The sequence below is a fragment of the Ochotona curzoniae genome, unplaced genomic scaffold, assembly GCF_017591425.1.
Source record: "Ochotona curzoniae isolate NIBS_2020 unplaced genomic scaffold, NIBS_Ocur_1.0 contig_2699, whole genome shotgun sequence".
Classification (NCBI taxonomy): Eukaryota; Metazoa; Chordata; class Mammalia; order Lagomorpha; family Ochotonidae; genus Ochotona; species Ochotona curzoniae.
This window is the reverse complement of record NW_024465561.1, coordinates 5,894,461-5,955,408: the sequence shown is the minus strand read 5'-3', so window position 1 is coordinate 5,955,408 and position 60,948 is coordinate 5,894,461. Positions and strand designations below refer to the sequence as shown.

At 47.7% G+C, this 60,948-nt stretch overlaps 3 protein-coding genes across 4 annotated transcripts in view; all 3 read left to right on the top strand.

Annotated features, from left to right (window-relative positions):
• Positions 1-638: 638 nt before the first annotated feature.
• On the top strand, positions 639-17,122 carry PDCD2L (programmed cell death 2 like). 2 transcript variants are annotated; one of them, XM_040976471.1, is made up of 7 exons: positions 639-746; positions 827-993; positions 1,116-1,176; positions 3,318-3,679; positions 4,719-4,829; positions 10,045-10,193; positions 16,910-17,122. In XM_040976471.1, exons 1-7 carry the CDS (start codon positions 639-641, stop codon positions 17,038-17,040), a joined length of 1,089 nt encoding a protein of 362 aa, XP_040832405.1. In that variant the 3' UTR covers positions 17,041-17,122. The 2 variants fall into 2 exon arrangements, with proteins under 2 accessions (XP_040832405.1, XP_040832404.1); XM_040976470.1 differs by having other exon boundaries at positions 3,312-3,679.
• A 3,453-nt stretch (positions 17,123-20,575) lies between these two features.
• UBA2 (ubiquitin like modifier activating enzyme 2) lies at positions 20,576-48,849 on the top strand. Its single transcript, XM_040976448.1, has 17 exons — positions 20,576-20,768; positions 23,773-23,856; positions 24,553-24,623; positions 26,351-26,415; positions 27,500-27,600; positions 30,718-30,839; positions 32,806-32,873; positions 33,241-33,362; positions 34,121-34,220; positions 35,869-36,035; positions 38,781-38,874; positions 38,970-39,082; positions 40,741-40,896; positions 42,481-42,577; positions 44,735-44,840; positions 46,396-46,532; positions 48,023-48,849. The coding sequence occupies exons 1-17, from the start codon at positions 20,631-20,633 to the stop codon at positions 48,199-48,201; spliced, it is 1,920 nt and encodes a 639-aa protein (XP_040832382.1). The 5' UTR covers positions 20,576-20,630; the 3' UTR covers positions 48,202-48,849.
• An 8,197-nt stretch (positions 48,850-57,046) lies between these two features.
• The window catches only part of LOC121153728 (WT1 interacting protein), a 13,477-nt gene continuing 9,575 nt past the window's right edge, over positions 57,047-60,948 (top strand). Inside the window, exon 1 of the mRNA XM_040976468.1 lies at positions 57,047-57,713. Coding sequence (XP_040832402.1) covers positions 57,047-57,713 — 667 coding nt within the window. The remainder of the gene's footprint in view (positions 57,714-60,948) is intronic.

Genomic DNA, 60,948 nt, shown 5'->3' with positions numbered 1-60,948 from the left:
TGGGGAGTGAACCATGAACGGATGATCTTCCTGTCTGTCTCTGCTCTCTGTATATTTGCCTTTCCAATAAAAATAAATACAGTTTCGAGTTTTAGCTGATGCCAAAAACACGGCAGTTGAGAAACAGTATTTCTCATTCTAGAAAGATTCTGGCACCCTCCCAAACTCCAGCCCCGAGGTCAGCACTGGATCTTTTGATCTCTTTCCCTGAAGTTTTGTCGCTTCCGGAATGCAGTTGTTAACTCCTGAAAAATTCATCCCTCCTGCGCCACAGGCATTTGAAAGCGACGTTCTGGAGGTAATTTCAACATGAGTTGAATATAAGCATCAACCTCCACGCGCCGGCAAACAACCGCGCCCCCCTTTTACATAGCTGGAAGTCCAAAGTGTCCTTCAACCTGTCAGCATGTGAGGTTCGTGAGCTGGCACTAGCCCACGTCCTCTACACGTTGGTTTTCCACGTCAAGCTTTCTGGCTAGGTAAGTTCAGAGCTGATGCTGTGCGTATTTTCTCAGGCTCGGCCCTGGGATCCCGCGGCGTCAGCGCTTTCACGGCCACGCGGCGGGGTAGTGCGCGTGCGCCTCCCGGGCCCCTCGCGGCCTCCGTAGTCCTCCTTCCTCACGTGCGTGCCGGTTGTCATGGCGGCCGTCCGCAAACCTGTGCTGCTCGGCCTTCGGGATGCTGAGGTGCGCGGCCACCCGACGGGACCCGGCGCCTGGACCGCGAGCAAGCTGGGCGGCGTGCCGGTGAGGGCGGGTGCCGGTGAGGGGCGGCGCGGGGCCGCGCGAGGCTCCGCGGGGTTCTGAACGTCTCCCTGTGCCTTCAGGACGCCCTGCCCGCCGTGGCGGCGCCGAGGCCGGTGTGTCCGCGCTGCGGGGAGCCGCTCGCCCTGGTCGTGCAGGTGTACTGTCCGCTGGAGGGGTCCCCGTTCCATCGGTTACTCCACGTGTTCGCCTGCGCCCGTCCAGGGTGCGGTGGCAGTGGGGCGCACAGGTAGGCAGGGCGATCCCGGACCTGCTAACCCCCTTCCCGGGACGTGAGCGCGACCCCGGGGCGCAGGGGGTCTCGGAGGGTCCCTGGGGGAAGCCTCACGGTCGTCCGTCTTTACCCTGAAGCTGGAAGGTGTTCCGCTCCCAGTGCCTGCAGGTGCCCGAGAAGGAGGCGCAGCCCCCTCAGGTAAAGCGGTCAGAGTTGGCTTATGATGGTTTGTTGTAATTGGAGGGTGTTTGCAAGAATAGTGTGTAAGGACAGACTTTCTAGACATATATTCATGGCTTTTAATCTTTTTCTTTAAAAAAAATTGTTTTCTTGAGGTTTTGCGAGTTATTTTAGTTTACACTGAAAGTTTAGAGGCATACAGCTTACTGTTTTTTTTTTTTTCCTAATTTGGGAAAATGCACACATCTTTTCCTGTGTGTTGTAATAGCTGTGTTTACAGTACCTCTGTTTCCTCTGATGTGTAGCTACCAGCGTGTGCATCTGTAAGAAATGAAGTAATATAAAAGAGATGAAGACAGCCACAGAGAAAAATCCAGGCTGCCTTTGCTAAGTAAATGTTATCTTCTGTACGCAGAGTCTTTCTTTTATTTCTTATGACGTTTTTATTTGAAAGGCAGATTTACAGAGAAGGAGAGAGATCTTTCATCTGCTTTTTCACTCCCCAGTGTGCATAATGACCAGGAGCCAAGAGCTTCATCAAGGTCTGCCACACACAGGTGCTGGAACCCCCCGGCCCACTGCTGTCCTCCACTGCCCTCCCAGGCCAGAAGCAGCAAGCTGGATGGGAAGTGGAGCAGCTGGAACATGAACTGGTGTCCATGTGGGATGCTGGTGCTTGCAGGCAGAGGATTAGCCTGTTGAACCACTGTGCCAGCCCCTTATTCTTGGATTGATTTGTTTGTTTAAAAGGTGAAGCCACAGAAATAGAGAGATCTTCCATTCATTTGTTCAGTCTGCTAGTGCCCGCAATGGCTAGGGCAGGATTAGGCTGAAACTGTGAGCCCAGAACTCGGTCTGGGTCTCCTATGTGGGTGTCAGGCACTGGCTGTCAGGTGGGCACCTGCAGGAAGCTGGGTGTGAGGTTAGGTGGTGGTGAACCACACCGGGACACTCGGGTATCGGATGCAGGCTCTCCTAGAGGCATCTTAACTACCTCGCCATGCTGGGTCTTGTTTGTTCATCTGATAGGCAGCTACCCAGTGAGCTCCGATTCACTAATGCCTTCCCTGAATGCTGCCAACAGCTGGGAGTTGGGAAACTCAGGCCAGGCCAGGCGTGCCCTATGATCAGCAGACAGATCCAACTACTTGAGCTGTGATCCTTGCCTCCCAGTCACCGCTGTTGGCCAGGCATAAGGCAAGCAGTACAGGGAAGAAAGAGGTGAGGATGGTGGTGCTTGCTTAGCGTGCCTAGGGTTCCACTCCAGGGGATGGGGTGGTAGTAGCGGGTACTTTCTAGCTGACCCAGAGAACTGGTTCCTCCTTGGCTAGGCTGGGGAAGGTGGTTCCATTCTGACCATGAGAACCAGCCCCCCAGGGAGCTGCTGGGCTGCCTGTCATGGGGTCTGGTGAGCTGCGAGCCAATGTCGTCACACAAGTGCCAACTCCAGAGCCTTGCTCTATCTGCATGTGCAGAATGGCTGCCGTGTTTGCCCCTGTAACCGTCTCAAGTCTGTCTGCGTGTCCAGTGGATTTCCTGTGCAGTGCCTGGCGCAATTCCTCAATTGACTGATTCTAACCTTGCAAGCCCTAAGATCTATATGGATGCTAGTTCATATCCTGGTTTCCCCACTTTCCATCCAGCTCCCTGCTTATGGCCTGGGAAAGCAGCCAAGGATGGATCAAAGCTTGGGACCCTGCACCCTTGTGGGAGACCTGGAGGAGGCTCCTGGCTCTTGGCTTTGGATCTGCTCAGCTCCAGCCATTGCAGCCATTTGGGGAGTGAACCAGTAGATGGAAGATCTTTCTGTTTGTCTCACTATAAATCTGCCTTTCCAAAGAAAAAAAATAAAGATCTCATTGGCAGACCTCTGATCACTCCCAAAACCCTGGCTACTGCACTGCAGAGCAGTTTTGGGGGCAGCTAGTTGAAGAAACTAGATGCTGAGTCTTATACACGCTGCGCTGTACAGGGCAAACAAGTTTTAAGTCTGTTAATAGACAGAATCCAGGAAGTAGCACTGGGCTGTTGCCAGCTGGGAAGGGGCGGTACGAAAGCACCCGCAGGAAGTCAAAGGGATGGTTGGCTAAGGCCAAAGGAGCAGCTGAGACCACCCCATGTGCCTGGCCCATATTCACTCAGTGTTTTCCCAGAAGCAGGAAAATGGCCTTGACGCTCAGGACTGGTGTGATGGTGCCAATGACTGGGGAAGTGACAGCGAGGAGGTGCCTCCGTCACAGACGCCCTTGGATTGTGGGAATGGACCCAACAGCTCTAAAGGCGGAGACTGGACCACGCAGCTGCAACACCTCCGCTTGCAGGACGCAGCACCGGACACCATTCAGCAAGGCCAAGGGGTGACCTTGCCCACTGTGCCGCCCCTGCAGTTCCTGCCGTACTACATTGCAGTGGTGGATGAAGATGACTACAGGGACTGTGCAGGCCTGGACCATGCCCAAAGCCTTCTGCGGGACTATCAGCACAGAGAAGGGGTCGCCCTGGACCAGCTGTTGTCCCAAGGGTGAGGGCGGAGGGTGGCTGGTCAGCAAGCTGCCACCAGGGGAAACTTTGATCTTCATCCTGGTCCAAGGGGGCTTTCTTAGGCACAACCAGTGTGGCAGGACCTTCCCCTCTCACAGGCAGGCACCAGTAGGTTTCCTTATCAGGCAGCTTGGAGTTAGGTAGGAAGTCCTTGGCTCAGTTAGCAAGTGTGCTAACAAAGGCGAACAAAAAGAAGTTAAAAATTGTCACGTATTTATAGCAAATGCGGTTAGGATTGCTGTAACTGGGTCAGGCCAGTGCTGGGATCCAGGAACTCAATGCAGATCTCCTGCACAGGTGGCGGGGACCCAGCTGTTTGAGCCCTCAGCTGCTGCCTTGAAGGGGGGTTGGCGTTTTAGGAGGAAGCTGAATCAGGATGAGTCGCCACTCCAACCCGAACACTCTGATTCAGGCCATGGGCATTCTAAGCAGTGGCTCAGCAGCTAGGCACAATGCCTGTTTCTGGGACAATGCCCTAACCCTGGGATAACTATTTAAGAAGTCGTGACAGGAGGGCCTGGTGCAGTAATATAGCTATTAAAGTCCTCGCCTTGAACGTACCAGAATCCCATATGAGTGCAAGTTCTAATCCCAGCAGCCCTGCTCCCCATCCAGCTCCCTGCTTGCTGCCTGGGAATGCAGTCAAGGATGGCCCAAAGCCTTGGGACCCTGCACCTGTGTGGGAGACCTGGAAAAAGCTCCTGGCTTCTGGCTTCGGATTGGTGCAGTTCCAGCCGTTGCAGCTGTTTGGCGAGTGACCCCTCAGACGGAAGATCTTCCTCTCTGTCTCTCCTCTATATATCTGCCTTTCCAATAAAAATAAATAAATCTATAAAAAAGAAAATAGTTATCCCAGGGTTAATAATGGCATGTGAGACGGATAGGCCATCAGGTTACAGACGATATATACCATATTAAATATTAGTATTATTTAAGTTGTATATGTGTATTTTGTTTCCCCTTGCAAACATTAATTCTTTGGCTTAGAGAGACTCAGTGTTTTCTGCTTTTCTCTTTAGTCTTCCTAATGATGGTGATGAGAAATATGAAAAGACCGTAATGAAAAGTGGAGACCAGATATTTTACAGATTCATGAAGAGAATTGCAGCTTGTCGGGAGCAGATTTTGAGGTAACGGACACACATTTGCTTCCTTTGTTTTGTATCATCAGAATCACTCGCATGAGCTTGGAAAGTACAGAGTAGGATAATGGGAACAGCAGCATCACAGGACTCCTAAACCTTGAGAACCACTAGACTATGCAAAGACTGTGGAAAATAGGATTAAAGGATAAAGTTATCTCATTGCACCGAAGTCCAATGTGAGAGGCAGAGAAGGAAAACTGCTGTTTTCTGGTTAATTCCCCAGTTACTCTTGAGAGTGAGGGCCAGGCCAGGCTAATGGCAGCAGGGGGCACCTCCCACAGGGGTATCAGGAACCCAGAACTGGAGCCAACACTGTGGCCTCCCAGGGTGTGCCTTAGCAGGAAGCTAGGAGCCAGAGCCCAGCAGGATCTGAAACCAGGTGTTCCAGTGGGGTTTGAGACATGCCCCAGCTGCTATGCAGATGTTCACCTCAAAATTAGAATTTTTAAAAAACATCATTTGAACCTGGTATGATAACCTAGTGGTTAAATCCTAAACCTTACATGTGCCAGGATCCCATATGAACACCAGTCCATATTCCAGCTGCCCCACTTCCCATCCAGCTTCCTTCTTGTAGCCTGAGAAAGCAGGAAAGCCTTGGGACCCTGCACCCATGGGGGAGACCTGGAAGAAGCTCCTGGCTCCTGGCTTCTAATTGGTTCAACCCCAACTATTGTGGCCACTTGGGGAGTGAATCAGTGGAGGGAAGATCATTCTCTCTGTTTTCCCTTCTTTTTGTAAAATTTGCCTTTCCAATAAAAATAAGTAAAATCTAAAAAATAAGCAAAAATGGCGTAACTGGAACCATAAAGTCAGTGTAAGTTTTCTTTTTCAGTGAACGTATATTTATGTAGTAAAATTTCTCCAAAATATTTTCTCTACTTTTCTTAAAACTTTTTACTATGTAATAACACAGAGTGTTGCGAGCCAGCACACAACAATCCTGCAACAAACAAAGCTGCGGTACCAGCGGTGAAAGACTTAGAAATACAAGAATCAAGATTGAAAGCGCAGACCAGCTGGATGGGAAGTAGAGCTGCCGGGATTAGAACCGGCGCCCATATAGGATCCTGGTGCTTTCAAGGCGAGGACATTGACAGCTATGCTATCATGCCGGGCCCTAAAATTTCATATTAAAAAAAAGAAAGTGTTTCCTGGGTTCAGCATTGTAGCATAGTTGGCTCGCCTGAGCAGGAAGCTGGGGACGGGCATGCACCCAGCACCTGATCCGAGTCCCTTCGTTCTTGGTGATGAGTGTCCCGAGCTGTGTTGAATCACTTTGCCAGACAACCCGTCCCGCATTGATATTTCACGGTTTTGTTGAGGAGTGATTGATAAAGTAGACTGCCAGTATTTATAGTGTGCACTGTGATTAATTTTGTCCTCTGAACACGCATGAAGTCGTCACCATGTTCAAGGTGTGGCTAGAAGTGCGAGTTCACCTCCGTACCATTCCCTGCCAGCTGCCCCCAGCTCCGGGAAGCGCCGTCTTCCTGTCGTTGCACCTGAGTACTTCCCCGTGTATTTATGTAAATGAACTCATAAGGTTATGTGTTTCGGAGGGTCTGATTTCCTGTAGCATGATTATTTAAGAATTCGTGCTTGTTAGGTGTATCCACAGTTCGTTTCCAGAGCAGGGGTTTGATTGGCAGTTAAGGGGACCACATCCCATCTGGGATGCTTGTTCCTGCTTCCTGCTCATGCAGACCGTAGGAAGCAACATCATGCTCAGGTAACTGGGTGCTTCCCTCTGGCTCGGAGACCTGGATTCAGTTACTGGCTCTTGGCTTTGGCCGACTCGGTACCAGCTGTTGGCAGGAATTTAGGGACTGAGCCTGCAGGTGGGAGCTCTCCTGCCTTCTTTGTTTCTTGAAATAAATTAAAATCAAGAAATAGTTCAGTGGCAGGGGTTAGGGCGTATGGGTCAAGCTACCGCCTGCAATGCCTGTATCCCTCATCAGAGTCCCTAGAAACAATTCCCTCCTCTGGTCCCAACCCAACTTCCTGCTGATATGGAAGTTAGGGGGATGGCAGGCAATGACTTGAGCACTTAGGATACTGGCACGCATGGGGGAGAGCCAGTTGGATTTCTGATCTGGGTTTGATTAGGCCCAGCACCAGCAGGGGCAAGCATTTGAACCAGTAATCTCTCATTTCTGTTGTTCTGCTTTTCTTTCTTTTTTTTTTTTTTTTTTTGTTTTTAACGTGTTTATTTTTGTTGGAAAGTCAGTTTTACAGAGAGAAGCAGAGACAGAAATATCTTCTGTTCATGGTTCACTTCCAAAATGGCCACAATGGCTGTACCTGAGCCAATCTGAAGCCAGGAGCTTCTTCTGGGTCTCCCACTTGGGTGCAGGGTCCCATGTCATTGGACTGTCCTTTACTGCTTTCCTGGACCACAAACAGGGAGCTGGATGGAAAGTGGGGCAGCTGGGACATGAACCACCTCCCGTATGGGATCCCAGCGTGTGCAAGGTGAGAACTTTAGCCACTAGGCTACCTTGCTGGGCCTTGTTCTGCTTTTCAAATAAAAAAATGTGTTTTTTTAAATAAAGATTTATTTTATTTTTATTGGAGAGTCAGATTTACAGAGAGAAGGAGAGATAAAGATCTCCTTTAAAAAATATGCATTTTTTATTTGAATTTCTTTTAAAATTATTATTATCATTCTATGGTAAAATTATATTGGCCCTGGGATTTCCCCTGCCTCCTTCCCCCCACTGAATTGCCTATATTATTACTATAGCACAGCTTGTCATACAGTCACATGTTCGTCATTGTGGTCATGCACAATAGCAGAGAGTCCAGCATGCTATTGTCAAGATACTGCCAATAGTTTCATTAATATCCATCTTTGATCTGGAAATAGAGATGCACGCTGCCCTGCATCCTCACCTCTGGCCATGATAGTCTCCATTGCACAGTCGCCACACATCCCTCTTAAATGAAAGGTGACAATACAAAATCAACAGCAGGAAGAAAAAGAAAGTAACAACACCATGAATTTCTCAAGAGGTTTTGATAGTTGAACAGTTCTGAATTGCTGGCAATCCCACCACTCCAGTCACAGTGAAATCTCCTGAATCCACTGGCTGCAATAGTCCACGTTAGTGTCTCCATCTGCCCAACAATTGGCTGTGGTAGTTGATCAATGTGTTCTGCCCTCTGTCCTCTCCCATGGTACCAGGTGTCCTCTGCAGCTATACTGATCCGAAGCCAGTAGCTAGGAGCTCTTCTGGGTCTCCCACATGGGTGCAGGGTCCCAAAGCTTTCAGCTGTCTACGACTGCTTTCCCAGGCCACAAGCCAGAACCTGGATGGAAAATGGAGCTGCTGGAATTAGAACTGCTGCCCATATGGGATCCTGGTGCTTTCAAGGGGAGAACTAGGCACTAGGCCACCGCACTGTGCCCTGACTAGCCAATTCTTACAATGCCATTTTTGATTTATAACTGACTACTTTTATCAATTTTTGAGAGGAGTGTCAGGTCTCCTGTCAAAGGAGGCAGGCTTAGTACATAAGATGTCAGCTTCACACATCAGACTGCTTGAGTTCAGATTCTGTCTCTGCTCCTGTTCCAGCTTCCTGCTGGTGTCTACCCGAGGAGGCATCAGATGGTCACTTGACATTTTGTCCCTGCCACTTGGTGTGAGTGGGGCTTCTGGCTTCTGGCTTCATCCTCACCCAGCTCTGGCACTGCAGGCATTTGTGAAGGCTTTGTTCTCATGTTCACATTATATACTTTGTCTTTCTCCAGATGGATGATTTCATATTTTTGCTTATGTGTTTTGATTTATTCAGTTCCAATTTTGCTGAGCTTTGTGGATGCGTTTATAGGTTGATGTCTTTAATTAATGAAAAATTTTGTATGTTTAGACTCTTCAAACCATAGTTCTTAAATTCTTTCTCTTTTATTTCACTTTAAATAATTTAGTCTTCTAGGCCCAGGTCAATAGTCTAGTGGCTAAAGTCCTTGCCTTGCACGCACCGCGATCCCATATGGGCACTGATTCTAATCCTGGTGGCCCCACTTCCCCAGCTCCCTGCTTGTGTCTGGTAAAGCAGTGGAGGGCAGCCCAGGACCTTAGCATCCTGCACCCACATGGAAGACCCTGAGGCTCATCCAGGCTTCTTCCTGACTTCGGTCCAGCTCAGCTCTGGCCATTGCGGCTGCTTGGGGAGTAAATCAACAGGCAGAAGATCTTCCTCTCTGAATATCTGACTTTCCAATAAAAATAAATAAATCTTCAAAAGAAGTTTAGTCTTTCTCAGATTTACACTTTTTAAAATTTGTTGTTTTCACTTGGATGTTAACTTTGAATGAAATTCTTTATTTCTCATGTAGCATTTTTTATTTCTAGCATTTCTGTTTCAGTTGGTTGCGGTTGCTATTTCTGGGCTAACTTCCCCATCTGTTTATGTCTATTTCCCTTTTCCATCATTTTTTTTCTTTTTTTACATATTTTGTTATCCATATTTGACATCCTTGTGTGGTAGATGCATCATCTATCTTGCTGTGGGCATTCCCAGTGACTCTTTCATTTACCTGTCAGGGAGAGTGCACTGGAGGGCGCTGCGTCCTGAAGTTCAGGCTGTGGCCCTTCCTGCTCAAGGCCGGAAGCAGGGAGGCTGAGCCATGTGAGTTTGCAGTGATGTTGGCGCTGGACTTTGTTGCCATTTTAGTTAAATTTCCATTTACATGGGCTTGAGCACCTGCTACCAGACCTTGAGCTTCAGGTATCCTGTTTTCTGCCTTGGGTCTCTCAGGACCTTGTTATCTGCTCTTATTTATTTATTCATTTTTTAAATTTATTTTATTGGAAATTCAGATATACAGAAATGAGGAGAGATAGAGAGAAAGATCTTCCATCTGCTGATTTGCTCCCCACGCAGCTACAATGCCCAGTACTTTTCCAATCTGAAGCCAGGAGCTTCTTCTGGTCCTCTCATACAGGTTTAGTTTCCCAAAGGCTTTGGGCCTTCCTTGACTGCTTTTCCAGGTCATAAGCAGAGAGCTGGGTGGAAAGTGGAGCCGCCAGGATTCAAACTGGCATCCATAGGGGGTTTGAGCATATCTGCTAGGCTTGTCTGATCTTGCTTTGTTGCTAATGTTCTCCGAGACAGAGTGTTCAGTGTGGCCTTGATTGTTGGACTGGGACCTGGAGGTGACTGACTCCGGCTCCCCATGTTTTTGTCCTAGGTACTCTTGGAGTGGAGAGCCACTCTTCTTGATGTGTCCCGTCTCAGACGTCACGGAGCCCCCAGCCTGCAGTCACTGCGGAGGTCCGAGGACGTTTGAGTTTCAACTGATGCCAGCACTGGTCAGCATGCTCCAGGCTGCTGATTCAGGTAAGGAGCCTGGCTCTGAGTTGGTGGGTTTCTGGAATAATTTTGGAATTATTTTAAAAGGAAAGACTCCCTTTATATATATGTAATATCTGCTATGTTTTAGTTTTGTTTATACCCCAAATGACTGCAGTGGCCTGCCTGCCTGCCTCCTTTCCATCCTTCCTTTACGCCCTTCCATCTTTCCTTCCTTGTCTCTTTGGCATAGTTACAGAGAGAGACAGAGACAGATTGCACGTCTTCTGGGTCTGTCCGTGAATGGCTGCTAGAGCCAAATCTGGACCAGGTGGAAAAAGGAACCTCTGAGTCTCCCAGTGGCTGCATTGACCGAGGACATGGGGTGTCTGCTGCTTTCTAGGAACGTTATCATCCCGTGTGGGTACAGGTTCCTGCTCCAGTTATTCCGCTTCTGGTCCAGCTCCCTGCTAATGGCCTCTGACTTTGAAGTAAACTAAAGGAATCTTTTTTTTTTTTTTTTTTTTAATTTGTTTCTTGGGCCTGGCGGCATGGCCAAGTGGCTAAGGGCCTCGCCTTGAATGCGCCAGGATCCCATTTGGTCGCCGGTTCTAATCCCGGCAGCTCCACTTCCTCTCTATCTCTCCTCCTGTGTATCTGACTTTTTTTTTTTTTTTTTTTAAAAAAAGGTTTATTTCTTTTTATTGGAAAGCCAGATACACAGAGAGGAGGAGAGACAGAGAGGAAGATCTTCCATCTGATGGTTCACTCCCCAAGTGACTGCAAAGGCTGGATCTGAGTCGACTAGGAGCCAGGAGCCTCTTCTAGGTCTCCCATGTGGGTGCAGGATTCCAAGGTCTTTGGGCCATCCTTGACTGCCCTCCCAGGCCATAAGCAGGGAGTTGAATAGGAAGTGAGGCTGTTGGGATTAGAACTGGCACCCATATGGGTTCATGGCACTTCCAAGTTGAGGTCTTTATAGCTGCTAGGCCACAGCGCTGGGCACATAAATGAATCTTTAAAAAAATGCCAGCTCGGTAATCTAGTGGCTAAAGTCGTCACCATGCACACACCGGGATCCCGTATTGGTACCAGTTGGTATCCCGGCGGCCCCACTTCCCATCCAGCTCCCTGCTTGTGGCCTGAGAAAGCAGTACAGGACGGCCCAAAGCCTTGGGACCCTGCAGCCGTGTGGGAGACCAGGAAGAAGCTCCGGGCTCCCGGATTCGGATCAGCTCAGCTCCGGCCGTTGAGGCCATTTGCAGAGTGAATCAGTGTATGAAGATCTTCCTCTCTGTCTCTCCTCTTCTCTGTATATCTGACTTTCTAAAAAAAATTAAATAAATCTTAAAAATGAAAGAAAGAAAGTAATAAAGCAGCCTGCTTGCACTGCAGATGGCAGCTTTGCTTGCTCTGCCACAGTGATGGCCTCATCGTCTTATTTTTTATATCTGGCCTGCAATTCCTTTTTTTTTGGTCTTAAGATTTATTTATTTTTTTGGAAAAGGCAGATCAGATTTACGGAAACAAGGAGAGAATGATCCACTGTTTCATTCCCTGAATGGCTGCAATGGTCAGAGCTGAGCCATTCTGAAGGCAAGAGGCAGGAGCTTCTTCTGGGAAGAAGTGGAGAGGGCTGTTTCCAGCAGCCCAAACGCATCAGTACCTGGGGATGAGGACAGCCACCCAGTGTCCTATCAGGGTCCCCGATGTGGAGCACGTTCTAAGTGTACTGCTAAAGTGTGTGTGTGGTTTTTTTTAAAATAAGAGTTATTTATTTATCCATATTAGAAAGTCAGATATACAGAGAGGAAGAGAGAGAGGAAGATCTTCCGTCTGATGATTCACTCCCTATAAGCAGGGAGCTGGATGGGAAGTAGAGCTGCTGGGATTAAAAACGGCACCCATATGAGATCCCGGCATATTCAAAGAGAGGACTTTAGCTGCTAGGTCACCGCGCTGGGCCCCCGAAGTGGTTTTGATAGTTCTGGGATGCTGTTGATTTCTTTGCTTCCAGGTTGAGGAAATCCTTCCATAAGCTAACAGTCTACTTTACCGTCTCCATTCGCTCAGATACTGAAGTCACTGTTATAGCTTCGCCTGGAGAGTTGTCCAACTTGTTCTGTCCTCCCTGATACTGGATGCCCTCTGCAGCCCTCAGTGAACTGGTTGTCATGTCCCCCATGTGCATCTGGCATGCTTACTAATGGAAACTGCAGCCTTGCTGGGGCGTCCCCTTAGCTCCCTCACCAGGCCCATCCTCTGCCACACATCTTGCATGTGCTTTTGTTTGCTCTGACCATCCCAGCATAACCCATGACCCATCAGATGTTGCAGACTGGCCTGACCTGGCCCGCCCCCAGTCCCAACTCGTCTGAATCATTGGATTGGTGCTGCAGCTTAGTCTAGTCCTGTATGAACTGCATCCCATCCTCACTCCTGCACATTGTAATGTCCTGTGGTATGCTCTAACCCTACCCAGTCTGCCCTCCCTTCCCGAGCTAAACCTGCCAAACCCACACACCTGCCAAGCAGTGAAGCAGCCCTGCCTGGCCAGACCGGCAATCAGCTCTGACTCACCTGCTCACTGGTGGGAACTGTGGCCCACCAGGGGAGTTCCCTAAGTTCTCCTACCAGGCCTACTTCTAGACCCCGATCTCATGCATGCCAGTGGGTGTTGGGCCCTTACTGGGCACAGTCTGCCCCTCAGTGTCAGCCTTTGTGTGTGCTGTTGGGTGTTGTTGCACAGCCTGTCCCACACCCTATTCTTGGGTGCGCCTGTGGGTGCTGCAGCTTCAACCAGCCCGGCCTGTTTCCAACCCTGGTTCTCATGATTATTGGTGAGTTCCTTGGTCACGCCTGGCTTGACCCGTCACCACTCCCAGCCCTCGAGTAAACCAGCTAGTATCGCAGTCCCACGGGGTCGAGCCCACAAATCCCCCACAGGATCTACTCCCAGACCAAGTTCTCTCACATGCCATTTAGTGTCATGGCCCAGCCTGACATGGTCCACCCAACACTGGCTTGTGGGTACTGTGTTCGAGCCTTGTCAGGCCCATCCCCAGCTGTGGGTTTCATGTTGATACCCACAAGCCTAACTCAGGCCCGGTGTTGCCATCTTCAGTTTCTCCCTTTACTTTTTTTTTTTTTTTTGTCAATTTTTCCATTCTGATTTCTTTCTTTCAAAAGGAAGTGTATTTTTTGATTTTCTTAGTAATCATTCTGATGATTACAATCAATGCTTTTAAAGTATTAGTGTAACAATGTGGTTGGAATAGTACTTTTTTTAAATTAAAGATTTATTTATTTTTATTGGAAAGGCAGATACACAGAGAGGAGGAGAGACAGAGAGGAAGGTCTTCCATCCAATGGTTCACTCCCCAGGTGACTCAATGGCTGGAGCTGAACCAATGTGAAGCCAGCAGTCTCTTCCAGGTCTCCCACATGGGTACAGGGACCATCCTCAACTGCTTTCCCAGGCCACAGGCAGTGAGCTGGCTGGAAAGCAGGGCCGCTGGGATTAGAACTGGCGCTCATATGGGATCCTTGCTCATTTTAGGTGAGGACTTTAGCCACTATGCTATTGAGCCAGGCCCAGTACTAACTTTGAAGAGTAAGCAGTCCCCTTCCTTTTTGCTTCATATTGTTATTCTGTTAGAAGCTTTGCGGGGCAACCTTATTTTTTTAAAAAGGTTTGTTTATTTGAAAGGCCAAGTTAGAGAGACAGTCGGAGAGACAGATCCTCCAGCCACTGATGTCCTCCTTAGATAGCCAGCTGCGCAGTGCCAGGCCAAAGCCAGCAGCCCCTCCTGGATCTCGCACTTGAGTGCCAGGGCCAAGCACTTGGTCACCCTCTGCTTTCCCACGCACGTTAGCAGAGTGCTGCTGTTGTACCCAGATTGTGAGATCCCCAGAAATCGCCAGGAGTCTAAAGTTGATGCAAGTGCACAAGGGCGGTTTATTTAAGCTCGGCGTGTCCGAACTTGGGTTCTTGGTTGAGAGAGCTGGCAACCGACTGACTGGACCAGCAGGCGTCCAGCCAGCAGGGACCAAAACTCCTTAAAGGAGTGGGGCAGGGAACAGCATATTGACAGGGGTTTTATAGGGGCAGTTCACAATAACTTGAAAAGGGGCAGTTCACAATAGCCTGCAAGGTGAGAGGGAAATACCACACATTCCCTACCTATCTGTACAGCGCAGGACTGGCTCTTCTCTGGTCCAGCAAGTAAGGCAACCACCCACTTCATTACTTGGAGCCATGTGTGAGATAACCAGCCTTGGGCGGGCCTTGAATCCTGAGAATTGGAGCCCATAGGTGCTGACGGTCACATAGGCCCGTGTAGCCTACAAGCTCACAGTTTCTTAGTAACAACGAGCCATGAACAAATAGTTGGGATTTTGATTCTGAAGTTCCTCAGTGCATAGGAAGTGGAGCAGCTGAGACTTCAGCCAGCACCCATATGGAAAGCCCGCAAACCCAGACGCTGTACCGGCTCCACCGCAGGGCCAGCCTGGGGGTTGGTGGGAGCCTGGGAGGCATGGACTCCATGCCTTCCTTACATCCCTGGAAAGTCAGCAGCTGAGGCCTGCCCTGACATGCCTTGTGTGTGTCCTGTGGTTTCCCTCGGATGGCCTTCAGAGTGATCGCCATCTTTTGAGTTTTGGCATTTTGATTTTAGTGTAAGGCTGATTGTGAATTTTTTTTAGTTAATCCAACTTGGAGAATACTTAGCCTCTTAAATGTGCACAAGGCAGTTGCTTTTGCTAAAATGATGCAAGTGTTCAGCCAGATTCAGCTGCCTCAGATGCTGCTGCCAGTTTCCCCGTGGTGAGTGCAGGATTGGATTCCTGGAGCTTCCTGCCTTGCCTCCTTCCAGGGCATTGTTCCCAGAATAGATTTGTATTGATCCAGATTTGTATTGAACCAAATTTTTTTTTAAGATTTATTTATTTTTATTGTAAAGTCAGATATACAGAGAGGAGGAGAGACAGAGGGGAAAATCTCCCATCCGATGATTCACTCAAGTGTGACTGCAATGGCCGGTGCTGTGCCGGTCCGGAGCCAGGAGCCCAGATACTCAAAGCCCAAGGCTCTGGGCTGTCCTCAACTGCTTTCCCAGGCCACAAGCAGGGAGCTGGATGGGAAGTGGAACTGCTGGGATTAGAACTGGCGCCCATATGGCGCATTCAAGGAGAGGACTTTAGCCGGTAGGCCTGACTATCTAAATGTTTTTTTTCCCTCTGAGGATAATGTGATTTGCATATGAATGATTGTTCTTTTCTGCCTGATTCTCTTGTTTTTTCTTTATTGCACCAACTTGAACCTCTAGTACAGTGTTGAAATATAAATCAAGCGAGAACAGACATTCTTGTCATTTTTTACAAAAAGATGTATTTTGTGTTTGAAAGGCAGAGAGTCAGAGAACCACCTGGCCACCGCAACAGCCAGGGCTGGGCTGGGCTGAAAAGAGGAGCCAGGACTTCTTGATTTTTTTAAAAGACATTTATTTATTTAGAAAATAAAGAATTACTGAGGGAGGTCTTCCCTCCGATGGCTCACTGTCTAGATGCCCACTGTGGCCAGGGCTGGGTTGCCTCGAGTCAGGTGCCAGGACCTCCGTCCGGGGCAGGGTCACGGGGTGGCAGAGACACCGGCATTTGGGCCATCTGCTGTTGCCTTTCCAGGTGCACTGGCAGTGGGCTCGAACCTGAACCAGTGCTGTGCTCTGACCTGGGTTGCGCAGGTTGGAAGCAGCCAGCAGCTTAACCTGTTGTGCCGCAGTGCCTGGAGCCGCAGCTAGACTGCTGGTTCTTTTTGCTGTTCTGCTTTGTATTCCATCCAGTGATAAATTAATTTTTTTTTCTAGTCTGAATCTTTGGCAGTAGCGTGCCCTGTTGCATGATATTTTATTTTACTTATTTATTTTTATTGTAAAGTCAGATATACAAAGAGGAGGAGAGACAGAGAGGAAGGTCCTCCATCCGATGATTCACTCTGCAAGTGACCGCAACGATTGGTGTTGCACCGATCCGAAACCAGGAGCTAGGAACCTCCTCCAGGTCTCCAACGCCGGTGCAGGGTCCCAAGGCTTTGGATTGTCTTCGACTGCTTTCCCAGGGCACAAGCAGGGAGCTGGATGGGAAGTGGGGCTGCTGGGATTAGAACTGGTGGCCATAAGGGATCCTGGCGCATTCAAGGCGAGGACTTTAGCCGCTACGCCCCCACGCCGCCAGGCCCAGTATGATATATTTTAATGTGGATTTTTAGAATCAGATAGTTTAGTGATTTGTAGTAAAGATTTGAGACTTTTGTTTAATGTCTGTTTTCGTGGCACTTTTGAGTCAATCTGCTTTTCTTCATTAGTGCTCTGTAGTGTTCTCTTGAAGGACCCACACAGCCTGTGCTGCTACTGAAAGCAGAGCACTGTTGTTTAGCTGCATGTGTTTCAGCTTGTAAGATCACCTCATTCAATACAGCAGCATCTCCTGTGGCCTTGAACCCTCTTTTTCTTTCCGGTCTGTTACCTTCTAATTACTCTGCCTCTTTTCTGGGGTGCAGGCATGATTTGTCCAGGAGCTGCCCCAAGAGTTTTACCAGGCTTAGCATATTAACTCCTTAGCACCATGATTAATACTATCCTCATCTCAGCAATGAAACTTCTCGCTCAGGGAGCTAGAGCCAGTCTCCCTGCGGAATCTGCAGGCTTTCCTGTTCTGGGGCTGTCTGGTAGCTTTCTCTGTTCCATATCTGCTGTGTTTTTCAGGTGTGTCAGTGGAATTCGGGACGATTCTTGTTTATACGTGTGAGAGGAGTTGCTGGCCTCCAAACCATCCGACTCCCTTGGAAGAATTTTGCATTGTACAAGAAGACCCCGATGAATTATTATTTAAGTAGTTTTTACAAGATGTGTTTATATTAAAACATGCTAATGTCCCCATATGTGAATGGTTCCTTGGTTTTAACTCTCTCATGGCCGACTTGGTGAGGTGCTGTCCTTTTCTGCTTTTTGCCACCCCTGTGCTGAGGCTCCTCTCTCCTTTAGTTCACAGGCCATGGATGGTGGCAGTTTGGACAGCAGGGTCCCTCTGGCCCCAGGAGCCGGTGTTTCCGGCATAGGGTTCTGGAGGAAGGGAAGCAGGGAGCCACAGGCCACTGTCAGAAGCCCCTCTGTACTTCACATTGCCATTGCTGTCACATCCATCCCCTGGGCTTGTCTCAGTCCCCGTGACACTGGCTGTATATATATACCTGTCCCGTGTCCTAGCCCAAGTTTTCTGCCCTCACCCACTATCCATCCCTCCATACACTTAAAAAAATATATACATATATATGTTTATATTTTTAATTTATTTTTATTGCAAAGTCAGATATACAGAGAAGAAGAGAGACAGGAGGATATTCTGTCCAATGAGCCACTCCCCAAGTGACCACAACGGCTGGTGCTGCACTGATCTGAAGCCAGGAATCAGGAACTTCTTCTGGAGTCTCCCACACGATGCAGGGTCCCAAGGCTTTGGGCTGTCCTTGACTGCTTTGCCAGGCCACAAGTAGGGAGCTGGATGGGAAGTAGAGCAGCTGGGATTAGAACCGGTGCCCATATGGGATCCTGGCATGTTCAAGGCGAGGACTTTAGCTGCTAGGCCGCTGTGCCAGTCCGTTTATATTTATTTTTATTGGAAAGATATACAGAGGAGAGACAGAGGAAGATCTTCCATCCACTGACTCACTCCCCAAGTGGCCTCAATGATTGGAGCTGAGCTAATCTGAAGCTAAGAGCCTGGAGCCAGGAGCCTCTTCCAGGTCTCCCATATGGGTAACAAGGTCCCAAAGCTTTGGGCTGTCTTTCATTGCTTTCCCAGGCCACAAGCAGGGAACTGGATGGGAAGCGGAGCAGCTGGGATTAGAACTGACACCCATATGTGATCCTAGCATGTGCAAGGTTAGGCCCTCCCTTTTTTTTTTTTTTTTCATGAACTTACATATTTGAAAGGCAGTGTGGCAGAAGGAGGGGTTTTCCATCTGCTTGTCCATTGCGTCAGTAGCTTCAGTAGCCATGTCTAGGCCCGGCTACAGCCTTGAGCAAGGAGCCCCGTCTTGTGGTACTTGGTCCATTTTCTGCCAGTTTTCTTGTACATTAGCAGAGAATTATTCCAAAGTAGATTATCTGGGACTCAGCCACACTTGGATAGTGCATGCAGGCATCACAGGCAGTGGGTTAACCCACTGTGCCACAGTGCTAGGTCCCCCTCTGTCCTGTTCCTACAGCACCACAGGAAGGGGAACCTCATGTGTCTGCACAGTCTCTCTTCCAGCTGCCTGCCTCTCTCACCTCTGTCCATGCAATGTGTGTATGTCACAGCCCTTTTCATGCCTCCCCTTGACACCAATGTGAAAACACACGAAGCAGCCATCTTGGGGCTTGCTCCTTCCCTGTGCCAGTGAGAGTGATGAGGCCGAGGTGATCACTGGCTGACGTTGTCCTGGCGTTGTCTTAGAAGCCCCACTTGCTCCTCTGCCAGGGACACCTGAGGGACTGTGGCTGTGTGTGCCCACTGCAGAAGCTGGTCAGTGAGACCTTGAGGATTGCTAGCCCTGTGGGGTGGAGCTCAGCTTAGCCCTGCAGGGGGAGCTGTGCAGTGCTCTGTCCTACTTGCCAATGACTCCTGTGCACCAGCAGAGTGACTCAGAGAGCCATGTCTCATTCAGATGGGAACTGCAAGCAGAGGACCTGGGTGGACAGATGGAGTGCTTTGGACTAATGGAAATAGCCAGGGAAGGGTTGTTGTTGCTTTTGTGTATTTTTTTTTAAGATTTATTTATTTTTGTTGCAAAGTCAGACATATGTAGAGAGGAGGAGAGATAGGAAGATCTTCCATCCGATGATTCACTCCCCAGGTGACCACAATGGCTGCAGCTGCGCCGATCCAATGCTAGAAGCCAGGAGCTTCTGCCGAGTCTCCCATGTGGATGCAGGGTCGCAAGGCTTTGGGCTGTCTGCAACTGGTTTCCCAGCACCTAAGCAGGGAGCTGGATGGGAAGCAATGCTTTCAGGATTAAATTAGAACTGGCACCCGTGTGGGATCGTGGTGCCTGCAAGGCAAGGACTTCAGCTGCTAGGCCACCATGCCTGGGCCTCCTATTTGAATTTTTTAAGGTGGGTAAATGTTTTACACACATAAAGCTCTTAGAGAAAAGCAAAGCCCCTTAGGTACCCAGATGCACCCAGGTCAGTAGGAAGGCTGAGACAAGGCCAGGAGTAGGGCCTAGATGTTGAGGCCATGGAATGCGGACATCAGACCAGCCTCTGCAAGGTTCTGAGGCTGAGAGGTGGCTGGGACCAGCCAGGAATGTCCCCAGTGTGCACGTGTGTCAGGACCCAGCCCGGTGTGTGGTAGGTGAAATCTCTTTTCTTCCAATTCTTTTTTTCCTGATTCCTAAGCCTTTGGGAAACAAAAGAATAAATTATTTCTGCACATGTTTTGAAACTACATATGCTAAAAATCCTATTTTTTCCTCACTTTCATGTTGTAAGTTTTTCCCCATAATACGGTTTGTCAACAGTGCACAGCATGTTTTTTTTTTTTTTTTAATTAGAAAAGCAGATTTACAGAGTGAAGAAGAAACAAAGATTTTGTCCACTGGTTCGCTTCCCAAGTGGCTATAACCGCTATTGCTGGGCTGATCCAAAGCCAGGAGCCAGGTCTCCCATGTGGGTGCAGGGTCCCAAGACTGGACCATCCTCGACTGCTTTCCCAAGCTACAAGCAGGGAGCTGGAAGGGAAATCGGTAACCATATGGGATCCCGGTGTGTGCAAGGCGAGGATTTAGTCATTGAACCATCGCACTGTGCCATTAAAAATGTTTAAGCTATGCATCAAAGAATATAATTTTAGTTACTTATTCACTCCCATTTTTATTTTCAAGATAACCATCGCTATGGGTGTTACTACTTTTTTTACAACAGTGGTAAGTGACACCAATTGCTACAATTTAAACGAATGAGTCAAGCAGATTGCACAATTTTTGGAGTTTTTGAATGGTGTTGTCAAGCTACCATCTAAAGAAATTTGGCTCAAAAAATCTTTCCTCGGAGTATATAGAATGGTTGTTTCCCTACCCTTTGCTGTCTTTCTTTTTGGCCAGTTTTTATAGTTAGAAATGATCCGAATGGGACTTGTCATGTTTCTGATGACATCTTACTAAGCTTACGGGACAGAATGTCCAGTTCTTGCCTCTCTTGTCCGGATGGGCATTTCTGGGACATTTTGAAGAAAAGCCACTTTAACCCTTCTACCGTCACGTCGCGGGTCCGCAGCAAGCGCCACCAGGTCTCGAACACTGGCCGCACTACGCGCCCGTGGCAGGCCAGTCGCCGGCCGGGCTGTGCGCAGGAGCGGAAGTGGGCCTGCCCCTCCCCCACCCGCTTCCGGCGGCGGCTCAGTTCTCCCGCCTCCGTCGTCGCCGCCGCTCGTGGTCGTCCCGCCATGGCACTGTCGCGGGGACTTCCTCGGGAGCTGGCCGAGGCCGTGGCCGGGGGCCGGGTGCTGGTGGTGGGTGCGGGCGGCATCGGCTGCGAGCTCCTCAAGAACCTCGTGCTCACCGGCTTCTCCCACATCGACCTGGTGAGGGCGGGCGGGACGCGCGCGCGCGCGCTCGGCCGGGCGAGGGGCTGTGGTCGCGTGCCGGCGGGGCGTCTCGGGGCCCCGGGCTGGGCGGGCGGTCGTGGCGGCAGGCGTCGCGGGAAGCTGCGGGCCCGTGCGGGGCGCGATGGCCGTGGGCGCCGAGGAGGCCGCGGGCCCGGGTCTCTCGGGCCCCCCTGCGCCCCGCGGGCAGCCTCGGGGGCGCGGGGTGGGTGGGCCGCGCGTCCTCCCGCTGCCCAGCGGTCGTCCAGCTGTGCCAGCCTGCAGCCCCTCGTGGGTGCTGTGACTTGGATTCGAACGTCCCCTCCGTAACTCAGGCCGTGGGTGGAGGCGTGAGCCGCCCACCCACGCGTGCACCAGCTGGTGGCTACCGCTCCGGGCTTGCAAACGCTCTTCTCAGTCCGTTTTATTTTTAACGCATGAGGACACAGGGAAGCCACGAGGGTTGGGTAACTCTCTCCGGGTGGCACGATTCCCCGTCGCCCCGGGTGCCAGCCTTGTGCTGCCATCGTGGACCCCGTGTCCGGGCAGTGTCCTCGCTCGTGTCCACGCGTACGCTGGCGTTGGTGGACATCGTCGGGAAGCTATGGCCTTCTGTATTTCGAGTCCTCCGGGAGGGGTTGGCGACGTTACCTGGGGACCTAGGGTGGGCGTTTCGAAGCGTCAGGTGTAGGGGAAATGGGCTGAAATCAGCCATGGAGCTGAAGCTCGGAATGAATGAAGCAGGAGCGGGTAGGGAGGTGTGTGTGTTGACATTAGGAATGAATGAAGCAGGTGTGTGTGTGTGCGCGGGCGCGCACAGTCCGACTTTGAAGGGTTAGCTTCGCTTCCGAGTCCGTAAGACACATCCAAATATATGACTAACGCTTTCGTAACTACGGCTGACTTGTTTACCAAACCCTTTGGTGCCACACAAGATAGCTTTTTTTATTTGGTTTTCACTTTTGTGGCGCATCGAGAGGCAAGAAGATGTCTGTAGGTGGTCACAGCTGTGGATGGTTTTCGGGACTTGTAGCCAAAGCCATTTGGCTGTCTCAGTGTTTACGTCACGTTGATTGGAGTAGAAAGAAAGTGATTTTGGCCTTTCAGTTTTATTCATTTTTCATCTGTATGTTTGTGCATGGCAATTAGATCTAGCTTAAAAGGTGTTGGGTGTTTTTTTTTTTTTTTTTCAGCGTGCCACCCGTTTTGACGTCAGACATGCAGGTTTCACAGCTGTCGGGTAGAGATCAGTGTGAGACTGCATAGAAAAGCACTTAAGTTAAAGACGGCAAACAGGAACCCAGCTAGCCACTTTGTCATTTAGCATGCAAAATCACAGGGTAACGATTCACTGTATGAAAGAAAGATTAGGTAAAACGAATTTTTTTTTCCCCAATAAATTCACCTTTAAGTTTTGGTTATTTTTTAACTTGACATGTGTGTACTTGTGCCTTTGGAGGTGAGCTGGGTGCTTGGGATGCCGGAGTCCCTGGTGTGCACCCTGCTGCTGGTGGCTGTGGGAGGGAGCAGTTGATGCCTCTAGCACTTAGGTCCCTGCTGGCCGAGTTCCTGCTTCTGGCTTCAGCCTGCCTTCACCATTGCTGTTGAAAGCTGCCTGGGGAGTGAACCAGTGAATGCAAGATACTTCTCTGTTTCTAGCTTTAAAATTAAGAAAAATCATTGTACAAGTTTATGGGGTGTCATATGTTTTGATGCGTGCATACATCGTATAATGTGCAGTCAGGGTAAACAGACTTCTGAAACACCATTTCTTATGACTATTAAAAAATGCTTTTGAGTCCACATATCTTTGTATTATCTAAGGAATTTCCTCAAATATTTGCTGGAATGATGAAACAAAAATATGTGGCTTTGTCAAAGTATATTTTTTTAAAGATTTATTTATTTTTATTGCAAAGTCAGAGAAGAGAGAGAGAGAGAGAGGAAGATCTTACATCCGATGATTCACTCCCCAAGTGACCTCAGTGGCTGGAGCTGAGCGATCCGAAGCCAGGAGCCAAGAGATTCTTCTGGGTCTCCCATGTGGGTGCAGGGTCCCAAGGCTTTGGGCCGTCCTCTACTGCTTTCCCAGGACACAAGCAGGGAGCTGGATGGGAAGCTGGGCTGCCGGGGTTGGAACTGGCACCCAAACGGGATCCCAGCGCTTTCCAGGCAGGGACTTTAGCCACTAGTCCACCGCACCGGGTCACCCTCAAAGTATTTTTATAACATATGTATTTTTTTTACTTGAAAAGCAGATTTACAGAGACAGAGATCTTGTATCCACTGGTTCATTCCCCAGATGGGCACAGTGGCCAGAGCTGGGAGATGCAAAGCCAGGAGCCTGGAGCTTCTTGCAGTCTCCCTTGTGGGTGCAGGGTCCTAAGGATCTGAGCCATCCTCTTCTGGATCAGAAGTGGAGAAGGTGGTCATGAACTGTTGCCCATTTGCAATGCCAATGTTGTAAGTGGAGGATTAACTTGTTGAGCCACCACACCAATCCCTGAAAGGCAGATTTTTTTTTTTTAAGATTTATTTTTTTGGCAAGGCAGATATACAGAGAGAAGGAGAGACAGAGAAAGATCTTCCATCCTCTGGTTTACTCCCCAAATGGCCAATAGCTGAAGGTGAGTCAGTCTGATCTAGGAGCCCGTAGCTTCTTCCGGAACTTCCACGCGGGTGCAGGGGCCCAAGGCTTTGGACTATCCCAGGCCCTGAGCAGGGAGCTGGATGGGAAGTGGAGTCCGATGAGGAATTGCTGCCCATAAGGTATGCCTGCACTCACAGGCTGAAGATTAGCAGTGGCCCCTCAAAAACTCTGGTGTTAGATCTTGGTTGCTTTTGTATGCACTGTTTTATCAGATTAAAATTTTGGATGTGACCTGACCCAAGTGCTTTTTGGTGCTGATGTAGCAAATGCCTAAGTTCTGAGTTGTGGGTGCTAAGGGGAGTTCTCCAATAGACCCCAGCATTTCTCACTGATCTGCCCTGTTTGCATCTGCAGATTGACCTGGACACCATCGATGTCAGCAACCTCAACAGGCAGTTCTTGTTTCAAAAGAAGCATGTTGGAAGATCCAAGGCGCAGGTAGCTGTTTCTCTACCCTTCCCTGTTATCGGGTGCGAGTGGGTGAAGCCATCTTCTCAGCTGAGGGTGGAGGGCTGGAGGCCGCAGTCTTCCTGAGCTCGTGCAGGACGAGCCCTGTGCTTCCTCTTCCCTGCAGGTTGCCCTTGCCCATTTGGGGACTTGGAGAAGCTACGGGCTTGAGTTTTCCTCTCTGCTGCCCACGCATTTTTTCCCCCTTCTCCATGGGGTACTTTACCTTTTAGACCAAGTCAGGAGTCTCCTAGCAGCAGCCTCGCTTTTCGCATGTGCCTCTCCGTTATCATAGCTTGTAGTTGTTTAGAATTACCTGGATGGCTATTTGATTAGTGTTTTTTTCCCACTATTCACCTCAGATGATTTCTGGTTCACAGGCAAAAGCTCAGTAAATATTTGTGAAGTGAATGCATGAATGAATGACCTGATTACCTGTCCCTCCGCTGGTGACATTCCTGTAGCAGCTAACCTGCCGGGATGCAGGGGAGAGCTCTCCTGTTATTTCAGAGCTGTATGTGTGTAGCTTAATCCTATTGGAAATGTGTCACTTTTTATTTCTTTATAATGTTTAATATAAGTAAGGTACTGTGTAAGTAGGTGAACAACAGTATTGGTGTCTGCCAAAAGTAGATTTCAAAGGCAAACAAAAATGTTGTAGTAATTTAGTGTTGTTTGTTTTTCCAGGTTGCCAAAGAAAGTGTACTGCAGTTTTATCCGAAAGCTAACATTATAGCCTACCACGACAGCATCATGAAGTATGCATTAATTACTGTATTACAGAATTGCTTCCTGTGGAGGTTTTTTTTTTTTTAAGATTTATTTGTTTTTATTGCAAAGTCATATGTAGAGAGGAGGAGAGACAAAGGAAGATCTTCCATCTGATGATTCACTCCCCAAGTGACCACAGTGGCCGGAGCTGAGCCAATCCAAAGCCAGGAGCCTGGAGCTTCTTCTAGGTCTCCCATGCAGGTGCAGGGTCCCAAGGCTTTGGGCCGTCCTCAACTGCTTTCCCAGACCACAAGCAGGAACCTGGATGGGAAGCGGGGCTGCCGGGATTAGAACCGGCGCCTATATGGGATCCCAGCATTCAAGGAGAGGACTTTAGCTAGGACACCAGGCCCCTCTTGTGGAGTTTTTAATTATTTAGTTAGTAGAAAGAGCTTAGTGTCATGCTGCTTTTAAAAAAAAAAATGGTTTCCTTTAGAATGGAATTGTAGTGATTTTTGCCAATATAGGTGACATTCTTTTCACGAATCTATAAACGTACTTCGAATGATTTAGATAAGCAATGAAAGATTTTAATCCATGAATAGATAATTACTTAGAAACCCGCAAAGGACCTTATTATATTCTTGTTAAGTGAACCAATATTTGAATTTGTGGAATATGCTTAGATCTGCTGAGTCTCACTTTGTGGTTTCACATTCTCCCTGATTTCAGCTGTGGCCTTGTAGCTGCTCTAGGCGGGCCCTGGGCTGTGTCCTGGGCAGCACTTGGGTGCGCTTCTGTCTGGAACAGAGGAATCCTGGAACTTTGGAGGTGTTAGAGCAAAGGCACACTTGGCTGACTTTGTCCTTTATCCACAGTTGTCCTGCTCACAAGGAAATGGGATTTAAAATAACCTTGTGTCTTCCTTAAAGGCTCAGTGATAATGTGACATTTAGTATGATTAATCTATTTTGCTTTGGTCTTTGTCTGTCAAAGCCTAGGGCGGTTCATTCCAAAGCAAGGGCTTCCCATGAGTTTTGTTAAGCATTATATTGTTTGGTAGTTCAATATTATGTCCTTAAATCAAAGGCAATTAGTTGGTATTTATTTTATTTTTACATTTAAAACTAGATTATATGTATACAAGGTTCCAGATTCAAATGACACAAAGGGTACATTTGTGCAAACTCATTGCTTAGAGGTAGCAGTGTTCCTAATTCCTAAATAAGCTAGTTATATACCAAAAAAAAAAAAAAAAGCCCTAGTTTGAAGCACTAACATTTTTTGAAAAGTCTTCAATGCTCTCAGGGCATTTGACTCCAGCTTTTTATTTCCTTTGCTGCAAACCTGCCTGTGGCCATATAACCCCTTAGCCAGTGTTGCTTTCCCAGTGCTGCTAAAAGCAGAGACTCCAGGGGCCTGCACCCTGCCTGGTCCTGACCCCACGAGCTGAAGTCGGAGGCCAGGCAGAGCCTGGGAATGTGCTCCTGGTGTGTTCCCAGGCCCTGGCTGCCACAGGAGGCCGGAAGGGGCCGACTAGGGAAGTCATGCCATCTTTGTGCTGGCCCGTGGTTGTCCTCTTGTGCCCTCGGTAGCCGGTGAGAATTGTTTCTTTAGCAAACGTTATATGCCACCATCTAGGTGATAGATGTTGCTAATGTCAGGTCTTGGCATGTGTGTGGGTGCATGCTGTACATTTCAGGGCTCTGTGTGGTAATGTGAAGATGTAGCTAAGGCTGACGCTGGTTGTGACCTTTATTCTTTTGTTTTGTAGCCCCGACTATAATGTGGAGTTTTTTCGACAATTCATATTAGTTATGAATGCTTTAGATAACAGAGGTGAGATAATTTTGATACATTCTCAATCTTTCCCCTCCCGACAGCACAGCTATTTATAATGAGTATTTAAGTATTTCCTTTTGGGTTAGTACTTTAAAAAACCTAAGTGGAAGCAAGGTCAGGCTTCAAGCTTGCTGGTTAGTTACAATTTTAACTAGAAATTACTGTGCCAGTCAGGCATTTACCTATCATGTATTAAGCTGTTCTACCAAAAGCTGTAATTAACAGGAAGGTGAGAGCTCTGTGTGGGTGTGCTTGACCTTTGGGGCGGAGAAACCTTGGCGCTTCTGTTCCTGGAGGCATTGAGGCCAGTACCCAGGTCTCACCGGAGACGGCCAATCACGTGTGCTTGGAACCTGAGCATCGTGCATTTTCAGTTTTTCCACAGTTGGGGTTGAAACTGCTGTTTAGAGAATGAAGTCATAGCATGCTGAAGTTTGGACCCATGGCTCTTGAATCATTTTAGGTATATTTGGTGTCATAAGATCCAACTCTGGATTCTGTTGGATGTGGACATTTTTTTAATAGCCATTTAATTTTTCACAATATAAGGTGGTGGTTCAAGTCATTAGATGTAAAATAACTTGTCAGTATTAACAAATTTGTGTTTGGAATATAAGGGTGAAAATACTTAGTATTCCTTGCTTATTTTACTTCCACTTGTAAAAAGCTGTTGGTAAAGTTGTTAATAATTTTTAGAAATACCAAAATAAGGAACATTAAGGAAGAATTAGAATGGCTTTAGCCTGACTCCTTATATTCTGCTGACCCAAAATGGCCTTGATGGTTCCAAGCTGATAGTCTAAATTGTTTTCATTCACTTCCAGGTTTCACAGAAGGATGCCATTTTGAAACTTAAAAATTACTGCTTTCTAGGGCTATTTTCCTTGGAATAAATGTGTGATATAATTTCTTTGAAATTTTGCTAAATGTATTTCTTTTAAGAGCCTGTAATTAACATGGATTCATAGTCATAAGAAAATTGCCCATAAAAACAGAGGAAAGTAGTTTGTGTGAATGCCATCCTAACTCATTAAAGGTAACTGTTCAAAAACCCTATTGCTAACTGGACTTTTTCTTCCAGCGGCTCGAAATCACGTGAATAGAATGTGTCTGGCAGCGGACGTCCCTCTCATTGAGAGTGGGACTGCTGGTTACCTTGGGCAGGTAACTACTATCAAAAAGGTAAAGAAAACCAAAGATTTTTAAGGTTCCAGGTACTTTTTTTTTTAAAGATTTATTTTTATTATTTTTCATTGGAAAGGCGGATATACAGAGAGGAGGAGAGACAGAGAGGAAGATCTTCTGTCCGATGATTCACTCCCCAAGTACCCACAACGGCCGATGCTATGCCGATCCAAAGCCAGGATTTTGGAACTTCTTCCGGGTCTCCCTCACGGGTGCAGGGTCCCAAAGCTTTGGGCTGTCCTCGACAGCTTTCCCAGGCCACAAGCAGGGAGCTGGATGGGAAGTGGAGCTGCCAGGATTAGAACCGGTGCCCATGTGGGATCCTTGTGCGTTCAAGGAGAGGACTTTAGCCACTAGGCCAAGCCGCCAGACCTGGTTCCAGGTACTTATTCAAGACCTTGGGTGAGCAGGTAGAGCAGATGCTCTGGTGCAATAGGCTAAGTCATCTTCCCATAGGGGTGCTGGTTTAAGTCCCAAATGCTGCACTTCCTTTTTTTTTTTGTATTGGAAAGTTAGAAATTCAGAGAAGACAGATGAAGATTTTCCATCCATTGATTCATTCCCCAAGTGGCCAAAACCAGGAACTCAGAGCCTCTTCTGGGCAAGCCATGTGGGTGCAGGGTCCCACGGCTTTCGACTTGTACTCCACTGCTTTCCCAGGCCATAAGCAGGAAGCTGGTGGGAAGTGGGGCTGCCAGGATTAGAACTAGCGCCCTTATGGGATTCTGCAAATGCAAGGCACAGGCTTTAGCTGTTAGTCTGTGCCAGGCCCCTACACGTGAGCTTCGGAAGGAGCTTTGAGATCCTGGCTCTGGGCCTGGCCTGGCCCTCAGTGTTGAGGCCATTTGGTCTGTGGATCAGTGCATGAGTTCTTTCTCTGTTTATCTCTGTGTGGCTCACATTTTTGAAAAACTACTTTTTTTCTGAGTTTTTGGTAGTATGAGACTGTATGTTATATTCTACTTGATAATTAGTGAACCAGGTTTTTTTTTTTTAAAGTGACTTTTTTTCTAAATTTGATTTATAGATCTGGAGAAGATCGAAAACTTTTGAGGGTATTTGTGAAATATTTCAAACATAAAAATAATGAGTAACAGCAAATACTTGTTTATAACTCAGTTTCATAAAATGTCAATATTATTTTGCCATTTGGATTGTTTCTGTTTTATAAACAAAACATAGAAGCACTTGAAGAACCTTTGTGGGATTTGAAATTACGAAAATTATAATTACACTAGATTTAAAATTGACTTGGATTGTTTGATGTTTTTTGGCAGTTTATGTTGAAAATTGAGATTCTACTTCAGTTGTTTTAACTGCTACATATGCATATTGCTCTTGGAAGCTTACTCAGTGTCATTCCAAAGAATTATACATGTCAGTGCGTACTGAAGTGTTTTAAATAAACGAAGGTCTTCAGTATCTGCTGACAGATCAAGGCAATGCCCTTGTATGCTGAGGTGCACTCTGCTTGCCATGTGGCTTCCCCAAGAAAATACATTGAAAGGCCAAGGGCATGAGAAATGGTTTTAAGGAGAAAATTATGATTTTCTTAAAGATGTATTCATTTTATTTTTTTTTTTAAGATTTATTTTTTTATTATTTTTTCATTGGAAAGGCGGATATACAGAGAGGAGAGACAGAGAGGAAGGTCTTCCGTCCGATGATTCACTCCCCAAGTGAGCGCAACGGGTCGATACTATGCCGATCCGAAGCCAGGAGCCTCCTTGGAGTCTCCCGCGCGGGTGCAGGTCCTCGACTGCTTTCCCAGGCCACAGGCAGGGAGCTGGAAGGGAAGCGGGGCCGCCGGGATTAGAACCGGCGCCCATATGGAATCCCGGGCGTGCAAGGCGAGGACCTTTAACCACTTGCGCCACCGCGCCGGGCCCAGATGTATTCATTTTAATTGGAAAGTCAGATTTACAGAGAGAAGAAGAGATCAAGATTTTCCATCCACTGGTTCACTCCCCAGATGGCCGCAGTTACCAGAGCTGGGCCAATCTTAAGCCAGGAGCCTGGAGCCGCTTCCCAGGTCTCCCACATGGTGCAGGATCCTAAGGACTTGAGCCATCCTTCACTGCTTTCCCAGGCCATGAGCAAGGAAGTGGATGGAAAGTGGAACAGCTGAAACATGAACTGATGCCCATATGGCATGCTTGTGCCACCAAGCTGACCCCAACACTCTGCAGTTTACATTAAAGAAGTGTTTGTGGAATTTGTTCCTTTGCTACTGTTTATTCCAAGGTACCAGGTGTGTAGCAAGATAGGGTAAGGTGGGTGATGGAATTGCTGAGGCGGATGACATTTTTGTTGTTGCTAAATCTTTATTTGAAATGCAGGATGATTGGGTGGGGTGGGCAGAGAGAAGGAGAAATCTTCCGTGTGCTGGTTCATTGCACGGATGCCTGCAGTTGTCAGGCCAGGGACGCCCTGTGTCGCCCATCGCTGTAGCAAGGGTCCTGTCTGCTGCCTTGCAGTGCGTGTTAGCAGTTAGCGGCGTTGGAAGCCCAGGCACTCCACTGTGGTGGAGGGGTCCCAGTGTATGGCTTACCTCGTTGGGACACAATGCTGTCCCTACTGATGACTTGTGATTGTTGTGGAAGATTGTCTCAGCTGTCATAGATGATTTCGACCATAATTGTGTACATATTTTTTTGATAGTAGTTTATAGATATTTCTTACAACCAGTTGTGGTCAGTTTACCTTATTCCTAGGAGATTTTATGGCCGTGGCTATGAATAATGTTTAACAGGTATTTGAGAAATAATTGGTTGGAAAGCTGCTTTCTTGTATTTTTTGTTTATTGTAATCAATGTAGAGTTCCCCTGACCTTGAGATGCAATAATTTTTAATTAGTTTCTCGGTGATGTTCACTGGGTCAAGAATCAGATAAGTCTTATCTGTAACTATGGTTGATTCAAGTAGCTTTTCATTAAAGATTCTTTATTTGTAACATTAGAATTTTGTTGTCACTAATGTTTTTAAAAATCCTTGATAACATGAAATCCAATTGGTATATTAGCTGGATGAAGGAAGTGCTTATAATTACCACACAATGTTGAGAATACTGCCATTGAATACATTATTATTTTCTTTTTTCATTTCTGATTGTAGGGAGTGACTGAATGCTATGAATGTCATCCAAAACCAACCCAGAGAACTTTTCCTGGCTGTACAATTCGCAACACACCTTCAGAACCTATTCATTGCATCGTTTGGGCAAAGTATTTGTTCAAGTAAGAAAGTATATATTTCTTGGCATATACTTTTCAGTAGCGATGATAGGAAATGAGTCTTCTTTAAATATCTTAGTATGTTTATAGTGTTGAAATATGGTGAAGTGCTTGGGGTTCGTTAGACAGTCACCATTCATTACATGCCATGAGCTACTTAAAAAGTTTAGTCTGATATTGTAGATAGGTATGTGATTGAATAAATCCCAATCTTTATATCTGGAAAAAACCCATCAGTTAAGAAAAAAGATCACACTGGGTTTCTTTTTAGTCATAGTGAAAATAATGAATATGAGATGATCTCTTGCATATTGTAGCTGGAACAAGTTACTAACTTACATGCAGAAAGGCTGAATACCAATAAGTAAGACACCAACCTAAGTTGGAAAATGAACCACAGGACCTGCTGCAGTGTCCTGGTGGCTAAAGTCCTCGCCTTCAACTCACTGGGATCCCAAATGGGTGCCGGTTCTAATCCCAGCAGCCCCACTTCCCATCCAGCTCCCTGTTTGTAGCCTGGGAAAGCAGTCGAGGACGGCCCAAAGCCTTGGGACCCTGCATCGTGTGGGAGAACTAATGAAGGTTCCTGGTTCCTGGCTTCGGATCAGCATAGCACTGACAGTTTTGGTGACTTGGGGAGTAAATCATCAGACGGAAGATATTTCTTTCTGTCTCTTCTCTCTCTGTACATCTGACTTTGCAATAAAAATAAGTCTTTAAAAAAAAATGAAAAGAAAATGAACTGCAAAACAAAATGGAAGACAATGCCAGTATGTTGAAGAATTTAATAATTTGATGAATTCATTCAACATTAACAAAAACGACTATTAAAAACAATTTGGTCCTGTAGAGTAGTGTAAGCCGTTGAATTTTGTTGATTAATTCTGGTCTACTTGCAAGGAATGTGTTAAGTGCCATTCTAACCTTACGCAAACTCCAGAGAAATGAATGAGAGGGAAGAAGGGATACTAGTTCCTATCTATGTGACATGTCTTTGATCCTGAAACCAATGAGGACCAAACATTGTGTAAGAAGGAAAAATTGTTAGAGTGCAATTCATGTATTCCAATGGAAAAATCCTATAGAAAATGTCGGCAAATTTATTAATAATAATAAATGATGTTTTTATTCAAAAAATGCAAGCATTGATTAGCATATTGTTTACTTCAATAAGAATTAAAGGGAAATTATGTAATTTTATGTGTGTTAGATAAACATTTTTGTAATTGGCAAGCATCCTCTTCGTTGGGACCAAAGGAGGTTTCCAAAATACTTTTTTTTGAAAGATTAATTTTATTTTTATTGGAAAGTTAGATAGAGAGGAGGAGAGACAGAGAGGAAGATCTTCTGTCCACAGATTCACTCTCCAAGTGGTCACAAGGGCCAGAGCTGGCCAGTACAAAGCCAGAAGCCTCTTCCACGTCTCCCATGTGTGTGCAGGGACCTATCCTCAACTGCTTTCCCAAGTCACAATCAGGGAGTTGGATGGAAAGTGGGTCCGCCAGGATTAGAACCAGTGTCCATAAATGCGAGGAGTTCAGCTGCTAGGCTACTGTGCTCGGCCCAGTAGTAACAGTTTGTATGTAACTGAAGCGAGTCTGAGCTTCATATTTTGGTACTGCTGTAGTAGAGATGCAGATGCCCGTTTAAAAGGTTGTGTTCACTGATGTGCACAGGGCAGTTTTGTGGGGATTATGTGCAGGTGGCATGGTGCTCCCCAGACAGCACTCTAGTGACCGTCACCACCTAGCTGGGATAGAAGTCTTGTGGTGGAGATGGATAGAAGTCTATGAGACCTAGTGTTGCTTGAATTGTAGTTAAAACCAGAGTACAAACTAATTGCTTTAATAGTTTTGGTATATACATTAAACTGCATTTGAAGTATTGAGTGCAGAGTAGAGAATATAAAATGTATTGGTTCAGAATATTTTGTTGTACATAAGTTTTTAATTTTTTTTTTCAATTACAGCCAGTTGTTTGGTGAGGAGGATGCTGATCAAGAAGTGTCTCCCGACAGAGCTGACCCGGAAGCCGCCTGTGCGTACACCAGCTGGCAGTTTTATTTCTTACTGACGGCGTGATTTTGCTTATTCAGTATTGGTGGTTTATAATATGTACTTAACGTGTGTTGTTTTATAGCGTCTTAGCAAAATGTAATCTTAGTTTTCTTCTGAGGAAGTCAGGGTGAGGAGAAATTTCAGGGTCTGGTTTACGCCCAGATCTGCTGCACATCTGTGTTGTGAGCGGCCCTGAGAAACATGCCTCTGCTTGTGAGCGTGTCATTTTTCTTTTTCCTTGAACCCTGTTTTGCATGAAGGTGACTTCAAGAATCACTGATTTTTGCCCTCCATGAAGAGTGGACAATCATGACCACTGGAAAATAGTGAGTTGCTTGTTTTTGTAGGGGAACCAACAGAAGCTGAAGCCAGAGCCAGAGCGTCTAATGAAGATGGCGATATTAAACGTATTTCCACTAAGGAATGGGCTAAATCAACTGGATATGACCCAGTTAAACTTTTTACCAAGGTTAGTTTTATTTCCTGTTTGCTTTTTAAAATATTTACTTGTTTATTATTATTATTATCATTTTATGATATAGTTCCATAGACCCTGGGACTTCCCTTACTCCCGTCCTAAGTTCCCTCCACCCTCCACAAGCAGGGGCTTGTGGCCTGGGAAAGCAGCACAGGGTGGCCTAAAACCTTGGGACCGTGCGCCTGGCTCAGGCTCCGGGCTTTAGAATGGCTTATCTCTGGCTGTTGTGACCGTGTGGGGAGTGATCCAAGATCTCTCTGTCTCCTCTTGTCAATCTGCCTTTCCAATAAAAGTAAGAAAATCTTTAAAAAGATTAATTTCTCAGGGAAAATAGTAATAAAAGTTAACTATATGTCAATTAAAAACAAAAACAAAATTCACACCTAGTAGGAGTCTTCCAAAAGTTCATGAAGGGCCTGGTGCAGTGGGTTAACGTGCATTGATCTGCAGTCCTGAAGGTGTGTGTGTTGTGTGGTTGAACCTGCGGCCCGTCTTTGAGGGAGTAACTGGGAATACAGGCCTCCCTGCAGGTTTCACCAGAGCACTCATGAACGGCTTCACATGCAGTGATGTGCGTCAGCCTTCCGCCTAGAAAAGCTTAAACTTGAAAATTGGCACTTTGCTGCTGGTACATAGCATGTGCTTTTAAATTTAATTTCTTGATATACTATTTATAATATGTAATTTTTTTTTTAATTTTTGAGAAGTTAGGGAATGTAAAGTTCATGGGATTTGTCTTTTTTTTTAAGCTTTTTAAAGATGATATTAGATATCTGTTGACAATGGACAAACTGTGGCGTAAAAGGAAACCTCCGGTTCCGTTGGACTGGGCTGAAGTACAAAGTCAAGGTAAAGAAATCATGGTGTTTTAGTCTTTGGGGTTCCTTAATTGGGACTGTCCTCTCCTAAAGCTGTTCAATGACTGTTGTTGCTTCAAATTGTATCTGTTTGTGCATTGGAGATAATTGTAAAAATGCATGCCTCCGTTTCCATAGACACTCGAGTCCTGTGCATCCTCATGAAAAATGGAATCCTATTTCTAGTACATTGACTTCCTTTTTTCTATTTTATTAATTCACATCTTTCATATTTCTCCTAAAATAAAGTATTGGGATTAGTGTGTACACCTTTGTTCTTTTGTGATTATCTTAAGATTTCATCTAGAGATGCCTTTTTTTTTAAAAGATTACGTATTCATTTGAAAGAGGGAGACTGAAAGAGATCTTGGCATTTGTTTACTCCTTGAGGGCTGCAGCAGCCATGGGTGCAGGGCCCAGCTGAAGCCCTATGGTGTAAGAGCAGGTGCCAGTCTCCAGTTGGCCTCCCATAGCCCAGGATGTCCTTGGCTGTCATCCTCGGGTGTGGTCCTCCAGGCTTTACAGTGATTTGTGTGGGGAAATCCCAGTGTAAGCAGAGTGTAATTGCCACCTTCAGACCAACGGGCCCATTTGGCCATCAGAAATTCCCTGAAGAGCGTGCCATCACTGACCAGTCACAGCAGGATCTGAGTTTCATTGACCAACCATTTTCAGTGTATAAGAACCTTTACCTCTGGGGGTCTGGGCGCAATAGTCTGATGGCTAGATCCTCACTTAGCATCTCCCAGGATCCCCTATGGGTGCTGGTTCATGTCCTGGCTGCTCCATTTCCCATTCAGCTCTCTGCTTGTGGCTGGGAAAAGCAGTTGAGGATGGGACCCTGCACCCATGTGGGAGACCCAGAAGAAACTCTTGGCTCCTGAGTTTGTATCAGCTCAGCTTAGGCCACTTGGAGAGTGAATCAGTGGATGTAAGATCTCTGTCTCTCCTCTCTATAAGTCTGACTTTCCAATAGAGATGTTTTAAAAAATTTTTAATTTGAAAGACAGTTGTAGCAAGAGACAGAAAAAGAGCGTGAGCTTTCCGTCTGCTGGTTCACTCCCCAGTGGCCACAGTGGCCTGAGCTGCACTGGTCCAAAGCCAGGAGCTTCTTCTAGGTCTCCCACGTGGGTGCAGGTTTCCAAGCATTTGGACTGTCTTCTGCTTCTCTCCTAGGCCATTTACAGGAAGGTGGATTGGGGGTAGAACCACTAGAGCTTGAGACGTTGCCCATGTGGGATGCTGGTGCCATAGGTGGAGGTTTAAACTGCTATGCCATTATCTGGATTGTATGCAGTTAAGTTGTGCATAGCAGTGTTGGGTTCACTGGAGAGTTGTGTGTTTTGGAGCAGTTGCCAGTAGTGCAGGATCCTTCTCAGCCATTCGATCACTTTCACTTCCTTAGGGCTGACTCTGTGCTGGAGTGATGCCTGTTCTCTCCTTGTGTCCCTCCTATGTTCTGAAGTTGTCTTGCTTCTTTTTCATCTTTATTTTCTTATGCATATATTTACATTGTTGGGGCTAATTATTTTAATTGAATTTGTTTTGTGATGTTTGAGTTTCTTGTTGATCAGGGCCTGAGTTTAATAGGATACAGTAGGAAGATGAAGTTTATTAAATCCTAATCTTTTCTCTCTCAGGAGAAGAAACCAATGCATCAGATCAACAGAATGAACCCCAGTTGGGTCTGAAAGATCAGCAGGTGCTGGATGTGAAGAGCTACGCAAGCCTCTTTTCCAAGAGCATTGAGACGCTAAGGGTTCACTTAGCAGAGAAAGGCGACGGAGCCGAGCTCATATGGGATAAGGTTTGTTTTGGAATTGCAACAGTTGCAAATATTGCAAATGTGTGTACTTACTATAATGAAAGCTAGACTTTTTTAAAAAAAGATCTTTATTTTTATTGGAAAGTCAGATATACAGAGGGGAGGAGAGACAGAAAGGACGATCTTCCATCCAGTGATTTACTCCCCAAGTGATGACAATGGCTGGAGCTGTGCCAGTCTGACGCCAGGAGCCAGGAACCTGCTCCAGGTCTCCTACGCTGGTGCAGGGTCCCAAGGCTTTGGATTGTCTTCGACTGCTTTCCCAGGTCACAAGTAGGGTGCTGGATGGGAAGTGGGGCCTCTGAGATTAGAACCGGTGTCCATATAGGATTCTGGCGCGTTCAAGGTAAGGACTTTATGTGCTAGGCCACCGTGCTGTGCCCGAAAGCTACAGTTTTTTTTAGGAAATTACCAGATTTTGAAGAAATACACTGTATTTGATTTGAATAATTTAATCTTTAGTTATACTGTTGAATATGAGAGTGTTAAAATTGCCTTCATGTTGAGAGAGTTGACAACTGTTTCAGTGGTTTGAAAGACCTCTCAATGTGGAAATGGGGTAACAGTTGTTGTTAGAAGAAAAACTAGGGCCTGGCACAGTGGCCCAGCACTGGGGTCCTCTCCTTGCCTGTGCAAGTTCTCATGTGGGTGCCAGTTCTACTTCTGGTGGCCCCGTCTTCCTGCTTGTGGCCTGGGAGGGTGGTCAGGGATGGCCCAGAACCTTGGGATCCTACACTTGTGTGGGGTCCTGGGAGAGGCTCCAGGCTCCTAGCTTCGGATGGGCTGGTCTCCATCTGTTGTTCATAGGTTTTAAAACAAAGGAGTTTGGGTGATTTTATAAATTGAAGATCCCTTTTGTGTTATAGACATGGGCTGAATCTGACATGTAAAATGTAGTAATTAGGATTCTTAGGTTTATGTGATGTAAAGGGTGATTGTAAATATTTAGTAGTATTTTGTGAAGTTTTTGTAATGAGTAAAGCAGCTTATTTTCAAAAGGGACATCATGTCTTAGGTATTTACTGAAAAATAAAAGTAGGAACAAGTTCTGAACAAGGATTATTGCTTTTGTTTTGTGACGTGAAGTGGGTGATTATAAGCTAGTGCTTTTACACCAGTGCTGCGTTCACCAGCGGATTTAATATGTGCAAAGCAGCATTCACCTTGAAGGGTCACTTACATTAATATGAATAAAGCAGCCATAACTTCATATAACCACTACTGCTGCTTTGGAACCTTTTCTCAGCAGATCTTATTGCCTACAATGTAACAATGAAATTTTAATTTTGCACACCAAAGTGTTTTGAAAAGTTCACAGTCAAGGGGACACTTTCAAAAAATTAAAGATTTCTTTATTTTTATTTGTATGGCAGATTTATAGAGAGAAGGATAGACAGAGAAAGATCTACCATCTGCTGGTTCACTCCCCAAGTGGCTGCAAAGGCCAGAGCTCAGCTGATCCAAAGGCAGGAGTCAGGAGTATCATCTGGGTCTCCCGTCCGGGTGAAGGTTCCAAGGCTTAGGGCCACTAGCAGGGAGTTGGATGGAGCGGAACAGCCGGCACATGCACTCCGCCCGTATGGGCTGTCTTTTTTTTTTTTTTTTTTGTAAGGTTGATTTATTTGAAAGGCGGAGTCGTAGAGAGGAATGTTTTTCCTGCTGCTTTATTTTCCTTATGGAACTTCTGGGCTTCCCACCTGGGGAGCTTAGTACTTGGGCCATGTTCCACAGCTTTGCTCGGGTGCATTGGCAGCGAGTTGGACTAGAGATAGAGCATCTGGAACTTGAACTCGTGGCTATATGGCAGCGACTATGTGCCGCAGATGGTGGTTTCACGTGCTATGCCGCGATGCCAGCCATGGGGTCACTTCTGATTGTGGCTTACTTGCTGGAAGGGACTGCGAAGCAGCCTAGAATGTGACGTACACTGCTTCTCCTTGTGTTCTTAGTTCTAGGCTGGGGTGAAATGTCTCAGTTTAAAGCAGGAGACCTTTCTGAAATCTTGCAATCTGTTGAAAAATGACTGGAAAATGCCCTTTAGGACAAGTTTTGTGCTCCTCCAAAGGAGTGTCTCTTGGGGATGGGGACGCATGAAGGGAGAAGGAGAGTGATGCTTCTCAAACAGCCTCTGGGTTCTTCCCTGGATTCTGTGCTTATCCAGCACGTTTTGCCTACAGGGACCATGGCAGGGTTGTCATTGTCACTGAGTGGAATTGGTGTTTTGGTGTATATACTTGAGAAATGGTGTTTCGGGCCTGGCACAATAGCCTAGCAGCTAAAGTCCTCGCCATGCACATGCCGGGATCTCATATGGGCACCGGTTCTAATCCCGGCAGCCCAGTTTCCCATCCAGCTCCCTGCTTGTGGCCTGGGAAAGCAGTGGAGAATGGCCCAAAGCCTTGGGACCCTGCACCCTCAGTGGAGACCTGGAAGAGCTCCTGGCTCCTGGCTTTGGATCAGCTCAGTTGCAGCAATTGTGGCTGCTTGGGGAGTGAAGCTGCGGACGGAAGAGCTTCCTCTCTGTCTCTCCTCTCTGTAAATCTAACTTTAAAATAAAAATAATTAAATCTTTTTAAAAAGTGAGAAATGTTGTTTCTAGAAGCCTGGTGATGGCTAGTATTGTTAGCCTTCATTCGTGGACTAGAGAAGCTGAGGAGAGCCTCCCTTGCTGCCTGCACCTGCCGTTTCTTCTGACACTGCTTGAGAAACTGTTTACGTTATTGGCAGGATGACCCGTCTGCAATGGATTTTGTCACTTCTGCTGCAAACCTTAGGATGCATATTTTCAGTATGAATATGAAGAGCAGATTTGATATAAAATGTAAGTTATTTTATACTTCAGTTTGCATTGTCAAAAGTGCAAGTCTGTTAAACAGTTAAGTATATTGATATTTATCTTTTTTCTCCCCCCGTAAGCAATGGCCGGGAACATTATTCCTGCTATTGCTACCACTAACGCAGTGATTGCCGGATTGATAGTTTTGGAAGGGTTGAAGATCCTGTCAGGAAAAATAGACCAGTGTAGAACTGTGAGTATTGTGCTTGCCTTGTGCACTGACCCTCGTTTTGGATGTCGTTGATGAGAAGCAGCATTCTGATGTAGTTGGTGGCCAGATCACCCACAGTTCCGGGTCTCTGGATCTCAGGGAAAGCTCAGTGGGTGGTTAGTATTTGTAGGAAGACCCCATGGGAAGATTGTATACAAAGCATATAAAAGCTGTCCATTTTAAAATAAAAGAACAAAATTGGTATTAATTATTGGAGGAAAAATTTGCCCCGGGTCCCTAGGGAGTGCACATCTGAGTAACCCCCGAGAGGGAAGTACCTGTGCTGCTTTTTCCGGTAAGTGGAAGGAGCTGCTTGGCTTCTGGCGTTGCACATTGCTTTATAGAGCCTGGGGATGGTAGTCTATGGGTGAGTTTATCATTTCTCAGATGGCCTGTTTTTTTGTGCTGGTGTGGTTTCTAATTTTGTTTGCTGGATGAATTCCGTATTTTAGAATTTATCTGTAATAACTTAAACCTGGGGAAGCTATAGTGTTTGAAAGAACATTTCTGTTTGCTTCTATTTGCTGATCCAGAACTCCTGTGTTGTCAGATGTAGATGCTGCAGCACATGTGTGTAATCAGATAGCACATCTTTGTGGCCCCATCTTACTGTAGTGAATTATAGGAAGTTGCTTTCCCTTTTCACTAGCACCACATTAAGGTACTTTTTCTTGCTGCCTGCATGGGGAAAGCATTTTTCTCTTTGTTCTCCTTCCCTTCCTGGTCTTTGCTTTGTTGAAATAGAAGATCTCATTAACCTCACAGGAATTTCTGAAAAAAATCTGATCTATTATTGCTTTTAATTTGTTAATATCATACTTTTAAAATATCTAGTTCTAATGAAATTTCAGGTTGAAGGGACATTGCAGTCATTCTCAATTTCCCTTTGCAATTTAGTTTAAATCATTTTGGGCCTGTGTGATGGCCTAGTGGCTAAATCCTTGCTGTGCATGCACCAGGATCCCATATGGGCATTGGTTCGCGTCCTGGCTGCTCCACTTCCCTCTGTCTTCTGCTCTTCCCGGGACCTTAACACTGTGCTAGATGGGAAGCCGACTGGGACCGTGCTGGTGTTGCAGGCAGTGTCTTAGTCGGCTGCACCCTGACACCACTGTCTCGGTGCGGCTTCGTAAAAGGTGTTGGGTTGTAATTGTTATTTTGTTTAAGTACTAGAAAAATATGGCACCGCCAGAAATACCTTATTTTGTTCCTGATTATGTGAATTGCTACATTCATGGTAGTACTTTTTGAAAGGTAGTTACGTTGGTTCCAAACATTTTGGGAAAGCAGAAACAGATGAAACTTGTGAAGTGTTTGAAACGAATGTGATTTTTAGAAAAGACACCCAGAGCTGATTGAGCTGACAGAGACAAGGGTTTTTACCTGGATCATGTGTGGCAGCAAGATAAGGAATGTGTTATGGGAGTGTCGTCTACACAGGGAGGTGTCCTTGCACGAAGCCTCACCTCTCGCATGGTGGCTAATAAGAAAATTAGGTTGGGAAGCTAGATTCTTAACAAGGTCTTTCACCTTATCATGTAGATGGGAATATATGTCACTTTTTTATCACGTGTTATCAATAAGATCTTAGAATATGTGGTATATGAAATTTTAACTCACTTTTTTTTCTTCCTCCAAAGATTTTTTTGAATAAGCAACCAAACCCCCGAAAGAAGCTCCTTGTGCCTTGTGCCCTGGATCCTCCCAATCCCAATTGTTATGTCTGTGCCAGCAAGCCAGAGGTGACTGTCCGGCTGAATGTCCATAAAGTGACTGTTCTCACCTTACAGGACAAGGTGGGTGCAGGGCTGGTCCCTCAGCAACACAAAGACCCCCAGCCTCCCCTTCGCCTCTTACAGTATTACTGCAGTAACCTGCTAAATACCAGGTAATTATTGGGAAAGGCGTAGCCTGTTGACGTGTGCTGGGTTGCTTCACTAGCTGGATTCCTGCTACCCTTACTGTTTGTGGTTCCAGATGTGCTTCATATCCCAGAAAGGTAAGGGTGTATTTGCTGTAGTATGTCTCCAAGGTGGCACAGCGTCCTGGCAACGAGACGACTACTTCACTCCTGTTTTCCCCAGGGAGTGGGCAGATCAAGGTAGTTGGAAATGCCTTGGTCGTGGCAGTGAAAAAGCATGTGTTTGCATGCAGTGTGAATTCTTGATTAAAGGTGGAAGATTTGTATTTTTAGCAGAGCAGAAATTACTAGCTTTGTTTCAAAGACTACTGCTGATTTGCAGGATGCAAGGTGTCTGGTGCTCTGAAAGTTCGGTAATATCCGTTCCCACCAAATAAAGGAGTTCTTGCCATTTCTGAGTCTTGATGACAAATGAATGGTGCACACTTTATGATGTGAACTGATCGGCTGTGTTCAGTCAGTCCCTAAGGAGGTTCAGGATTTACATACCTGATTCATGTGCAAAGTTAGAGCAAGGTCTTAAGTTCCTCCTAAGTCAGCTAGATTAGTTTTGTTTCTTCTGTTTATTTGAAAGTTAGTTACAGAGAGAAAATCTTGCACCTATGGGTTCATTTGCCAGATTGCTTCAACTGCAGGGGCTGGGCCAAGTGAAGCCAGGAGCCAGGGTTTCCCTTATAGATGGGAGGGGCACGTCTTTCACTGCCTTCTCCAGGCTGCTGGCAGGGAGGGAGCAGGATCATAAGTGAACTGACCAGCACTCAAACCAGCACAGGCATCGCGGTCAGCAGCTTTACTCACTGTGCCACAGCACAGGCACCTAGATTGCTTTCTTTATTAGTAAAGTAGGTTTGTTTTGTGTGTAATGATTTGGAAGTGTCATTTGCCACCTTAGGGATCTTTTTAGGTTATTCCTCTGATGCCTTCAACGCAATGCTGCGTGTTTGCATAGCTCCTGACAGGGAATACGCATCCTCAGGTGTCAGTGGCCTTGCTCTCAGAGGTAGAGGCAGAGCGCTTCGCTGCTTGGGTTTTTGGTTGAGGGCCAGTACATCTTGTTATACTGCATGGCAGAGTCTTGTTCTCCACTTGGTTTCCTAAGAAATGGTTGCTGTTGGTTGCTGATTTTAGAGCTTAACAGAATGTTATCCTTCTAACTGGGTAGCAGACACCTGTCTTTATAGGGCTGTGCAGATGACTTCGTAATCTTCAGGGAAAGATAACATATCAAGAGCCAGAGAAGGAGGGATGTCTGGTCCCGTTTAGAGGAGTCTGACCTGATGTGCATCTGGGGTCTGTTGGTATGGGATTTGACAATCCTGTTTTCCCACTTGCCAGCAGATTCTTAAAGAGCAATGTGGCTCTTCCAGTGGAGAGAGCTGTTGTTAAGTCTAGGATTTTTTCTCTTATTTAATGGTTCTTAATTGCCTACATTAATATTGTGAGGCTTTTTCTCTTACAGATAGTGAAAGAAAAGTTCGCAATGGTAGCACCAGACGTCCAAATTGAAGATGGGAAAGGAACGATTCTAATATCTTCAGAAGAGGGAGAAACAGAAGGTATTGCACCCTGCATTTCTCGCTCTGCTCCTTTGGAGTGAGTGTACGGTGCACTTGCCACTTGCTGTGTGTGCCGGCATCATGGTGGTGGGGCAGAGTTTGGTTCTAGCAGTGTTTCTTAGGTGACATTGTGTTGATGGGGTCACCACAGTTTCAGATTGGGGGGCTGTGTCAGCGGTAGCTCGGGGGGCCAGTACATCGATAGATGCTGACAGGTCATGGTGAGTGCGGTGGTCTTTACTTCCCTCAGACCTCCTTGTTGTTGCAGGGATCCGAGATGTTAGGAGCTGAGTGAGTGATGCAGATTGCTCTGAGTTAAATCAGAGTGCAGAGCCCTTGGCGGACTGCTGCTACTCTGGAGCAGGAAGCCCTGTTGAAAAACATTGCCCACGGTTGCCTTTTTGAGCTTTCATTAGAAAGTTCAAGCAGACCATCCCTTTTGTTAATAACTTTAATACAAAAAGCATAAGTTCTTTGATTCTTTTCTCTTGTTTGTTTTTTTAAAGACTTATTTTGATTGGAAAGGCAGATCAGATTTTGAGGGAGAAGAAACAGAGAAAGATCTTCCACCTGCTGCTTCACTCCCCAAATGGCCACAAACACTTGTAACTAAGCCAATCAGGTGCTAGGTGTTTCTTCTGGGTGTCACACATGTGAGCAAGGTCCCAAGGCTTTGGGCTGGGCCATGCTCTGCTGCCTTCCCAGGCCACAGGCAGGGACCTGGGTGATAAGTAGGGCATCCAGGACTTGAACCAATGCTTATATGGTATGCCGGTGGTTGCAAAGTGAGAATTTAGCCATTACACCAGGCCCAGGGAAAGCCTTTCGAAGCAATGAAGCAAATGATAAAAACGAAAGAAATTAAGCAATTTTATCAAGAATTGAAATTTTGCAGAAAATTGCATTCTTAAAACATGAAACCAGAATTTGAAATAAAAGGACAGCAAGACGTTGCATTTTAAAATAATCAAATTTCCTGCGAACATTTTAAATCCTCCTGGTGTGGTCTTTCCTTGGTGTGTGCTAAGCACTGGGGTACAGATCAGCAGGCACCATGGGGAGATATTGACCCAGTTGTGAGGTGCATGTGTGAATTGGGAGTGAGCTGAGTAAACAGACTGTATGAGACTTGAATGTGATAGCTAGAGAAGAGTCTGAACAAATAGTAGAGGAAGGGATAATTAAGTCAGAAGAGTGGAGGAGTCACTATGTTATTCTTCCTCGTTAAGTTGAATCAAAAATGACATTTGGAAGAGAACTTGTGTAGAGAGATTATTTTTCCAGAGCTTACTGATTCTTCATTGAAAAACCTGTTCAGATTTCTAAAATTCTCTTATTTCTCAGTTGTAAACTTTTCTAAAAATCACAAGTAAATTCTTTGCAAGTATAATGTATTTCAGGCTACTCTAAATTGCTTCTGTCTCTTCCAGGACCCCAGAATTAACCTGCTTTGAATCAGAAAGGTTCTTAGAACTTTTGAGTTTCACTCCCTCTTGAAGCAGTGTTTGGTAGCGAGTGCCCAAGGTTATGTTCCTAATATTTAGAGTGTAAGTTTGCTAGGGTTACAGTGACTGATAGCAGAGCCTGAATGGCTTCAACCACAGAAACCTGTTTTCTCACATAAAATACAGCAGGCTTGCTTTCTCACAAAGCCTCTCCTTGGGACATCTGGCATCTCTAGGGATGGATAATTTTCAGGTTGGTTAGGAGCCCTCTGCCACACCCCTATTCTCATGTAATCACCCCTTTGCAAGCCCTGTTAATATGCGGATATACTAAATTGCTAAGGATTAGATTTCAGCCTGACTTTGGGGCTACAGAATTCTACCCATTCTGAGGGAAAAGTTGGCTTCTTTGTTTACTGGTTTTTTATTTTGTTAGAAACAGAAGTCTCGCATTTTTACTTCCCACGTGTTAGCTGTTCTGGGGCAGGGAGCCTGAGGCCTGGAACTCCCAAGCCTTTTCCATGGGTGGTAGGGGTTCAAATACTTAGCTGTCACCTGCCGTCTTTCAGAGTGCACATTTACTGGGATACTGTGCTATGGGATGCTGACACCCCAGGTGGCTTCCTAATCCATATGCCAAATGCCTGCCCCCTAATATTTTAGAAAACCACCCTGAAGATTTAACTAAAGTATCTCCTTTTACATTTCCTAGCTAATAATCACAAGAAATTGTCAGAATTTGGAATTAGAAATGGCAGCCGGCTTCAAGCAGATGACTTCCTCCAGGACTACACTCTGTTGATCAACATCCTTCACAGGTGGGGACGATTCGTATGTGTAGTGTGAGAAATCATTTGAACATAACTTACGTGGTGGCTGATGAGAAAGATCCAGATTGAATAGTGTGTGTGTGTTTAAGACTAATTGTTACTTATTTGAAAGGCAGAGTTAGAGAGGGAGAGAAGGATAGATCTATATCCCATCCACAGATTCTGTCCCCAAATGGCCACAGGTCGATGGGGCTGGACCAGGTGGAGCCTGGAGCTTCGTCAGGATTTCTCACATGGTGCAGGAGCCCAAGCACTTGGGCCCTCTTCCACTGCTTTCCCAGGCACATTAGCAGGAAGCTGGATCAGGTGCAGTGGCCATGAGGCATGCTTGCTTTAACCCACAACACCACGATACCAGCCCCTGTATACTTTTTGTTGGAGATAATTTTATTTCAGTAATTGAGCTGTAGTTGCTTTCCAAGTTTTTAAATTTCCTAGTACACTAGAGAGTTGTTTTTTTCCATAAAACAATTTTATTTCTAATTGTTTGACAAAAGAATATCCTATGCCGATTCTTACGTAATGGGTTCTTTAAATTGATTTATTTCTTGAACACTTAAAAAATAAAAGAACGCAAATGCTTACAGAACCTTTATGTAAGATCCAAAAAAATGACACTATTACGTTCATTTGTTGAACAAGCTGTGTTTTCTGCTTCTCCATTGACTGCCCTACATTGACACACAGCGGTCTGTGCAGTGCTTTGTGTGCAGCATCTGTGTGGTTGTTTGGAGAGGACGACAGTTTGTGCTTGTTTTATAAAAAGCATAAAATGATGGGTAAGACTGACATGACGTGTTAGAGTTAAATAATAAAGCCAATAATGAATGTGGTTGGAGTGTAATCCCTGACCTCCAGTGGGTTTATACGTGGTGTGCTTGGCTCCGTTCTGAAAAAAAGATAATAAACAGACATATAAAATAAAGTGAAAATAATATCACATGGTATCTCAAAGAGGAGGCATAATTAGGGCTTTTTTTTTTTTTATCATATTTTTTAGCTCTCTGGGAACAGAACCCCCCTTAAAACATGTAAGTCTTGTTTGACTTTCATGCATTAAATTTTCATCCATGTTTTTGGGAACCAGTGTACAAAATGTATCAATATACTGTTTGTAAATATGGGGGGACCCAGAAACCCTTAGCATACACAGCCCTGAAACACCAGATTCCTTGAGTCAGGATCAAATTATGAGTAGTAGAATTCTTTAATTTAGGAGTTGAAGGTGTAAGTTCCTAAGCTACATTGACCTACAGTTGTGGACTCAGTTTTGTGTGTTAGTGGGAAAAGTTACTTAGCCATTTTTGGAAAAGCCTCTCCTTGATTGAAGGTGCAGTGTTGTTGATCTTTTATAATAGTATTGAATTATTACAAAAAAAGTTCTTATGTGCAGTTGTTATTTTTAAAAATCTCTTTGAGAATCTGAATCGAAGTATTTGGTGTATACCTGCTTGAACTTGGGAACAGTACTTCTGTGGTACGCCTTTTCTTTTTAAATAGATGGAACAGTAGTCCTGACTTATAGTGTGTGATTCTCTTACAGTGAAGACCTAGGAAAGGATGTTGAATTTGAAGTTGTCGGTGATGCCCCAGAAAAAGTAGGGCCCAAGCAGGCCGAGGACGCTACCAAAAGCATAACCAATGGCAGTGACGATGGAGCACAGCCCTCTACCTCCACAGGTGAGTCACGGCCCCACCTTGAGTGATGCAAGCACACAGTTACTTCTGTGAATGCTGAGCATGAGGTAGAAATCCATGGATGTGCTAGACATGTGTGGTGGTTGGTGTTGATTGTTGCACTGAGCAATGAATTTATAAACCGTAGTAAGACTGGGGGAGATTTTTACAGAAAATAGAAGCACTGTTGTTTTTGGTTGATCTCTAAAGCTCAAGATGTCAGTTCCTGAAGTCAATTGAGTCATTGAGGAAGAAGTCATTTTGGATTCTGTATGTCCTGTAGCCGCACCCTCTCAGTGTGTCTGGCTGCGCTTCCCATAGCCAGTGGGACCTTGGGTACTGTGCATTGGAGCGGTCGGTTCCCCTGAGTGCCAGTGCTGACACTTGGCGCTTTTCCAAAGAACTGTTGTTTCGTGCTGTGATAGGAATGTTTACTTTCCTTCTTTTCCCATCATTCTTTGGTCTGGAAACTAAAGGTTACCAGTTTTTAAATGTTGTTTCTTTGACCTTGTATCCTTAATTTTTTTTTGAGCGGGACAGATATGGAATTTCCATCTTCTGGTTCCTTCCCCAGATTCCCGCAGTGAATGGTGCTAGACTAGATCAAACCAGGAGCTGGGAATTTCGGGTGTCCCGTACGGGTGGCAGGATCCATCCCCACTGCCTCTCCAGGGCTGCATTCATAGGAAAGGGTCCATAGTAAACCCAAGCACTGGGGTGGAGCACAGACTAACCAGAATCCTCTGATTGCCCTAGTCTGGAACCTGAGATTTTTGGAAGTGGACTTAGATCACATGTAGCACAGCCTGTTGTTGGGTCACTGATCGGTGTTTCCTTCTCTCACTGAGAACAGAAAGCCCACTGTCCTTTGAGGAAGAGACTGCACTCTAACCATGTAGGGTGCAAGCTCTGCCCTTGACTTCGTGGAAGGGGAATTTAAAATTATGTTCTATGCTTCAAAGCATCAAATGTGGAACACTGTGCCAGGCTTGAATCCTGGCCTTGTTCACTGCCACTGTGCGACCTTGAGACATCAGTCTTTGAACTTCAGCTTCCTTTTCTGGAAATGCATAATGTTGTCTTCTTTGTAGGATTGTTGTGATGATTAAATGAGTTGTTATATGCAAAGTGCTCAGAACAGTTCCCGGCACCTTGTAAGTGCTGCATCTGTTGTTACTATTGCCACTACCATTATTAGGACGCGTGCTTCTGCTGCCCTTCTGTTGGAGAAGGTGGAGACAGAAATTTGGCTGTGTAATGATTTCTTTGAGTTCTGTAGTGCTTGTTTAAAATGTTTTACTTTTGATTAGAAAAGTTAATTCTCTTTAAAAATGTTGACAATTATACAAAAATATGTAGTATGTAAAATATGTAGAATGAAGATTTCCTGCCCAAGGCTGGGCATTCTTAATTTTATTACCATTTTGTAAGTACTGGTGAGCCATTAGTAACTCCTACACTTCAACCATTGTTTTCTTTTTCTTTGATATAAGCACAAGAGCAAGATGATGTGCTTATAGTTGATTCAGATGAAGAAAGTCCTTCAAATAATGCTGATGTTGGTGAAGAGCAAAGTCGCAAAAGAAAATCAGATGAGATAGAGAGTGTCAGTGCAAAGCGGCCCCGCACCGAGCAGGCGGAAGAGCTTGAGGACGTGATAGCCTTAGACTGAAGCGCCACCTCCGACAGGACCCTCGGAGAAGCAGGTTACCGGTTACACCCTTTGTTCCAGAGGGGACGGATTGACACCAGTGACTTGGAATTGATTCTGCTCCTTTGAAAGCATTTTGCTAGAACTGTTAGAGCCGTTGCAGTAAGCAGTACTGAAGGTAGGAATAGTTTTCAGACGCTTTGAACAAAGTGTGTGCATCACCAATCATGAGGTGAAACGACACAATGCATGTTGCCTTCTTTCATGTAAATACCTTTAGGTATCATTTAATAGTTTTAAAATGTTGTGGTTTAGTAAAGTTGATACCTGGTTATAAATATTATGCCTTTATTTTTGGCTAGAAGAATAATTATTTTTAGCCTAGATCTAACCATTTTCATACTCTTAACTTACTGAAACAAATTCAAAGAAGTATCAAGTGCTATGCATTGAAATTTGTTTTTAAATGTTAACTGGCACTATGTATATTAATGTAAAAGTATGTTAATTTACTCAAGTTTTCAGTTTGTACTGCTTGATATATCTGCAAGAAGCCAGTTTTTGTGTATTGTTACAGTTTCAGGTTATTTATATTTGATGTTTTGTAAAACTCCAATAACGACTATGCTGTACTTATGGACCAAATAAATGGCATCTGCCTACTTGTTACACTTGCTGCACATGTCCCTTTCTGCTGCCTTACCGGGTTTACATGGACTGCAGGTGCACTGAATTGTAATTCCTACTTGGTGTGGAAGTTTCAACGCTCTCCATTGTTTGCCATGGATAAATACTTTGTAAAATAAAGCCTCAGTGGCAATGCTGGTTTTTAAAAAAAAAAAATGTGAATTGTCAGCAGTTGACTTTTTTTGTTTTTTTTTTTAAGGATATTTAAGTTTCCTTTGGGCCCAGTAACCTTCCTTTCCTCCCTTTTTATAGCATTACTTCAAATGTCAGAAACAGCCAGTGCTGATCAGCCAAGCCAAGTCAGCAGCCTGGAGCTCCATCCTGGCACTCATCCACGAGTGATGCAGTACTTGGGTCATCTTCTGCTGTCCCGCAGGCTTTAGCAAGGAGCTGGGCATTCATGGGGTGCAGGTGTCCCAAGTAATGGTTTGACGTGCTGTGCTGCAGCACTCACCCTGAGCCCCAGTGTCTTGCATCCTTGCATTTGAGATGCCTAACTAACCTATAAATGTGGTCAGAGCAGTGCTAGGTGGAGGAACCCTCAGGGCGCCTTGACCTGCAGGGCACTGACCTCACCCACGGGTGCTCTGAGCTTTTGAACAGAAGCCCATCAAACTGTTGCCTACTTTATTGACTAGTGCTCTTGGTGTATCTGGCAACTAAATGTCAACTTAATAATTCATTGTATGCAACTAACTTATTTTTGAAATCCCCCATGCCTCCACATTGGAAAGGCAGGTATACAAAGAAGGAGAGACAGAAAGAAAGATCTTTTGTTCGCTAGGCCCCCAATTTATTTTTAAATTATTTTTGGGCCTGGCACAATGGCTGAATAGACTAATCCTTTCCCTTCAAACACTAGGATTCCAGGTGGGTGCCAGCTACTCCACTTCCTATTTAGCTCCTTGATCTTGGCCTGGGGAAGCATCAGAGGATGGCCCAAAGCCTTGAGACCCCTCACAGCGTGGGAGACCCGGAAGAAACTTCAGGCTCCTGGTTTCAGATCAGCTTAGCTCCATCTGTTGTGGCCACTTGTGGGGAGCGAACCAGCAGGTGGAAGGTCTTTATCTGTGTCCCTCCTTCTCTCTGTATATCTGCCTTTCCAAAAAAAAAAAAAAAAATGTTAAAGCCAGTGAAACAGCCCTTCAGGCCTCCAGGATGAAGCAGAAAGCAACTGGGATCAGCTGGAACCTCATTTGTAGCTCTCTGAGCCTGTCTGATGTACTCTCCCTCTCCTTTTCCCTTTTGTTGTTTGTTTACATTTCATAGGAAGGATGTTTCATTTGCTGATTGTCTCCCCGCCTGCCTATAGCACCATGGCCAGACCAAAAATTAAGTAATCTTGAAATACCTCTTTGCACTTCACCCTGTGTTTCTGGTCAGTTGATTTCTGTGTGCCTGGCGGGGTAGCAAGTGCCAGTTAGAGCTGTAGAAGTGTTTATTTTGTCTGTCTTACGGTTTTCATCTTTGCGTCAGCTTTTACTCCGTTCCTAGTTCGTTTTCCTCCTGTTTTTGATAATATCCAGGTGTGTCAGCAAGACCTCTATAACTACCAGGTGCAGGAGTCTTGCCCAAACAAGACAGTAGACCAAGTGCAGGTGGAGCGCTGCCTCTGCGTCCCTGGGGGTGGAGCGCTGCAGGTCCAGCTGCATTCTTGGTTTTCCCGTGTGATTTTTTTCTCATTAGTGGGGAGGTTGGAGCAGGCCTGCTTACCACAGTGCTGGCCTGGTATGCAGTTGGTTTTTGTTTTGTTTTGTTTTTAAAGTTGTATTTGAAAGGCAGCAAGACAGGAAGAAACAGATCTTTGGTCAGCTGGTTCACGTTGCAGGTGGATGTAAGAGCCAGGGCTTGGCCAGGCAGGAACTAGAAGCTCCATCCACACCTCCCATGTGGGCCCAAGCACGTGACCCATCTTTCACTGCTTTTCAAGGCACATTGCTAGGGAGATGGAGCAGAAGTGGAACAGCCACGGCTCCAGACAGCACCCCAGGAGGTGTGCCAAAGTCCCAGACTACAGGCTAACCTGGGCTGCTGTGCCTGTCTCTGATTTCATTTGGACAAACTTTCTCCTGACCTCATTGAGAGTAGTCTGACAGGCTTACCCAAGTCTCCCAGAGGGGAACCAACAACATACAGCCTGTACATAGGAGGATTCAGTAATCATATATTTTTTAGTTTTTCTTTTTTTAAGGATTTATTTATTTTTATTGGAAAGGCAGATATACAGAGAGGAGGAGAGAGAGGAAGATCTTGTATTTGATGGTTCACTCCCCAAGTGACTGCAATGGCTGGAGCTGAGCCAGTCCGAAGCCAGGAGCCAGGAGATTCTTCCAGGTCTCCCACACAGGTGCAGGGTCCCAAGGCTGTGGGCCATCCTCGACTGCTTTCCCGGGCCACAAGCAGGAGAGCTGGATGGAAAGCGGGGCTGCCGGGATTAGAACCGGCGTCCACATGAGATCCTGGCATGTGAAAGGTGAGGACTTTAGCAGTTAGGTTATCTTGCTGAGCCCTATTTTTTTTATTTCTAATAAGGCAGAGGAGAGAAATAAATCTGTCATTTCCCTCCACAAATTCTTTGATATCCATGGCTGAACAAAACTAAAGCCAGGAACTAGTAACTTTTTTTTTTTTGAATTGGAAAGGCAGATCAGATTTACGGAAAGGAGAAATGAGAGAATTTTTCACCTGCTGCTTCACTGAGCCAATCTGAAACTAAGAGCCAGGAGCTTCTTCTGGGTCTCCCACGTGGGTGCAGGGTCCCAAGGCTTTGGGCCGTCCTTGACTGCTTTCCCAGGCTACAAGCAGGGAGCTGGATGGGTAGTGGAGCTGTGGGGATACAAACCAGTGCCCATAGGGGATCCCAGGGCTTGCAAGGCAAGGATTTAACCATTGAATCCTCATGCTGGTCCCATAGTTTTTTGTTTTGTTTTTTAAGAAAGGTATGATGTTGCTGTGGTGACTCAAGTAGCTGATCTTTCACTCTCAACTCCAGCATCCTATATGGATGACAGTTTGTTTCCCAGCTGCTCCACTTCAATATAACTCCCTGCTTACATACTGGGAAAACAACGGTGGCTCGAGTCCTTACACCTCTACAGCCATGTGGGAGTCCTGGAGGAAGCTCCTGGCTCCCGGCTTTGGGTCGGCTCAGCTCCAGCTGTTGAATCCTTTGGCATAGTGACCCAGTTGAAGGAACATCTCTGTGTCTATTCTGTAGATGTGCCTTTCAACTAAATGGTAATCTTAAAGTTAAGAGAGATACAGTGTGTGAATTCCTTATGTATCATGCCTCACAACAATGGAGTGAATATAGCTAATAAGGAATTGTCACTTTTTGGGTATAATGTAAAGTCACATTGAATAGTCTTCTGTTATTAGAGATGAAATCTTTTATGATATATACACTTTTTTAAAAGGTGTATTATTTATTTCAAAGGCAGGGTTCAATTTTCCATCTGCTGTTTCAAATCCAAAGTGGCCACAGTAGCCAGGGCTGGGCCAGACCAGAACCAGGAGATTTTTCTGGGCCTCCTTCATGGGTGCAGGGACCCTAGCAGTTGGGCCAAGTTCTCAGCTTTCCCAGACACAGTAGGGAGCTGGATTGAAAGTGGAGCAGCCAGGACTGAGTTGGCATCCATACAGGATGCCAGGATCGCAAGCAGTGGTTTTATCCCCTGTATCACAATGCCCTGCCCTGTACATATAACTTTAACATAGCTTACTGGGGGTGGGCATTTGGCCTAGTAGTTAAGGACCTCTTGGCAAAGGTGGAGGTTGATGGAGTGCCTGCATCTCCTAGCAGAGTGCTTGGGTTTAAATCCTGGCTGTGGTCCCAACTCTAGCTTCCTGGGAAACAAGAGTGATGGCTCAAGTGCTAGAGTCCTGCCACCCATGTGGGAGACCTGCAGAGGCTTGGTTTCTGATTTTGGCCTAGCCTAGTCTGTTCCACACTGTTGCAGGCATTTGAGGGAGTGAATCAGCAAGTGAAATTTAAAAAAAAAAATAATAAAGTCAGGCAATTAGCAAACACCTGAGTTGGAATGAGAACATGTTAAAAATGATTCCCTGGGTTCGGCAGTGGTAAAGTCAGGTTTCCTGTTCTTTGGTGCTAGGCTGAGATTTGGCAAAAGGTCTCACTTCGAGCCTCCAGAAAATGCCAGAGATCAATGTGGATTGTTCCAGGTAGGTTAATGGTCCACTCAGAAGCTGCCCAGAAGGTGTTTGCCTCAGTGGAGATGTTCCTAAAAACTGCTCATCAATGGGAATGCTGGAGTGGACTTGCCCTCTGGCCAAGGCAGGTGGCAGGTTTTGCTTCAGAGAAGACTGGGAGGAACGAGATGTCAGCAGATGTTTGTAATCCCAGCAGCTTGTAGCTGTGTGGCCTCCTGGCTTTGTTTTTTTAAAAGCAGTGTTCCTGCCATGCAAACAACACTGGACTGTTTTGAGGGGAGATATTTTTAGGGAAGTATTTTTATAGACGCTTTTTCTACTGGACATACATCATTTGTATCCTGCACACGGCAAGAACATTTTCCGCTGCCACCAGTTCAGAACATTCCAGCCGAGAGCTTATTTGAGAAATGTGAGGACTGCTTTCATTAGCGAGAAAACAGAAAAGCATCTCAGCTGAGCTGAGCTAGACTGCGTCCCAGTGCTGCTGGGCACTGCGGTTGGATTTTGAAGGTGGTCCTCTCCTGGTGAACATTCTGGAGGCTTTGTGACTGTCTGACCCACTGGCTCTAACCATTTATCCCGAGGCCTGTAGCAGGCAGCACGCTGGGAAATGACATGTCTGAAGAGGTTGGAATGTTTGAGAGTAGTCAGATGAGGAGGGTATTGTGATAGAAACTAAGCTTGTTGGGGTACAGTCATCTCATGAGTGAAAGAAAATAGACCAAATGCTCCTGCACTAACCTGGACATTGTTGAATAGACCCTCCCCAGGCAGGTCTGGCCGGTTGGGGTTCTCACCATGGTGCCAGGCTGCTAGGGTCCCATCTCCGAGGGTGTGGTCCTTCATGAAGGAAGCAGGTTGCAAGTGTCAGACCACCCACAGCTTGAGCTCTCAGCGTGGAAGCCAGAGAGGGGTAAGTAAGGTGCAGTAGTAGGCTCAGGTGGCGGCATGCATGGTCACAGGTTAGGAGAAAGAAGGGCTCAGAGCTAAAGGGTGGGCAGACTCCTTTGGACACACCAGGCTGTCTGAAATAGCATGCGCTTTGAGCCTTGTGCCAGAGGACTCGAGGGAGGCTGGGCTGCAGCAGGTGAGTGATGGGAGAAACGGGTGCGCCAGGTGAATTTGTGTTGCTCCCAGTGGCAGAAGAAAGCCTAAGGTGTCTGCTACACGCCGAGGGCTGAGAAGAAGGTGTGAATTCCTGCAACAGGCTGCAGGCCATCCCCGTCACCCAAGACCCGCTGTGGATGATGGACATGAGCCCCAGGACTCAATGAAGACTTCTGAACAGTGCCCTCAGTTGGAGTCCAAGCAGTGAAGTCCTACAGCCAGATGGGGAAGCTAGATGGAAGCTGAATCCAAGGAGGGAGCAGCCCCTGCGGCCACGGAGAAGCAAGGTACATGGCATGAGGCCAGGCTGAATGTGTCCAACGTGTGTCCAGGTAGCCGAGGGGCAGACAGGTTTACCTCACGGAATCCCCTGTGTTCTCCAGCTCCGAGAACCAGGGAGCAGTGTGTCTGAGCTTGTAGGAGTCCCTCAGTGCGCCCGGGTGGGTAGTTGGATAACGTCCACCACTATGGGAGTATTTACACTGTGGTGATTGGCAGGTACCATACACCTGATTTCTACACATGCCTCCTTAGACACGAATGCCTCTGGGCCTGGAAAAGAAAGAGAGTGGCCAGAGAGAAACACTGGAGGACAGAGAGGGCCCCCCGTAAAGGTGGGTCAGTGATCCCAGGGACCATGCATCCCGCTTGTCATGTCCATTTGTCTCCCTGCCGCCCCCCACCGCCCGGGCCATTCTGCTCAACTCACCTGGTACCGATAGAGAAATTGCAAAATTAGGGCCTGGGGCACACCCCAGTCACGAGCAGATGAGACCACATGGCTGTGAACATTAACCATTTAGCAGTCCAATGACATGATGCCCACACCATTACATATTTTGAATGTATTCATGCACACTTGTTGAATGTATTTCTCATTAGTGTTCTAATGTCTGATGCTGAATGATTTGGATTCTTCCTTTAGGAACTGTTTCTGGATTTTGTTGTTGTCTTTTATTACTGTTAGATTAACAGATTTTTGTTGCCTTTAAATATTAAAATACCAGGGTATTTGTGGAAGATAAAATTAGACCCATTTTTGGGCAGGTGCTATATGACATAGTGGGTTAAGCCACCACTTGTAACATCTGTATTGCATTTTAAGGTTCCTGGTTCCAACTGAATACCTGACTTCCCATCCAGCCCCTTGCTAGTGCACCTGGGAAGCACTTAACCTTGGAGAACGAGACGGGAGTTCCTGGCACTTGGATTCAGCCTGGCTCAGTGGTGGCCATCTGGGGCTTGAACCACTTGGGCGGGGGAAGATTTTCTGTGTCTATCTTTCAGCCTTTCAATTAAATAACTTTGTGACCCCTGCTTTGGAGCATCCTTTACACCTTGAGAAGCGGGTAGGTGGAGTGGGACAGTTACTAAGCGGCTTTCTGCACAGCGAGGACTAGGTAAATGCGTGTTAGGATAAACACTTGCCTGCTCGCATTGAGTCATGGCCTCTGGAACGAGACCTTGGAGGGAGCGTGGCTGCTGATAGGAGGACTTGTATGTGTATGTTGGAGTATGGACACCCCCAAATGCCTCCTCCGACTTCCCCCAAGACAGAACCATAGTCTTGCCACAGTGGGCACTTGTGAAATGGGTGCTCACTTACTTGTTTTCTTTCTCATTAGAGAAACCCACCTTTTTTCATCAGGTGGTTCCCCAAAATGTTTATCCCGGACCTGTGCCCCCACCCCACCCTGCAGATGAGGGTGGGAATTCTTGCAGGCAGTGGGCTCCTGCTGCAGTAGCAAGGGCCTGGAGGGCTCCCCAGGCTGGTGGACACCTTGTCCACCCCCCACAGCTCACCCCGGACACTGTGGCTTTCCTCCGAGCAAGGTAGGCCTGTCGAGGAAGACGGCTCCCTTTGGCTTAAAACTGACGCCTCAGTTGGGTTTTTTTTCTTCCAGTTGATACATATGACAGGGGTGTTGGTGCCCATGTTTGGGGGACAAGCGCTGGCCACCCCTGTCCCAGAAACTATGGCAGCGCCCGAGGGTTTCAAGCATCTTCCCTGGACGCCATTTTGAACCCCCAGGGCAGGCACCTGGAAGGGAGGTGATCTCCCACCTCCAGGGCACGACTATGGTGGCCGTGGCTCTGAGTCAGGCCTGCTTTGGCTTCAGGCCCGGTTTGGAGGACCTGTGCCCAGCAACCTCGCCCCAGGACCAGCCCCCCCATCACCCCGGGCTGCCAGTTCCTCACGCCTTCCCTCCCCCTTCGGGGCCAGGGTGGGGGTGGCCCCAGGGGCCGCCAGACTGGCGAGGGTCGTCCAAGATCCCAAGGGATGGGGCAGAATGTGGGCAGCGCCGCCGACTGCTCAGATTTCCCTCCTGGCCGAGCCCGGCGAAGTCGCCTACAGTGCGGCCCTCGGGAGTCCGAGGTCTGTCCCCGGAGGCCCGACGGCGCGGGCGCACAGCGAGCCTCGGCCTCCCTCCCAGGCAGCCGCTCTCCCAAGCCTCGGGCCGGCTCGCAGCTGCCCGCCCCGGCCTCCGCGCCCCTTCGGGCTCCCGGCGCCGCGCGGACACCGCGGCTCCGCCGCCGCCACTCCCCCCACATTCCAGAGGCCGCAGCGCCGTCTCCTTCCTCGCATTCCTGCCCCCGCAAAGGAGTCCCTCCGCCGGCCCGTCCCCCCGCGCGCTGCGGCCGCCCAGAGCAGGGGGCGCGGCCGGCGCCTCGGAGCGCACATTCCTCCGCCGCGCGCGCCGCCGGCCGCAGCGCCGACGTCCCCTCGGCTCGCGCGTGGCCCGCGCAGCGACCCCGGCCGGCCACCGGCCCCGCCCCGCCCCGCGCCCAGGGGTCCCGGGGCGGGCTCCGGGCTTCGGGCGGACGATGCGGCGGCGCGGCCGGAGCGGCGGCGGGAAGCGGAGGCGGAGGTGACGCGCTAGGGCCGGCGGGCCGGGCCATGCAGCGCTCCCGGGCGGCCGCGGACGAGGCGGCCTTGCTCCTGGCCGGGCTGGCCCTGCGGGAGTCGGAGCCTGGCGGCGACTCTCCGGGCCGCGGGCGGCGGGGGCCGAGGCCGGGGCTGGGAGACGAGGCGGCGCCGGCGCTGGGCCGCAGAGGAAAGGGCGGCGGCGGCTGCGGCCCCGAGGCTGGCGCGGACAGGGGCCCGCCGCGCGCGGCCGTCCCGGAGCTCAGCGCGCAGCCGGCGAGCAGCCCGCGGGCCAGCCTGGCAGGCTCCGACGGCGGTGGTGGTGGTGGCGGCGGCGGCAGCAGCGCGCGCTCCAGCGGCATCAGCCTGGGCTACGATCAGCGCCACGGTAGCCCGCGCTCTGGCCGCTCGGACCTGCGTCTCGGCCCCGGACCGCCGTCGGGGGGCAGCGCCCGCTCCAGCGTGTCCAGCCTCGGCTCCCGCGGTTCTGCGGGCGCCTATGCCGATCTGCTGTTGCCCAGCGCTTGCCCCGCGCCGGCTCGCTCCCCGGAGCCCGCGGGAACAGCTCCCTTCCTTCTGCCTTCGCTGCCGCTGCCCGCGAGCCGGGAAGGCGGCCCGTGCGCGGCCGAGCGGCGGCTGGAGGCGCTTACCTGGGAGCTGGAGCGGGCGCTGGAAGCGCGCACGGCGCGGGACTACTTCGGTGAGTGAGCTCGGGTGGGCCAGAGGGGCTTGACAAGAACAGGAAGGCTAGGCGGCTGGCATCGGGTCCCCGGCTGTAGAGGTTCACCCTGTCCCCAACTAGAATCTGAGCGAGCCGCCTCTGCCCATTTCTCCTCGGTCCCTGGCACCTGCCTCCGCTCATCTTGCCCAGCGTTGCTGCGAGGTCAGCAGCGATACCTCCTACCCCTGCGCACCTTGGCCCCACAGTGCACAGGCACCCCCTCCCCCGGGGACCATACTGCTCCCGGATTTTGACGGTGGAGCGAGTGAGATGGGACCCAGCGGGCACACGAGGCCACTCTTGCCATGCCAAGCGCCTAAGATATGGGATAATGGAATTTTGGTTCCCGCGCGCATTTGTAAAGCGCCCCAGCCTTCACAGCCCCCACCCCAGCTTTTCCAGTCCAGCTTTGGCCCCTGGCCTCTTTTGGATGACCGTGGGGGGGGTTCCCCCCATCTTCCCTGCTGATAAGCAGCTGGCAGGGCTCCTGGCTCTGGACTTGGGGCAAGTACTTCCCGCGTTTGTGTCTTGGGCGCATTCCATCCTGCCCTGAGCTAATGGGCTCAAGCAGAGGGGTGTAAGGTTGGTCTACTTTTTCCAGGGGGCGGCAGTCCCGGAGCCTGGGTGTGGGGAATGTTTGGGTGTGTGTTGGGGGAGGGGTTTTGGCCTGCTTTTTGGGATGGGGACCTCTCCCATGGTGGCTGTGCGTTTGTGGTTTGCTCAGGCTGGTGGCTGCCGTCAGCGGGGCCTGCGACATGGAGGTAGATAACTTCAGCACCATTGCGTGTCCTGGCAGGCAGGTGCGGAGAGCAGACGCTGGGCTGTGTTCTGAAGGGAGCGCTTTCCAGTGCCGCTGAGCTCTGCCAGGGCACTGTGAGAGCAGCCATGGTGCCCAGGCAGGTGAAGGGAAGGGGCTGATGAGAAGAGACCGTAGTGGAGGTTGTGGTAGAAGAGGAGGAGGAGGTCTGTACGTACCCTTGGAGCCACGAGGGATGTGCGCAGATGGTGAATGAAACTTGGGTGTTTATTTCATTAATATCTGCCCTGTTTATCAGAGTGTGGGCCCTTCTGCTTGGAGGGATGTAATCGTGCTGAGATCAGGCGTCTGAGGTGTAGTCATTTTTGGTTGCTCAGGTACCAGGTGAGGCAATCAGTAGGTGGCCTGAGCTCCCGAGAACCTCCCACTGGGTCGCCCTCCTCTCCAGCTGGCCTGCTGCTGTGCTCATTCCTGTGCCATTCATGATGTCCTGGGAACATACCCCTCCTGGCCCCGGAAACCCCATCTGCATCCCCCGTTCCCAGAGGGGCCACTCCCGGTGTTTGCTTCTGACCCTGGCCTCTTTCCACCTTGGTTGCTATGAGTCTGCAGCAGCTGTCCTGTCCTGGTGCCAGGCTATGGTGGGTTCTGAGGAAGCCATGGAGCTCCCCCAGGCGGATGGGCTATCTGCTCTTGTCTGAGCCTTGGGGAAGAGGGCTTCCCCCTTACTCTCAGCACAGTCTCTCTCCTCGGCCCCCAGCCTTGCATTCTGCCCCACTCAGGGTACCAAGGTCAGCTGGTGCAGCCGTCTCCAGCAACTTCCTCCCTCGAGTCCGCATCCAGCTGACTCCTCTGCCCTCTGAGAGGAGGAGGGCCCTTCTGTCCCGTCTCACTTTGCCCTCACAGTGGCCCTTCTGCTTCTATGGGTATCTTCCATTACAGACACAAGACGAGGCCTGAGCTCCTGGCCCTGGCGTCGCCGGCCTTGGCCTTCCTGCTCAGGCCCTTCCACATGTGTGGTGTCTACTCTCACTGGGCCAGCCCCTGCTCCTGCCCAGGCCGCCAGGAGGCCCCAGCCCTGGGCCCACTCTTGCCCAGGCCACCAGCAGGCCCTAGCCCCGGGCCCACGCTTGCCCAGGCCACCAGGAGGCCCCAGCCCCGGGCCCACGCTTGCCCAGGACACCAGGAGGTCCCAGCCCCGGGCCTGGGGGCCTAGTCCGGACTTGGTGCATCTGCTGTTTGCTGTGGTATAAAGCTGCCTGTGCTGCTGCGTTAGCCCGGGTTCTGCTCATGCAGCATGTTGCTATCATGGTGCTGCAGGCATGTGAGCTGGAGAAAACCCAAACCCAGGCAAGGTGGTAGCTGGCCTTCTTGTACACTCTCCCATCTGATAAGGTTGGGCAACAGTGAAGGTGTGAGAGTAGAGGTATTTCCCCTCTTTGTATTTGATAGGTGGAATGAGGTGGGGGGAGGGGGTTTACCTCCCCCAGTGCCTGTAGGAGCCAGGATTGGGCCAGGCCAAAGCAAGGAGCCTGGGACTCCAGCCCCGTGGGTGGCAGGGCCTCGAGTGCTCCTGCTGTCACCTGGTGCCTCTCAGGGTGTGCACCAGCTGGAAGCTGTCGAAAGTGGGTGGGCTCAGTCCCTGGGCGCTGCACGGGATATGGGTGTCGCACGGGTGCACTTTAGGAAGGTCAGTCTGGCTGCAGGTTGAGGGATGGGACCCTGCGTGGAGGACCCACGGCATCCTGTCTGCAGGAGGAAGGTATGGGAGGGAGGAGGTTGAGGGAGAGGACAGATTTGATGTCCCACGAAGAGCGCTGTACCTGCGGTTTGTGACCCAAGAGACTTTGGGCAAGAGCAGGTTGGAGGGGCCTCTGGCACTCTTTCCAGAGCCTTCCTGGATATGGATCAGTGTCGGAGGGTGAGATCTGACCCCAGCCAAGATCTCGGCACCCAAGCCAGTGAGGGGTAGGGAGAGGGGAGACTGGGCAAAGCCATGCCCACACTTGGAGCCTGGCAGGACAGGGTTTACCTCCACTTCTATGTTAGTAATGAATTTCAGCCCCCTCCTTTTTTTTTTTTTTTTAAGATTTATTGGTTTTTATTAGAAAGATTTACGGAGAGAAGGAGAGACAGAAACATCTTCCATCTGCTGGTTCACTCCCCAAGAGGCTGCAACAGCTAGAGCTGAACTGATCCAAAGCCAGGAGCTTCTTACTGAGTCTCCCACACGGGTGCAGTGTCCCAAGGCTTTGGCCCATCTGCTGCTTTCCAAGGCCACAAGCAGGGAGCTGGATGGGAAGTGGAACAGCCGTGACCTGAACTGGGATATGGGATCTCAGCACTTGCAAGATGAGGATTAACTAGTTGAGCCATCATACTGGTCCTGAATTTCAGCCTTTAGGGTGTTACAACATGTCTGGGTTTCTGTCTCTTTCTGGAGAGATTAGAATCTCT

Coding starts and splice junctions, on each gene's coding strand:
- PDCD2L (XM_040976470.1), top strand. CDS start 639: ATGGCGGCCGTCCGCAAACCTGTGCTGCTCGGCCTTCGGGATGCTGAG. Junction 3,680..4,718: donor GACCAGCTGTTGTCCCAAGG/GTGAGGGCGGAG, acceptor TTTTCTCTTTAG/TCTTCCTAATGATGGTGATG. Junction 4,830..10,044: donor TGTCGGGAGCAGATTTTGAG/GTAACGGACACA, acceptor TTTTTGTCCTAG/GTACTCTTGGAGTGGAGAGC.
- UBA2 (XM_040976448.1), top strand. CDS start 20,631: ATGGCACTGTCGCGGGGACTTCCTCGGGAGCTGGCCGAGGCCGTGGCC. Junction 34,221..35,868: donor GGCTGAAGTACAAAGTCAAG/GTAAAGAAATCA, acceptor TTTCTCTCTCAG/GAGAAGAAACCAATGCATCA. Junction 38,875..38,969: donor GAGCAGATTTGATATAAAAT/GTAAGTTATTTT, acceptor TCCCCCCGTAAG/CAATGGCCGGGAACATTATT.